This window comes from Scophthalmus maximus, chromosome 2 (genome assembly GCF_022379125.1).
Source record: "Scophthalmus maximus strain ysfricsl-2021 chromosome 2, ASM2237912v1, whole genome shotgun sequence".
NCBI lineage: Eukaryota > Metazoa > Chordata > Actinopteri > Pleuronectiformes > Scophthalmidae > Scophthalmus > Scophthalmus maximus.
In genome coordinates this window covers 9037575-9098522 of record NC_061516.1, presented here as the reverse complement: position 1 = coordinate 9098522, position 60948 = coordinate 9037575, and the positions used below count along the sequence as shown (strand labels likewise).

Genomic DNA, 60948 nt, shown 5'->3' with positions numbered 1-60948 from the left:
ATCAAGAATTTAAAAAACCGGGGGAGCAGGACTTCGTTCGCTATAAGAAAATGTGTCAATCATGGGGACTCTGGGAGAAAGTGGTTTGTCAGACCCTGAGGGGGCCACACTGACCTAAATATAAAATTGTCAACAGAAATCCTACAGTGACCAACCAAGAGAGAACGCTGGGGATACAAACATTCAACTCTGCAAAAACAGTCACGCCTGAAATACCTCATGTGGGAATCTACATCTCCAAAGGATAGTTTGATGTTTCACAGGACAAATGCATGACGACGACCGGTGAAGAACCACAGCGGTGAAAAAACAAAGGCTGATGCTTTCTGTGTGCAAGATACATATGTTCATGCTCACTAAGTAAGATGAGGTTATAAGTAACTAGCTGGATCACTGCTCTAAATCCCTCTGTTATTCCTATTGCCTACTTGTCTGGGGGGGTAAGACAGATGTTTATGCCCTTTGTTTTTATTCCCTATGGATTGTTTTTTGTTTTTTTTACATGAAGGGTGAAAAGAGATTGTTAAGATTAAAGTTTAACCCTCCCAGTAAAGAGGATTTCTCTACAAACATCTCATCAGTGGTGCTGCATTTGTGGGATGAGTCACTGAGGACCGATGCCACCATGTGGTCAGGAACGGAGCGGTCCAAAGTACATCCTGCAATGAATGTTTGTTTTCGTTTAACTTTAAATAATCTTCCATAATCTTTGTAAGACTTATCTTAAGAACAACAACGGGCTTGACACTGATTTTTTTTTGAGGATGTCCCCTCATCTTGTAAAAATCTGTCATTCACATGATGACAGGGACCTGGTGGAGGGTTAAACAAATTACAAATTCTGTTCGTCCATCATCTTAAACTCTTTCTCTCGCACACACACACACACGCGCACACACACACACACACACACACACACACACACACACACACACACACACACACACACACACACATACACACACATGCACACATGCACACGCGCACACCTGCACACACACACACACACACGCACACACACACACACACAAAACAACAACCATAGAAACCAATAACCCCCTAATAAATACAAAATGTAACATTTAGTCAATACTGTCAATACTATTCAAATAGTTGCTTGTTTAGACTATAAGAATCAGAAAATAATCACAGCTGAGAAGCTGGAAATTGTTTGTCCTGAAAACTGTCTTAATTATAAAACAAATGTCAGAATAATTGGCAAATCATTTTCTGTCGATTCATAAAATTTTGCATATCTACAAAGCGTATGATACGCTCATAAAATATGCACAGTGTTATAGATTAAATTAACTGGCAGTATATGAAGAAATTCAATACAACTTTGTTTCAGTCAGTAACAACATAAAAATTCTGCTTGCATGCATTTTTAAATCGGTGACATAAGAATATGTTGTGAGTATTTTTGAGTATTTATGATATATACAACAATCAGCCACATTAATACAGGTGACTGGTTTTAATGTTGTGCTGATCGGTGTAATTCTGACTAAATCAAGCCCTGAAACTTAATAAAATTAAATATAAAAAATACAAAATGAATCACATCACCGACTATACTGATCTGCATTTCAGTGTCTGATGTTATGTCCCAATTGAAAGGTGAGTAAATTGTGTTCCACAGGTAAAAGTCAGAATTTTTTTTGTTCATCTGTTTACAATGAAATCAGAGATATTGCACTTGCAGATTATTGTTCCAAAATATGGAGCATTCCTTCGCCTACTCCAGTCAATAATCGGGGTAATTCTGAACAGAATTTCCTAAATGACCTTTGCTCTGTGTATAAAAGCAGTGGACACAAGCGCATGTGTTGTGGGCTGGCCTGCACCCATAGCTCAATACTGTTGACCTACAAAACCAGTGAGAGTGCTGACGTTCATCACAACCGCAGGACCCTGGTGTGTCGTAAAGACTCATGCTGATCTGAGAGTCTATGAGGCTTGACGCATGACATCGACCTCGCGAAAGAATTGGGGAGGGGGGGCGGGGGGTGTGTGTGTGTGTGTGTAAACACATAGCTGCCCAGTAACAGGGGCTGTCTCCTCATTGGCTGCTGGAGAATGTTGCATTGATCATACAAAATGACACATGGGTTTGATCCACACACAAGCAGGATTACAGTAACATGCTCACACTCACAGCAGCTTGTGTGAGCGCATCCGCAGTTCGAGGCTTGCAAACACCACACACACACACACACACACACACACACACACACAGACACACACACACACGTGTGATACTCACACACTGACAATGTGTTGGTGAGAACTAGGGCAGAATCACACCAGTAAGCCTCTTTTTTTTTTCTTAAATATCCTCTGAGAATTCATTTTCCCGCCATCCAAGATTAGCACTTAGCCCCTAGTAACAGTGCTGTCATCGTGTTGTTACACTTCACTCACCATGGCTCATACTTTGTATCAACACCGTTTTCTTTCCTGTTTCAATAATCGGCTGCTTTTAACAACACCTAGTTAATGCCCTTTAACTGGGAACATGACCTGACACTCACTTTTCAACTAAAAATAAGATTCGAAGTTTTCAATTTGAAAAATGTGTTAATACTTGGATTCTAAGATATGACTTTTTTTGTTTTTTTTTAAAGCTGAATGATTTTCGTCCACCTCAGCCACCAAAGAATTTATATTAATTCTGTTGGATGCTGTTCAGTTTATTCCCTCTCCATCACAATGAGTACAGTGCAGCCTTCTGCTCAAGGAGCTCAATAGATTCAGAGCTTGCTGTTAGAGCATCTCCTAAGATGCTTTAATATGATATATTATAACCAAAAAAGGTTACAATGAGGAAAATGACAGAGTAGAGGAAGCTTATACTGAGCTGGTTAGTTGGGCTGAAGACCGAAATAGAGAAGCAAAAAGCATAACAGAAGCGTCCTAAATGTGAGTGGGCCTGCGCAAGAGCTCCACCCTCATCTCTCATGCACTCCGTGCATTTTGCCATGCAACGCTGCAGCTTCCCATCAGCTGCAACAGCGAGTCTGCAGATCTAGTAAAAGGGGCTGTTTGCTCAACACTCTGGGGTTCCCCGTTTTTTTTTCCGATGCCTCATTTGAGAGGCAACAAGAAAAAAGGCAAATAGATGAAAGGCGCTTCCCACTGTGGGAGATGATGCAACAAGGGTCCTCACGCTAAGCAGGCAGCGATTCAAATGAGTGGCTAATTGTGGCATCTGTTAAACCCACTGAAGAGGTGTCAGTGCAGTACCACGGGTCTGGTAATTGGTACAAACAGGTAGCAGATGCAGGCCCTGGGATTGAGCATCTGCCAATTAGTGAGCCAACCTCCATGAGCGGTGATTAAACAGCCAAGATGATGGAGGGAGATCACAGAGGAGAGGAGAGAAGAGGAGATATGCTAAATATGGTGATGGCTCTCTGTATCACCTTTATCAGACCTCCCGGCGGCATCAGAGTAATGAGTCTGTACCAAAGAGTTGAGGCAACCAAGTGAGTGGCAAACAACTGTTGAGTGCATTACTGCTACCCACTGATCTAGAGTCAGGATATTGCATCTATTAACTAAATACCCATTGCCTCACCCACTTGAGATTGATTGAAAAATCTTTTTAAAGTAAATCAAGATTGTTTGGTGTCAGAGGTCAAAACAAGGGACAAAACAATGCCAACATAAACTATTAGATTGTTGTTTTTTTTATCATTCCATAAAATGGCCATTTGAAAATCATGACCCATCCCTAAATTGTGTCCATTATCCAGCAGTAGATTATGTCGGGGCCTGTGAATTTGTCAGAGTTCAAATCATTTGGTGCACGCTGATGTTGGCTTACTGCTGCTTGGTATTAGATGTGTAGTATTTCATATTTAGTCAACTAACTATTTAGATCCAGTCAAGCATCAATATCTAAAACTAGTACATCTCGAGACTTTTCTGTTTAGCCTGTTATGTACAGTATGTGCAAACTCTTAAAATGGAAACATATGAAGTGCATGCACTGACATTAAAACACTGGCTTCAGACGGTTTCTTGCACATTAGCTTTGTTTCAGGACAAAACTACATTATCTATTAAAATTAGACATAAATAAACAGGTACATCACTAACTCCTTACTTCTTCCTCTCACTGCTCCAAGATTCCTTGGGTTCATCTCTTCTGGATGGAGCACTGCTTGGATCTTTGTCCCAGCCGGCTCACCAAGCTCGGTGTTTTTGGAGTGCAGAATGATGTCACAGCTTAATTGGTCTTCTGCAAAATATGAAAATCAATTTCAGTCTGGTATTCTCAAAGGCATTTTCCTGTGACATTTCATAAGCAGATTCTATGGTCCACGGTGGTGTTCACAATAAAGACATGCGCAAGATGTGTTTGAATGACATCTCCCCCAGTCCCCCCTGCACCTAATATGGTGGGAACCTACAAACTTGTTTCAAAGAATATATTATACATTATAGCATAGGTGTTACCAGAAACATTAAAGATGGTTAAGTTCCATTTAGGGGCCCTAGTTGGCCCAGCCAGTGGACCTGCATGCTCAATACCAAGGCCCTAAGTGGAACAGAGCTGTTGTCAGTTAATGTTGTCAGTTACTAGGGCTGTCGTTTTTACAATTCGTCTGGTCCAGTGGTTGGTCAGTCTCTAATCAACCTCTCATCGGTCACATTGTGTGTGTGTGTGTGTGTGTGTGTGTGTGTGTGTGTGTGTGTGTGTGTGTGTGTGTGTGTGTGTGTGTATGTGTGTGTGTGTGTGTGTGTGTGTGTGTGTGTGTGTGTGTGTGTGTGTGTGTGTGTGTGGGTGTGTGTGTGTGTGTGTGTGTGTGTGTAAACAGTGTTTGGGAAAAAAAACCACCCTCCCTTTAGTTTTCACAACTTTGAACCTGCAGACCTCAATAGAGCCTTCTTTATTTAACATTAACTGAATGTTTACTGCACATTTAATCTGAGTTTGCTCAGAACCAATTGAAACGTAGGAGTAAAAAGGCAGAGTGTAAACACGGCTCAACAACCAACACATCACATCATCTGAGAACGGTACGCTAACTTGTCTGAGTTAAGTCAATTCATGTGTTCAATATTTGAGTAACAGTGATTTAACATGCTGCAAAATTCAAGCTTTTATATTCATTTATAATTAATATAAGTGTAGACAGACTACACTCACTGCGGCCTATGTAGTTAATCAGCCCAATCAGTTAGACTTGTGCTTTTGCAACTGTGAGGTGACAATATTTTTTAGAAAATGTAAAGGTCTACTGTGAATGGAAGTTAAATTAAATTACAATAGTTAATGCGGAAATGAGGAAATAATGTAGAATAGCCAAAATCTGTGTGATGAGTATTTTCTGACACTCTTCCAGTGACAAAAACTAATAGGCGCCTAAGCACAGATCTTTTTGTATCTGGTTAAGTCAGAAGTAATGTCAAACAGCAGTATAAGGTCATATTGATTCAACTGCTGTGTCTAAAGGATTCAAATGACAAAATCATAACTGATATAAATATGCACCCAGAAACTGAGCCTGCGAACTAGTGAGGGGTGAGGGGAGGTCTACTGTATGTTGATAATGGGGACCTGACATAGAGAGATTCCAAGCTTAGATTAGAATGGAAATTGTGTTTATTGTTAAGTTAGTCGTTTTTCACATATAAGGACTTTGCTTTGGTGGCTGGTGCATAAGAAACATGGTCAATAAAAAAATATGTCTATGTCTATATATGTGTGTGTTGTTGGTTTGCTGCCTTGCTAACATTCAAACTTTGCATTAACTTTAATAAGTTTACCGAGTGATAAGATAAGAAAAGATAAGAAATACCTTTATTCGTCCCATAATGGGGACATTTGGGCATTAAAGCAGCAAAGTGGACAGATCAATATAGAAAGAAATACAATTTAAAAAAAGCAATAGGTAGCCTATGGACAATATATAACAGAAAATAGTATAAAGGATATATAAATACTATGTACAGGGCAGTAGCAATAGTTGCACATAGAGAATTTAAATATAAATATTGCACAGTTTGTTATTGCACTTTAAGTATACCAGTGAATTACTTTTTACAGTGGTAAAGCACCCAGTGATGAGAACAGTTTAAAACAGCAAAGAGTTTTCCAACATTCTTTAGCACAGCACACACAACTAATGTTAGCAGCTCACCTGTTCATTTAGTTTGACGATGTTCTTCCTCCCCTGCACACATCCCCACAGCTTGAACCAATGCAGTGCACAGGGCGACACTGACACCTGCTGGAGGTTTACTGGTACTACCACTGAGAAGAGCACAGTATCTGCCTTGTTTGTGTTTATCATTGTTGCTAAAGCTTTTTGGGGGAAAAGGATGAACACACTCTGTATACACATCATTATTTTTATTTTTTTTATAAATTAAGTATCATAGTTTATTTGTCGATTATATTTTGTATAATCAGATAATAATAGTGAGCTATCAGATAAATGTAAAGCAGTAAAAAGTAAAATGTTTCCCTCTGAATGTAGTGGACTAGTTTACTACTCTACACCTAGACGGGCCTGGTGTTGAATTCAGTAAAACAGCAGGTATGTTAAAGGATACCTTCTTCTGTGAGATACTGAGTACTGTATGTGGCACATGTTAAGCTTCTTAAATATTCCAATATTTACTAGCTAAATGCTTCCAAAAATTAATTCTCAATCACCTTGGGAGGTGACTTCCATTCTGACCGTGGGACTTCCAGCCCATATTCAGTGCAGATGTTCCTGTACACTATGCCACTTGGATATGGCGTTCCATGTATACTGTTCCTGCCTGCATCTTACACCCTGCTATTGTCTCGGGAGCACCTTTGCACAGCTTGCACCTGGGGTCATCTCTGATGTGGTAGACCCCTGCCCCTATTGATCTTTTACTAAGTGCCTGCTCTTGTGCTTCCATTATTAGTGCTTCTGTGCTGTCTTTCTGTCCAGCCTTTTCCAGCCACTGGTAGGATCTCTTGATATCAGCCACCTCTTCTATCCGTCGGTGGTACATGCCGTGTAGGAGCTTGTCCCTCCATGATGGTTCATCCTCCTCTTCTGTATTATCAGGTTTCTGCTCCCTGAGGTATTCACATAGCAGCTCATCTGTGGGGGCCATCTTCCTGATGCAATTCTGTATCTTGATTGTTTCATCGAGGAAAGTTGCTCTGATGCTCACCAGTCCTCGGCATCCCTCGCTTAGCTTAGTGTATAGTCACCCAACTCACAGGGAGAGAGAGAAATCTATTGATGTTAATGGAGAATTTATGAATCCAGTCTGGCGCCACATCTCAGCTGTTGTGTGGAGGCAATGTTTGAGTAAGTTATGGCTGCCACATGGTGGCGCTGTTACATAGATCAAGGCAAAGAGTGAGGGTACTCTCAGCTGACAGTCTGTTGGTTTATGTGGTATCCACACAAAATGATCCTGTTCCCTTTTCAGTATAAAATTACATAGCACTGTGTAATTAAATAGATAGGACATAAATGGGAAAAATTATTCATACATTATTATATAATTGGTAACGGCTTGAATGTTCAATACATTGCAATACTTATACTTAAATAAAACACAGACAAAATGGAAATTGAACAAAAATATAAAACATAAAAGGATGCAGTGGCTCCTGGATAGGCTGATAGTTGTCAACATGCACAAAATTCGGAGTCTCAAAAGTTGATACTGATTTTGCATTAAACATGCAAATTATCCAAGAAGGTCTGGTGACCTTTTGCATGTGGTAGTGTATGACCGAATACAAGAACCTTGGCCTTGTGCTCAACAGCAAGCTGAAATGGGAAGTTTAAGGCACAACAAAGAATGTATTATTTAAAAGAAACCGTTATATTTTAATGTGCATTCCAAAGATCGCGTGTTTTATTGCTCTATTATTTGAAGTATTTTGACATTCTGTATCTTCTGGCTTTACTAAGAAAGCCTTACTGGTTTTTGTAACTGTTTGCGATTTACATTACAAAGTATGGAATGTACATACAGAGAGTCACAAAGGGGGCAAGGATCATTGTGGGTGATGAGAAGTATCCGCTCATTTGAACTTATTCCCTTTATTCCCAATAAATAAGTCAGTGAGAGCAGAAATGATGGTGGACTTTAAACTTCCTTGCAGTTGTGTGGAACTCTGAGTTCTGAAATAAGAGACAAATTTACTACTCCATGAGAAAAGTTACCTGACAGAAGCAGGCCGCAGCAGGCAAAAGTGTTTGTTTTTCCTCACATGACAAAATTAAACTCAGTGCTTTGTGCAAAATGTGTTTTATTACAACAAAATGGATTGATTTTGTTGAAATACAAACATTTAATCTGTATTAATAACTGGCATAGAAAAATAATGAAAGGATCAGTTTTGTTTGTGCAATCTTTTTTCCTGCGGAGCTCCAGATTCAAAGTGCAAGGTGTGTGAGTACCACTGATGAATGAAAGAGGTATGTCTTCATGTTTGTGGAAGTTTCCATCATTTTTTCTGTTAGAATAAGAAAACAACAACAACTTTAGAATTACTGTAGATGTCTGCTGTGAGAATATAATTTACCCTCTTATGAACCTGTCAATTGGAATAACTCACTTTATCAGAGGGATACATATCTACAGCATTAACATACTGTACCTGCATTTGTCCATATACCCAGTCAGTAAAGTAGGTTACGTTGCCATAGACTCCTGGCTTGTTCCTCCAAGCACATCCAATCCCCCAGCTGGTGTCCCCTGCCAGCCACCATACATTTCCCTCCTTGACAACCAGAGGCCCTCCACTGTCACCCTGCAAGAGAAAAGAAATCATATCTCAGGTGTGTGTGTGTGTGTGTGTGTGTGTGTATGCATGTGCTTGTGCAAGGTGTGCTAGGTGTGTGTGTTGTGTGTGTGTGTGTGTGTGATGTTAAAAAACAAACAAGCTCACTAACCTGACACGTGTCGACTCCTCCCTGCAGTTTCCCAGCACAGATCATGGTCCGACTGACTTTTCCGTCTAACACCTCTTGACTGTTACAGGTCTCTCTGCTGTAAATGGTCACCTGGGCCTGATTTAGTGTGTTGGGGGAGCGTCCTGGGAAAAATGAATAATTGTACAACCCGAGTTAGTCAAAACCGAACATTCCAAATCATTACTTGTGCTTTAAGCCTTAAAAAGCAGCTGACTCTTCAAGCATTTGGACAAACAGGGAGGAATGGAAACCAAACAGACGCTGTTTGCTGGCTTCTCAGTAATCCAGGTACACACTCTGGGCTCACCAGATGAGCTCAAGGTCCCCCATCCTGTGATCCAAGCTTGATGTCCAGCAGAGAGGTTCAGGCCAAAGTTGGGAAGACACACTGGCTTTACTGTTTCTGAGGAATAAAAATGTATGAGCTTAAGTGTTGTCATTATCAGTACCCTAACCCTAAATCACAATCATCATTTTATGAAATTAAATGTTCATTTTACTGGCCAACACTTACTTGTAAAAGTCAGAGGAGTACTGAGCTTTAATAGGGCAATGTCATTGTCATGCGTTTCTGCGTCATATTTTTCATGATTGATGATTTTGTCAACAGTTTTGCCAATGCCCATTTTGCGCAAGCTCACATCACCAGAGTTAACCCTCCACACCTGAGGACTGGAGTACCTGATGTGGAAACAGAATGATGTGAAATATGGATTATCTCGTTGATTATCTACCAAAAATACATTAAAAAAAAAAACATAAGCAAGGGGAAAAGGCATGTAGGATCATTAATGGTGTAAAGAGTTGAGGCTCACTCTTGGAAGCAGTGTGCAGCAGACAAGATCCAGTAAGGGCTGATAATGGAACCTCCGCAAATGTGTTGACCATAGATCTGGAGACTGACCTGCCACGGCCAGGCTCCATTCACAGCCTCTGTACCACCGACGATTCGGGAACTGGGGGCTGCTGAGCTCTCTCCACATTCTGAAGATGGCAGAAATGCAAAACTTTTCATGGAGTCATGAAAAAGACAAAGTAAACAGCTTTGCACATATCACATGATTTCATACATATTTCATTAATTGCACTTATGTCCCTGTTACAACAGTAGCTTACCTATACAATTAAGTCTCACAGCTCTGGAAGAGCAACTTTGGCTGCGAAGAAGGAGATGACACAAACTGATATTTGGGACAGCAAATCCAAAAATGAAATATTCAACATTCATGTTGAGAAAAATAACTTTGTCTATTTCATTAATGCTGTACTGGGTGTAGAATTATACCTGTGAGTGAGCTGTGACTGTAAATGTGATTTATGGTTACTGCCAGGCTTCAGCTTCATGTATCCTTTGGAGGCCAAAGAACCTGCACTGATTTGGCTGGAGGTCACATAATCCTGCCTGTAGGACGGACACAAGGGCAGACATGTGATCAGTGAGGTGAAACAAACGTCCTGCACTCAGCTCGACGTTTGAGTAAAGTTCGAATGTTAGCCAGTCATGTCATCCAGCCTCATATAATAGGATGGAGGTTCCTCCCTGGTTGGAACTCTGATTTGTAAATTTATATTGCATTTGAAAACTATATTTTCTCTCTTTTTTTAAAAAATTCTACAATTTTAAGAAATGCATCTACCCATTGTCCCTAATACATAAATATGTGTCGATGGTCTCCTAACATTACTCTACATTACTGCTAAACTGGTTTTCTATGTTAAGTTGAGCACCATAGTTTAAGTATTCTCTCAAGCTTTTGCCATCTGACATATGGAGGAAAACCCAGAATACTTGTCATTTCAGCGTGGAGTTCCGAAGGTACCTGCAGCAATACAAGCTCTGACTTTGAGAAACTTATACTGTAGGTCATGCGGCATGTGTTAATCTTTATACAGCAGTTAGACAGGACAGCAGAGGTGGGCCAGTGTCAACAGCGGTGAAGAAAACTATCAGCACCTCATGTAGCCCATCTGCTCACACACAGTTCTCCCATAGTTGTTGTCCCAGTCCTCAGCACACACGGGCATCCACGTCTGGCTGCCTGATGAGTAAGTCTCCAGCATGAAGTTAGTCCCTTGAAGACGAACTAGGAAGCAGGGAGGGCAGTGTGGTTCATTCACCAGGCTGTCCACTGATGTAATACTCAAAAACCATAAATGCCAATATAGCATGAACTTTATGGGTGGGAGATCTTACAGCACTGAGATTCATCCTCTCCGTGCGAGCAGTCCCTGACACCATCACACCACTGCGACGGGCTCAGACACTTCCCACCACTCCTACACGACTTCCCCAGTAAACACTGGTAGTATACTGCAACACACACACACACACACACACACACACACACACAGTTTACAGCACACATACAAGAGCACGGATTATCATTTCACACAATTAACTTAACTTAACTTACAGAAGTACCAGAGCAAGATGCCGACCACAGCCAGGAAAAGAGCCACACACAGAGATACACACAGGACATTTTTCCAGTGACATCTCTTTGTTCCTGTGAAGCCAGATACGAGATAAAGTCACTGACATGGCATGCCATTACACTGCAAACACATGGTTGCATAGTATCACACTGTCCAAGCTACTGTGGAAAAGTTTTGTGATACAGAACTTACAGAGTAAAGTCACTCTCCTCTCAGTTGTCAAACGATTTGAATTTTTATCTGCAGGAAGTGCGGCGAGATAAAAATTCAAATCGTTTGACAACTGAGAGGAGAGTTTAGACTCAGTTAAGCTCCAATGAGACTTGGCATCAATTGAACATGTTTGATGAACAGTACTTTCTTTCCAGTAATGTGTGTTTGCCTTTTTTATGATCAAATAATAAATAATCAATGCCTTGTAACAGTGGCCATCGTAAACACAGGTGATAATTGTGTTGAAACAAAACCGTGTCAAGGTGAAAACTGGCAGTCTGTGTTTACCCACCTTTTTTTCCCCCATGTGATATCAATTCTCAAAGTCTTATGATAAATAAAGTATGACTGTACCATTATTTTGTCCTGTGTTATGTGGAGTTCCAGGCGTTACAGTGTGGTGAGTGTTGATGAGTCTTGGAGTCGTGGGAACATAGCAGGGGGTCTCTTGTGGCAGGGCCGGGTACATCCCATGCTGAGGGCTGTATGGGGGGGGTCTTCCGTCGTCTTGCTGGAACCCCATGTTGTCAAAGATGGGACCATTTGCCTACAAGTAAAGAGAATTTTTTTTTTTTAAACAATGACAGAGTGACAGAGGTAAATATGTACCTGGCTATATTACAAAAAAACCCCACTAATTTAATGTTAGAAGACATGTTGTCAAAACAGATAGACAAGTTCACTGTTAATAGAATGAGAAACAATGAAAACAATGTGGATGAAGACACTAAGAAATGTTGCTATTGAAGGTGAAACTGAGCTCACCTGATTATTATTCATGCTGAAACTGGTCATAATGTCTGGGCTGGGACACTGTCACACCTGGAAAACATTGAAACAGGTTTTTTGTTGGTTTTTTGAAATGAGGGAAGCACGTGATGCACCGCATGGTGAAACTACAGCGCTCATTTGAGGCAATATTCATGAATACAAGAAAAAAATATATAATCAGCAACCTATCTCTTAAAATGCTAGTAGATAATAACATTAAAGCTGCCTAAACACATTAGTAAATGTAAGACATGCTCTTATTTTCGCAAATTATTTTTTATTTTTTTTCATATCTAGATTCAACATCCAAAAAATGTCACGTATGAACAGAGTAGACTGACTCACTGAGTGTTAACCAACAAATTTTACCTACCTTGAGATTCCTTCAGCGCTCTGACTGTATGTCCGTCCACTCCCTGTTTCCCTCTCTGTCTCATGTTCACTCCATTCCTCCAAGTAATTAACATGGCCACACCTTTTCCCTCTGTGTGCACAAGCCAGCCAGTTGAACTCCATTTATGTGCACAAAAATAACACTTCAATATGTCGTGGGCAAACAGCAGGTACTGGAGAGGGCCAGCACTGATACTGATCAAGGGAAAACAATGAGCACAGGTTCATCCAGCAGTGGTCGTCCATTGACATTTCATCTTTTAAAGAAGAGTCTGTGTTTCTTATTCAGGAGGTTCATATACCACTGACATTCCCTAGCAAATCATCAACTCTGACTTATTGATTTCATGGAGTAGTTTGTGTTGTTGAAACTATTTCCTTAGCTACATGGCCCAGCAGCATGTGCAGTGCTTTTTAACTCTTCATGTAACCTCTCAGCAGTTCTTCTCAAATTACAAACATGGCGTAATTTCTGTTTACTGTAACAAAATCTCTCTTCCAATCTAAAATGTTTTGCCTAAAAGCAATAGAAATGAAAAGAAATATATTACGCAAGTGGCAGCTTCCTAAAAGCCGGAGGTTCAACATGATGTTCCTCAGTAACCAAAGTGATGATTGGGATGAGTGGCAAGTGGTCAGTGCTTACCTGACTTAAAGCTGCCGTTCACAGTCTTACAGGATGAAAAAATGTATTGAAGTCAGATGAAAAGTCAAAATAGATTTGGTACTTACATCGCACATGCCATTGTCCGTCCTCCTAAAGAGAGGCTCGCCAAGCTCTTTAATCAGTAACACACCCAAACAATTGGCCATGTTGGCCAACAAATACTGATGGTCAAATGACTTTCGGACCCTGTTAATACTTAACTCAGTGTTCCGCTGTGTTAACTGGAAGGAAAAGGAAGGAACAAAAGACAAGTCACCCAGTGAGAAACTGTGAGGAACATAGTGTCCTACTGAGTCACAACAGCTCAACCGTTTTCTCACAAGGAATGATAGTCTTGGATTGTCCACAAACATACAACTCTTATATAGAGTTAGAGCTATCGTATAGATACTATAATGCATCATACAGACATGCCACTTGTATTAAGCCTACCTTTCCTGCATTGATGTAAATGGGGTGGACCAAATTATAAAAAACACCCATCGCTAAAATGCAATATAATTCTACAGCACCACAAACTGCCTCCAAAAGGACCATACAGGGTAAATGGAAAATAAAGGGTTTTCAAAATAGCGGTGAATTAATCCTTTAATTAGCTGTTACTGAGGTTAAAATTACATACACACAGATTATTAAAATTAGCGCCAAAATTATTTTAAAAAAAAATCTCAGGATAAATCATATTTCATGCAAGTTGCCAAAATTGCCAAAACACACCCTCTCTCACAATGTTAAGGAAAGCGATAAAAAGAGTGCCAGACCCTAACCAAACTGGAATGGCTTCTCCCTGGCCTACGTCCAAGTCCCTTCACCTAGTTTGGTGCCAACGGGCTGAGGATTTTTTTTTGCACAACCCTGCTGACAAACAAAACAGACACAGGTGGAAACATAACCTCCTTGGCAGAGGGATTAAACAATGATGTGTTTGAAAGTCTCCCATAGGTATGAACCAAATGGCAGAGTAACAGACTTTCAGGAGGTTTAATAGTTGAGGCAGGACAGTGCATATGAATTACATCACAGTCTATAACTCATAGAAAGGATGATGAACTCATAGCTTTTGTCTTAAAGAGCCAGCTAGGCTTTAAAGGAAATGTTTTCTGAATGAAAGCTCAACATTGAGTGAGAAAACCAAGGTATTTATGAAAGGATACTCTTTCTATTGACACCCCATAAAGATTAGTGACATGCACTTCAGTGGAACTGAGAAAATATGTATTTGATTTTAGTATAATGGTCAGTAAAAGTTTACTGTAAAGCACAGAAATCAACATGCAAGTTTTAATCCACCTGTGCAACAGAGGGCGGTGTTGTATATAAAATAGCATTGTTCGGATGTAAATACATTTTTACAGTTTATTTTACTTTTACACCCTTATTCACACAAAAATCTGAAAAAAGAGATCCTGGAATAAAACCATGTGGCACAACATGAAGGTTCATAAAGAAGGACTGATCTGTCACAACAGCTTGTGTTCTGCCAGTCAGATAATCTGCAAAATAGTTGAATGATTTCTCATTAAATTTAATGGATTGTATGTGTTTCACACTGTATAATCTCTGCAACAACAAATATACATAAAACCTGCATAAAGCTATTGCAAAGATATTATGAGCATCATCAAATTCCTCTGACCTGTTGGTGTCTACAACAACATGAAGTGCACTTAACATTACAAAGACAATGGCAGCTTCTGGTGGCCAACCTGAAAACTACAGTTACAAAATCTTAATTACTGTACTGTACACAAAGCACAAAAATATTAAAACCATTAGAGCTGGCTGTGAAACTAATCACTGATGGCCAAACCTTTCCATCGACGTCATAGTGATTCAGTAAGGATCATTGACACAAAAGTGGTTTCACAAGAACTACATTATTTATTCAACCATTTCAATACAGAGTTAAATATTAACGCATTTTTTGTCAAACAAAGGAGTGTTAAACATTGGAGTCATGATGTCATATGTGATTAAGGCCACAGTTGTAACAGATGAATTCTTTACAGTATAAAGGGATTTTACAGGTGTCTAAACCTTTGGAAGCTAAAGATTTTCAACACACACACTTCAATAAGTGTATCGTTAAGAAAAGTTTCCAAGTTCCTACAACTTCTGGATGACAATAGATGACGCTCCACCACCTCCGTTGCAGATGCCTGCCAGCCCGTACTGACCTGATTTCAGATTGTGCACCATGTGACCCACAATTCTTGCCCCAGACATCCTGACAACGGAAAGACAAATAAAGAATGAATAATAATCCACATTTTTTTGTATAGTTTGCTTTTTTTAACTAATGTTTTTTTTTCTATGTCCACAGCCAGTTCTTTAAAATGCTCTCTTCTTAAACTTAAGAGAAAAGTAAAGAGAACATACATTTCAACAGATCCTTCATGTAAGGGATATGAATGGTATGATTAGGGCCACTTATCAATAGCAGACGTGTGATCGAGAACTAAATAAACATACAGACTGAAATGAGCCATTTTGCTTGTGTCACACTCTTGTACTGCCGAGTGAAAGAGTCTAAAGCCTGTATCGGTTTATTCATGACCTATTTGCAAAACAAAAGACATTTACCTGCAAATAAATAGAATATCAAATGACCTGGACCTACATTTTAAATGTACTGCCTTGAGACATTTCTTTGTCTCGAACTGTCATTGATTAGGTTTGAAAAACATCAAAACAAAAATCTATATCCCCATTATAAAGCAAAGGAAGGGGTCAGAGCAAAACAAGATACTGTACACCTTATTCCTTATTTTGACTATATTATTCCTGGGAAAGGCTAATGGGTAGTATATTTCTTCTCTTCGGTCCAGGTCACATCCCTGATTCAAAAATAATGCGCAGTCTGTATCAGTCTTAGCTCCTCACCCAATTGGATGTCCCAGGGACACAGCTCCACCATTGACGTTGACTTTTGTTGGGTCAATGTCCAACATCTTGATGTTGGCCAAGACAACCACACTGAAGGCCTCATTGATCTCCCACATGGCGATATCGTCCTTCTTCAATCCTGCTGCATCCAGCACCTAACACGCATACAAGTGTTAGGACGTTCTATTGTCACTACACCCATGGACAAAGTGAGGTAAGGCAGTTTTTTAGTTAAATAACTTCTAATTTCTAATTATAAGACATCACTTTTTTAACAGTGTAGAGCACTTCAAGGTTCGCTGGCATTCCACAATTTTTCAAGCTACATGGCCCAATTTAAAAAAAGTTATCATCAACGAATAACATCCTTGGACTCACCTTTGGTACAGCAAATGCAGGAGCAATGGGGAAATCAATAGGTGCAACCGCAGCATCAGCAAAGGCTATGGAGGAAAAAATGTACTGTTTAATTATGTGGTAGAGGGAAATAAGTTAACAAGTGCCAGATTATTTAACTTACAATAATGTTATTAGTATTTATTAATATTTTAATTCATTTTCTGTAACCATAAACATGGCACTCTTCCATAACGCAGTGTGTAGAAGTTTTATTTTCTAACTGCCTAAACACACTCCTGGAATTACTGTCTTGTGGTTGTATCCCTGCGCCAACCAGTGTCCATACATGTATATAAATATACACATGTATTGACATGTGAAGATAGTTAATAAAAAATGTATTAACTCTATTTTGTCATAATAAGCACATGAATTATTGAGTTATGGACGATAACGTGTGCTGTGCTGTCACAGTGGTCTTGACTTGAGATATTTGACCACTGCATTCTAATCAGTCTGCTTCAGCGTCAAAAGAGTGCACTCGAATTGCAATATCCAATGTTTGCAAGGGCAAAGTAATGCGTGGAGGGTGCTGCGTCAAGTCTTTCAACACCACCAATTTAATCACTCATTTGAAGAACCGCCATCCAGAAGTTTAAAGGGGAATATAAGGAGCGACAAGCTAGAATTAGCATAAGGAAGCAGCCAAAAACATAAACAGATGCAGCAGCGCTCGACAGAAGAAATACATTTGCTAAGGACAGCGCAAAGGCTAAATCAATAACAGTCTGTGTATCTTTTGGTCATTGAATTTTCTTTTCAGAAACGGGTATTAAAAAGCAAAAAAACTAATGCTTATTTGATTTTCGCTTTAAAATACAAAATTGAAAATTGAATAACAAGCCGTTTTTCTTTTTCATGGTCAAAAGGGGTTTAATTTTCATTTTCTATTTTGAATTACAATAAATGAAATCACTACAAAACTGAAATGAAAAATAGGCCCGCTTTCTCATATTCTCAGAAGATGTGGTGGTTTTCAAAGCAAGAGCTCCAACTGTAAGATTGGCAGTCTGATGCCAGTGAGTGTTATTACAGCCAGGGCAAGAGAAATGTATTTAATCTTGAGCGCAATTGCGTTCTTTCTATGCGACAATAGAATATTGTTTACAAGTGCGAACAACATTATCGACAAAAACAGACTGTGTGTGTGTGTGTGTGTGTGTTAAACATACAGACGACCCTTGCTAGTGGAGTGACATTGAGTCTCTTAGCAGCGTCTGCTGTCATCAAAACAAGAGCCGCTGCTCCATCGTTCAGTGTACTGGCGTTGGCTGCCGTCACGGTGCCTAACAAAAAGCAACAACACAAAAACCAAGTAAACCAGTAAGAGGAAAAATGTGCAAAGAAACAAAGATTATTTGAGCAGGGATTCTAATCTCCCTCTATAAACACACACATATATATATAATCTTTATTGTATATATCTAGTATAAGCTCTGTACTTTGAAACAGAAAATGACATTTCCTTGCATTTTGTGGAACAGAGCCTATGCATGTGTATGTTTCACAAGTGGCTTAATGAATGAAAGAAAAACATTATTAACAACTACATATTGACCGTTTTCTCTCTGGAAGACTGCCCTCAGTTTGGGGACTTTGCTGAAGTCGACCTTCCTCCACTCCTCGTCTTCACACACAACCACATCAGGTTTGCCTACAGAAAATCACATCAACAACTGTCATGCTCCCCTGTCTAAATGACCAATGTCCCCGCATATCCCAACAGAAACATATCTTTTGTCGACTTGCTGTACCTCTCTGGGGAATGCTGACTGGTACAATCTCCTTGGCCAGCACGCCAGACTCATACGCCGCCTTGCTGCGGCTGTATGAGCCGATGGCGAAGGCGTCCTGTTCCTCCCTGGTGATGTTGGAGTTTTTGGCCGTGTTTTCTGCACAGTTTCCCTGTTAAAGAGAACAAGGCCGAAGCAATCAAAACCATGATTAATATGAATCTAATCAAATTATAAATTCAACATATGTCAAGACAAATTGGGACATGGGAAAATCCTTTGTTAAGTTACACAAAAGGCAAACCCCATTATTTTACTGTGTGCAAAGGCCCAGTCACTTTGCCTGCCACAACATTATCAGAAATACTGTGGATCCACTTACTGAAGCAAGGAATTCTATGTTTGATTTCTTACAGGGGCATGCATTTGTTCATATATTTTCATTCGGAAATTCTCTTCAATATTGTGATGATGCACTAAACTACATCAGTTCTGAAGTTTGACATAAAGTTAATAGTTACCATGTGAAATTTGTTATAGACATCAGTGAGTCCATCTTTGACAATGAGGTCTTCCATCCTCACTCCTCCATAGGTTGGGGTCTCTCTGGCCATCACGTAAGGTACGTTGGACATGCTCTCCATTCCTCCTGCCACCATCACATCCTAAAGACAAAAAATAAATAAATAAAAAAAAGAAAAATTAAAGTCACACTCCAAAGGCCCCTTTACACTGACTATGTGATTCCTGGCTGTCTGAGAACTAGGTTTACAGTAATGAGAGGAAGGTGGTCAAATCTATGGTTGTCCAATCCCAAACAGTGATACTAGATCAGACATTTCCATCATCATCATCGCTGTTCTCTAAAGGCACCTTCAGCTGTGGTGAAAATACAGGCATTTATGGTAAACAAAGTTTGAAATAAGTCCTCCATTAATTTATCTGGGATCAGATTTGTGTTTTTAATACAAATCATCAAATTACAATTTCATTGCAAGAGATGCAATGATTTTTTCAAACCAGACCTAACAATACTAATTACTTTATCCACTATGAACACTGTATTAAATGTACTGCAGTGTGCTGCAGAGGATTTAATTCCATTGCTACCTGATGTCCACACATTAGACTCTGGGATGCCATCATGATGGACTTCATCCCAGAGGCACAGACTTTGTTGATGGTTGTTGCTGGAGTGCCGAGGGTCAAGCCTGGAGATACAACCAGAGACATGTTTGCAAAAATAAATTAATAAAATAAAACTCTAAGTTGTGTTTTTGTGTGTATCAGGCAGGCACAAGAAAGCTGTGTATTTGAGACTTATGCTAAATTATAACACATATCTCTGTTATGTGTGATATCATAGCAATAACGTTCCTTACATACTATATGTATCAAAGCCTGCGAAAGGCTTCACAAAGCTGCTGGAGATGAACCCTGCTTGTGTCACCCTGCAGCAAATGTCTTGTTTTTCAAAATGTATTGTCTTGGATATGCATGTATGATCTGTGGCTTTGTGATTAGAAATGTATACAGAAACAGCATCAATTAGCAGCTTCCAGTCAGTAGTAAAAAAAAAATCAACAGTTTGTCCACACCTGCACCAAGCAAGGCTTGTCTCGTGGGGGCCTGTCCTTCTCCTGCCTGAAGTACATTGCCCATGTAGACCTCCTTCACCTCCTCAGGAGCGATTCCTAAACACAAGAAGTCAGCTCACATATACACAGCCAGCATCTACTGATCCACCAACTCATTTTCAATTTACCTTTAATAATTTCATATTTCACAACCGGTGAATTGGTTTAGTTGTGCTTGGACACACTTGCAGACAGAATATTATTACCATGCCCAATTTTAGGAAGAGCCCAGTGCAAAATAAGTCTGGTTGAAATGCAAGAGACCACTTTTGAATGAATGAATGAATGAATGAATGAATCTATCCAAATCTGAACGTACCTGCTTTGTCTATGGCTCCTTTGATGGCAATGGAGCCCAGTTTGGTGGCCGGTACAGCTGCCAGGCTGCCTTTGAAGGAGCCCATTGGAGTGCGGACTGCGCTGACAATGACGACCTCCTGAAACAACCCATGACAAGTGTGTCCAATCAAGTGTACAAACCAAACACGTGACTGTGTTGCGACTGTGATATTCTGGGTAGCGGGCTTACATTGAGCGAGGGGCGAGACGTGTAGGTCCTTGACAGGTACTTGTGGGCCTGCAATGGCAGGAAAAAAGACAAGGATAGTGCCGTCTTCCATTCATGAGTCGGTGCCTATATCTACCAGAGTCCTTCCAGTCAAGTCAAGTCAAGTTAAGTTTTTTGTCAATTCCTGCAGTATTGTTCCAGACATACAGAGGAATTGAAAAACCGTTTATCTCGGACCCACGGTGCAATAGTACAAATCAAAAATTACAAAAAATTAGATAAGTAATATATGCAATACATAAATTCTAAATAGTGCAAAAGTAAAAGTAAGAACCACACAGGACTGAAAAGCTAAAGAAATTGAAAATGTGCAATAGAGAGGAAATACTGTACAGTATGTGTTATATACAGGAAACTGAATAAATAGAATCAATTGAAAATGTGCAATACAAAGGACATGGAGTGCAGATTAAATGTAATAAATGTAGAGGGCACTGCTGGAACTAAGACTGACTGTTCAGCCTGATGCTCTTCGATATGATGTTTGGGTCCAAAGCTAGAAAGCGAATGGCATAGGAAACCTGTGGGCTCTACTGAGGGCAGACAGAGGCAGGTGACCATGGGCGATTACAGGTTTCGACAAACCCCTCAGTCGGCTGGCTAATACCGCCGGTGTTGTTATAGCTTCTTTCTTGTCATGCAGGGAATAAAAAAACACTGCGGTTTACACCGTGTACCAACACGCAGCCTCCCTGCGCTGCGGGCCGCGGGTGACAGTGTGGTCAAGGGCAGACGAAGGCACCAACCGCGGAGCTGAGCGGCCGGAAGTCGACCGGGGCCCGCGTGTTTACTCACAGTCGGACCGCGGCGACGACCAGCAAACAGCAGAGCAATCGATTGTTTTTGCACACCCACACTTACCAGGCTCTTACAGACCCGAGCGCGCACGGTCAAAAGTCCACCGGTTGCCATTTTGGACGAGGGAACAAGGACTGCGACTCAACACACTCGGACCCACTTCACCTCCAGCCATGCAGCGGAGGGATCAATGCATCAGCCAATCACAGTGAGAGGTGTGTTTCCTCTGACGTCACGGTTGACGGGGGCACTGTGGCATTGTGGTCGTTGTAGTTTTACTGCAGAAGCCGGGCATTTTGCTTCAAAATAAAGCTTTATATAGAAATAAATATCTTTCAATATGAGAACAAATTACAATGATTTGTACAAATTAAAAAAAGTAATGCTTTCATCTATTTTCATTACAGAATAGGCCTTTATTTTGTATAGCACATTTTAACAACAAGGCAATTCAAAGTGCTTTACATAAAAAATTTAAAAGCATCGGGAAGAAATACATGACATTAAAATACAATAGTTAAGAAGAGAAAAATAAAAACATGTTAAAGTAGAATAAGACAGGTGATAAACGTTACAGTGCAGTATAAGAAATGCATAGATAGTTAGACAGTATTTACTGAAAGGCAGCGGCAAACAGCAAAGTCTTCAGTCTTGATTTAAAAGAACTGAGATTTGCAGCAGACCTTTGGTTTTTCTGGGAGTTTGTTCCAGATATGTGGAGCATAAAAACTGAATGCTGCCTCTCCATGTTTAGTTCTAGTCCTGGGGACAGAAAGTGAACCTGTCCCAGACGATCTGAGAGGTCTGGATTTTTCATAGCAAAGCAGAAGATCAGAAATATATTTTGGCCCTAAACCATTCAGTGCTTTGTAAACCAACAGTAGTATTTTGAAATCATTTATTTGACAATCAGGAAGCCAGTGTACCGATCTGAGGACTGGAGTGATATTTACTTTTTTGGTTTAGTGAGGACTCAAGCAGCAGCGTTCTGAATTAACTGCAGCTTTCTGATTCATTTTGGACTGGAATTGCTGCTGCTGCAATTCTGCAAGTGCATTGTTAAAGATCATCTCAGAGATTAACCCGAGCCATACCATAACCATAATATTCCCAGTACACTGTTTTATTTGCCAGAAATTTAGCCTTTACCAGAAATACACACACAGCAGAATTACTAAGTACATGACAAAAATTGAAACTCATTCTTTACTGTTCCCTTTTAAAGCTTGATTAAATATTTAGTTGATGTATCCAAGAGAAGCCATTTAGTTACTTAACAAGCAGCTGTTGCCTACAGCAGTATTACTGTATATAATTTCACATTACATAACATTTTCAGGAATATTTGATTGCAGATTTCTAGAGTAAGGCTACAATAACTCATGATGAGTTAAGGGAATAGGCCATTGCTTTGTTGCATGTTGACCGCTCTCTGTGTGTGTGTGTGTGTGTGTGTGTGTGTGTGTGTTTAAGCGTCCACTTTCTCATAACGCAATACAAGGAAATTGAGCTGTGCTACCTTAAACAACCAGCCTGTTGAGCTCTCATTACTAATTTAACACCAAATTTTAATTTCACAAATAAATGACAATTTATTATTCTATTCATGTGTGTAGTTGGGTTGTTCTTTACTTGCAATCCATCCATTTGTAGTTTAACAGAGAGCGGATAACTCTTCTTCGTTGGTAGGAGTACTCTGTCTGCCTGGATCCAGATGAGAAGTACAAGTTACCTGAAAAGAGGGGTGCATCATTTGACATTACGTCAAACAGGAACACAATGCTACAGCAGAGGGACTGTCCTGCTTTCACTGTTACATACCCTTGTTCTCAAAAGCAGCATCCACTCGATAGCCAATCCCGGGGAGCTCTGTCTTTATGTATCTTGGGTACCCAACATCCATTCTGCCCCTCCTTTCATTATAGCTATGAATAATATGAGGAGGAGTGTTCATCAGGACATCTGATTCAACAACATGGCGGCGCACATGGACACAGCGGCTCGCTGGTCCCGAGTTAGATTCTTGTCAGCATAGTACTACTTATTCTCTTATGTCTTATTTCCATATAGGGATTCAGCTGATATGTTTATGGCTTTTCACATTACTCACCTCCAGTATTTGTTGTTCGCAAAGAGAAGGGTTTTGCTTGTAACTGACACGTGGACAGCTGCATCAACCTTGGTGACGTATGGAGGGAAGCCAAAGTCGGTGATAGGTTTGGGATAACCAGGTAGGACAGCATCTCTTCTGATCCCCCAGTAATGATCCCCTATGACATGAAAAGGTTGTTTATTCCATTGGTACCAGCATTTCATAATCGTTATTCCTTGTTTTTATAATCAAAAAGAACAAACCTTCAAAGAAAATGACTTTTTTTCTTTTCTTATACTCATAAGCAGCATCAACATTGCTGATTCCAGGCCAGGCAGACTGAATACTCTTCATAGTAATACCGTCCCAGGAGCTACTCCTCTTCCAGAAATGTCTGGCAAAGAAACAAAAAACACCATGATAAGCTGACTGTGCTACACTACTAAGGAATAATATCCTACTAAATGCATTTGACTTTGAAAATAACAACCCTCTGGAATAGCATGTTTATGTGAATCTTAAATGACTAAATAAAAAACTAGTACATAAATGTCTCACCCATTTTTAAAGAAGTAAAGACTTCTCCGAATGGAGGTTGCAGCATCAAAAACCAGATTTGTGCTGCACCTGTCTGGTATGGGTTCAGTATCTGGTTCAGGTCTAGGTTGGGGTTCTAGCACAGGTCTTTTGGTAGGCTGTGGATTTGCGTCAGGTTCAGTCGGTGGTTGAGCTGCTCTGATTCCTTTTGGAGGTTTAGAAAACAGTGTGTATTTGTGCTGTCATGAAAAGTGCTGTTTTTATGATATAATAATACCATGAGTCGCAAAAATTTGATTTGGGCCCTCACCGTAGATGGCTTGTATTCCCAGTCTGTCATCATCTGGCAACTTGTACCCCTCCGTGTTCACATATTTGTAGATGGGAAACATCAGAGCTGTCTGGACCTGAGAGTGGGCCAGTCCCAGTGCATGCCCAAACTCATGGGCTGCCACCAAGAACAGGTTGGCTCCTGCACATACACACTGATAGTTACTGTGGATTCTTAATCAGTTGTCAAATCCCATCATCTCAAAAAACTTGTTTCCTGAATGTCAGCACCTGATGAGGTCAGAGTCCACTTTTCATCGTCATCAAAGTGGGTGTCACCTCCATGGCCTTCTCCAGGGGAGAAGGCATGTGCCAACACCCCGCCCTGCCCATCGAATGGTGCAAAATCTCCATGGTCTGGTGAGAAGATGGAGTAACATTACCACTAGATCAAATATTTTCCCAAAGGCACTGAAGCTACTTTATTACCTAGTCTCTTGAAAATGATCATAATGTCAGCAGTGCCGCTGTTAATCTGCTTGAAATCCAGAGGAGTGATGTCACTGTAGAGTTTCAGAGCCTTGGCTATTGCAGCATCCACGTCTCCTTGATTCAAGTCTGGAGTGTAGTTAGTTATCCTTCATGTAGTGTGAGAGTGAAAAGGTTATGAGTCGTTAAACTGGAGCTTTATTGTGTTTTGTGTGTTTGCGTCAACTGCATGAAGGGACTTGTTGCCCCGTCGTTCTGACATGGAGACCTTGTGTCGTACCTGTATGTGACCAAAGTCTTATCCCACTTTGGTTGACCGTCGAAGTGGCCATATCGGGTCACGTCTGTGAAACCACAGCGGGGCTGAGCTATTACCTCAAGGGTGTTAGAGTCCAAGTGTCCCGTCACTTCCATGCCAAAAAATTCCTGCATTTTTCTGAGAGTATCTTCGAAGGAGTCAAGAGAACTGCGCCAGACACTGCTGGGTGCACTGACACCCACATCAGAGAAAAACTGAGACAGATAGTCCTGGTAAAAGGAAACGTATGAAGATCAAACTTCACAAATTATTCAATGAGTAATAATTTACCTTTTTAAAAAATTGAGACAGAATTTTGAGAAAATGAAAAGGAAAAGGTTAAAAGCAATGTCATGAAATCAAACCCAACTTATGATACCGTTATTGGGCAGGACTTTTTCTGCAATAGCCATTCAATGTATTTACAGTCAGTAATTGTCCTTTCCACTGTTTAAATGTTCGAGTTCAGCATTGCTACTTCACATTAAGAGCATTCAACTCCCTTGTCTCCGGGGTTATAACACTAACACTGACCAGTCATTTACTTGCTTTTACAAACCAACACATTCTCATTACAGACATTTGTAATATTACAGGTAGTATTGTAATCTTATGCCATCAAAAATTGCAAATCAAACTCCCCATCAAGAAAAACCAACTGTATTTTGGTCCTGCGTCCAGCTTTGTCCTACCAAGTAGCTGCATCAGAACTCTGAAACCTGCAGTGTAAAACCACGCTCGCTCCTTCACAATGGCCGTGACCAAATCCACCCAGATGTCCTGAGGATAATATTTGTTGAAGAGCTGGCACTCACTAGTTAAGGCCATTAGTTGACTCTAATATAGTTGCAGCACATTTAAAACAATACATTTTTATGTGCTTATAGAAAAAAAAACCTATTTAATGAAAATGCCACATAAAAATGCCTGTGCTGAGAATCTGCGGTTGTCTGTGACACTATTTGATGGTTCAAATTGCTCATCATGTAAAACATTTCCATTAACCTAGGAAAAAATCCACAGATAAAGTCTCCTGCATCACAAGGCTGGGCTGAAGTGTCCCATGCAATGTGTGACAAAGGCAGGCACGCCTGCAGACTTAGGTTCTCTTGTTTACTCTGGCCGAGGCATTTTTAATTTCCAGAGAAAAACATGGTACATGTTATTATCTGCAAGTCTTAAGTTTGAATTGTTCAAACTGGTTTTAATCCTGTTAAGCTGACTTTAAATGCCAACAGGCTTCAGTAAGTAATTCATATTTCTGAAAAAATAAAGAATACATTTTTCTTGTCCATGTTAAAATTTTAGTGTGAAACTTTATTGTTTGACGTTGTTGAAATCGATAGTTCTTACAAACTCACAGAAAAATACATTATGCTCTTTTCTCCCTGAACACAGATAAACAATGCAATATTTCAAATCAGAGAACACCTGGTTTACCTGGGCTTTAGAGAGCTCTTCTTGGCTGGGTGAAGTAGTGGGCACAGCTCCACAGAGTGCTACAACCACTACTACCATCACTGTTTTAACAGCCAGTGCACCTTCCATGGCTCCTTCTTCTCCAAGTACTTTCTTAACACTAAGAAGTGATGTGTTAAAAACGACACAACATGTGTTGAATTTCAACACATCTACTGAGTGTGCTCAGGGACAACACATGTTGTGTTAAAGTCAACACAGCAAATGTGTAAACCATTTTACACAACAGCTGTGTTACGCAGCTTAACACATAATTGTGTAAGTTTTACACATTATGTGTAAAACATGTGTCAACCAGATAAACACTTAAAAGTGTTAATTGTGTGTAAATGAATTTGTAATGTTTTCTTTAATTTAAAAATAATGAAAAGCAAGAATACATTCATTAGTCATTTATTTAAGATTTCATATTAAACCCTTTTAAAAAGCAATTTTTTTCAAAACTTCACATGCACCAAATTCATTTGTAATACAATATATATAACACAAGTACAAAAATTCATGTTATTGAATTCTGCACATGACATCAATAACCATCGACAAAAGCACACCCACAAAATCTTATACCTCGGATTGAGATAGAGTTCGTCAGTGCTGAAATTTGACATTATGCCAAGAGGTCTAACATCTGCAACCTCATCTAAATTGATCATTTCAAAGTCTTTAGTCTTTTGCACAACATATGCCTAGAAATGCTCATCAAAGTACTTTACTCAAGTTCTCTAATAAGAAAGAGGAATGCCTCACCCTGGGGTATAACATGAATGATCTCTCCAAATAAGTGCTCCCCTTGATGCTGTGTCTTGAGTGGCAGCAGAGATCCAGTCCTGTATGTCTGGCCATTTACAGTCAGCGAATGTGTAACATAAATGATGCTACTCATTGTGAAATCTGTGTGTAGGGCTGACTTTAGTCCCTCAAGTATAACGACAGCTTTCTTTAAAGCACCAATGTTCACAGGAAAGGCATTGTTGACATTGTATTTTTTACAAAATAGGTCACCAAGCTTGAAATTGTACATTTGTTGAACCTGATGTTTATAAGCAAGAGTTTTGGCAATATTTTTGAAATTGCATACCACATGTGCTTGCCTTTTCATTGGATTATGCTTTGCCTCAAATCTCATACACCACAACTGAGAAAGAGGTCCAAACAAACAAAGCATTCTTGGATAATGTACCATAAAATGGTGCTTCGGAATTAGATTTCGGCAAAACAACTTCTGGTAAAGCATATGGTGATCTATGATAAGCTGCTTAAGAAACACAGCAAGCCCAACACTGACAACAGGTGCTAAAATGATGCTGCAGATTTCCCTCAACAAAATGAACAGATTCCAAAACTGGTCTTCCCTATTAATGAAATCTCCCACTAAAAAGGGTAAAACTTGCAAGAGACACCACATTTGGGAGGCAGTTTGCCTCACAGCATTTTCAGAAGATCTCAAATTGATAATGGCACTTGGTTTATTTTTGTCATTCATGTAACCATAGTCAAAACCAGCAATTCTGTCTGGTGAAAAGCTTCTCTTCATAAATGAAGTGACACAACAGCAGCTTCACTTCTAAAGGAGCCACGCCTTCCAGTACATCGTGCATTTAGTCCACACATGTATTTTCTGTTACATGGAAATATTGCAGACTGTTCAAACAAGAGTTTCCTTTAACACCAGTTGAGCTTGGATTGCAAAACCTAACATGTTGCTCATAGTTCTCCCTGTTGCGTTTTACAACATTGTCTTCATCAAACACTGACTGAATTTCTTGCTTATCGATCAAACAAAACTGGCAAAATTTGTTTGCATAAAAGCTTTCAACATAGCCGCACAGTGAATGTATTGCCAAATTATCTGCTGTCAAAATTGAAAGAGTTCCAAGCAGCTTTTGAGTTTGTCCATTAACTTCAACTTCTATACCGCAGTTTTCAAGGACTCTGATGTCCTCAAGAAGTGGCTCTAGTATCTTACCAAGCCCATATGTCTCCCTGTCGATTGAATTAAATAACACACATAGGTGAATGTGAGCTAGGGATGAACTGCATTCTGGGGGTAAATTCCGTAGAGTGAAGTAAACAGCACCCATTTTATGGATTTTTGTTTTGGAGCCCAGAGGATTTGTTGTCTCAACATCATCATAATACAACTGAATTTGCAGGGATTCTGGATACAGTTGGAATAGTAGATGACTTGAGAATTGACACCCATCACTATAGTCACGCATCATGTTGTCATTCCTTTTCTTGCTTTTTAAGTAGACACCTTGCATTTGGTCATTACTAAATAGAAATTTGATTGTTTCAAGTATTGGTATATACTGACAAGTGTCTGGTGCCAAAACATGCTTCACTTGTCCTTGTTTCCGCACAGTATCTGCCCTGTGAGCAAGAAAAATGTCCTTTGGCTTGACGAGGTGACATTTTTCGGAAAAGTGTGAATTCATTTTAAAAGGCGTGTCTATGTCATCAAACATTTGTTTGGCACTTTCAAACTGTCCCATTAGTGGTAGCACAAGTTCATGTTCATGTGGTACACCCATATTGTTGAACACGGATGACACTGAATTTTGTAATGTAGCTAGGGTTGTTTCCACAAGTTCTTTAACAAGTTACAGTTCTTGTTACATCCATTAGTGTAACATTTGACCCAGCATACATTTTTGCCACAAATGAGGCTGCACTGTCACTTGAAGAAAGAGGTTTAAAACCCTCAGAAGGCTCAGCTATGTTTTCCTCTAGAGTTGTGTCGATAGTCCCTGTGGACTCTGTAAATGTTGGGATGGTCTGAAGAGAAGGCTCAACAACAGTGGTACCTGTTATTTGGTGCTCTCTAGAAAGGTGTTTCGCAAATGAATTAATGCTGTGGTATGTCCTTGGACAACCATCTTGGCCGCAAGTAAGTGTGAACTCCAATCCCTCTGACAATACATGTATTTCACGAAGATGCCACGTCAGTTTCTTTATCTGTGTGAATCTTGACTGACATCTTGGACAAATGTACATTTTGGTGGGATCTAATTAATAGACCTGACTTTTGAAATGAGTTCCATTACCTTTGCTCTCCTGTTTGTTGACATGGGTAAGTCGTAAATGTACTCGAAGAACGAGAACACAGAGCTGAGCGGGGCTGGGTAGGCCAAGTTGCATACCCAGTAGAGCTTGAAGAGCTTGTCCACAGCACATGCCAGGCTTTCATCCAAGGGGATAGCAATCTTGTCTGACTTGCCCAGAATGACGTACTGCTGTGAGCCTCCCCTTAGATGACCAATGCAGACTAGTTGTGGCTGTGTGCTGGATCCTGGGATGCATTGTAGAGGGAGGCAATGGTACTTCCTGCCTAAAATCAGAATATAGAAATAAGTCAAGTTAAGTTCAGCAGCAACATGTTGCGAACTAGCTCCTTATAATTATTTTTGTGCATGTAATGTTTTATTAGTTTGAATGCTGACACAGCATTGTCTCTTTCTGCTTTTGTCCTCTTTCTTGGCAACGATATTAATGCAAATCATTTCTTTTTCATAAGGACTAATGTGTAGGATAGAGGATGTATTGTCAGAACTGTTTTAATTAAATTAAATGCTTTTAAGACATCAAGATATTAGATTACCAAATTTAAATAAATCCACTTTTTCTTATTTAAGCATTGCAGTTAAGTATACAGGTAAGTATGTGGTCCCATACAGAAGTAGATTTTATGTAGGAATATGGTTATTAGAGTGAGTTTGGCTTATCTACATTTTGCCAACCGGTAAGTGCAAGTATAAAGTAAAAAGGTACATATTTGCCTGCACACATACTCCAAGCAACATGTTTTAAACGTATGTGGCTTGGAGTATGTGTGCAGGCCTAAGCTTTTTTTTTGTTGACACTGCTTTCTGATAGCCTTGCATCAACGTAATGTGTGTATTACTCTCCTTAAATAAGTTTAAGGATTTGTCACATCAGAAATGTGGACCATTCAATGACTTTTAAGGCCTAATATTCATAAAATTTAATTCAAGACATTTTAAGCACCTGCAGACACCCTGTCGAGGATTATCAACATTAACTCAAGATTCCGAACAAACATACCGGTACAAAATCAACAAGTCGCTTAATCGCAGACTTGACGCTACAGCGGCTTGCTGCAATTGGTGGAAGGAGATGAGTAAGGACGACCAACATCATGTAGCAATTCTCATCTGCAAACAAGAAACAGGGGTTGGGTAAGAAGAGAGGTAAACAAGCATATTAAACTATTTTGTGGCAAAATTGAAGAAATTAAATGTAACATTTAGTACATACCATCACTCTGGTCTTCCATCCCTTCAACAAGAGATGCAACATCACCCTTCTCGCTGGCAGCAACAGCAACAGCTTTCAGCTTTGGCATGATGCTGGCCTCCCACCACCTTAGGAACAGGTCCCCCCTTCCTTCATGCATTTTACCAAACTCTGTATCAAGCTGGGTGGTTGCAGTGGACAGAGATTGGGATTGGCTCCAGCGACCCCCGCGACCCTTAAATGGATAAAGCGGTAGACGATGAATGAATGAATTAATTAATTTTTCAATAATTGCACAAAAAGAATGGCTTGTTTTTAATTGCTTGAATCTACATAGCAAGGGGCACAAAAAGACACCCACCAGTGTTGGTATATCCAAGAAGCGTGGATACTCTTGCAAGATTTCCTCCATAGTGGGTGAATGTTTGGATATCCACGATCTGCGCCAGGTGAAGGTTTCTGCATCGCTGATTTGATTGAGGAAATGTTTTCTGCAGAAGGCCTCAGCCTTTTCATCAGGTTGATGAACTCTCTGACGTCACTGCTGTCCCCTTCATCCTGCACAGAACTTGACATTTCATTAACATCTCGGCTCCTCTTGTGTCTACTGTAACGGCGCTGACCTTCCTCTAACTTCCGGCGGATATTGCGAAGTCTCATCTCCAAAAACCCGGAGCGTGATGCTGGATCAAAGAAATGCTCCTGAGAAGAGTGAAAAAAGAACATATCAAATAGTGCCGGACCGGAATGGAAAATTCAAAAGAGAAAATACTGGCTTTAGCATTGTTGTCAGAAAAGAAAGTATTTCAACTTAGCATGCTTAATATCTGATGACATATTATTGTCATTTTATGATTTAATACAGAAAACATATTAAATATTGCTCCTTTAAATAATTATTACAGTTACAGAAGATTGTTGACTGGAAGTAGAGCTGGTGAGAGGAGCAAGCGATCCAATATGTTTTAATTTTGATTTGTTTTTAACTAAGAAACTTTATACTCACAAAGCCTTCTCCTCTGCCATCAATTTGGACTTTTAGGGACGGGAAGATGGTAATGATGTTCTTTGCAAGAACCACCTTTTCAGTAGTGGAGGGATAACTATTGAAACAAACAAACAACAACTAATGACCCTTTTTTTAAACAGTTTTTTCTCTTCTTTTGAAAAATGACACGAGAAGCCCTTACAGTCAAATGTGTGATTAAAAAGCAACTGTTAACAAGCAAATGAGAACGTCTACTTTATCCCCCCATTGCAATTCATACTCTTACAACATTCACAATTACATTCAAGGCACCTATGCTGTACATTCTTAAAATAGTCCAATCATGACAAGTGGGCTTATTTGTATAACCACTCTTAAAAGATACAAAAATAATACATAAACATTTCACGTTCATATACTGTACTTACAATCCATGCTTTTCCACCAAGTCAGAGATGCAAACTTTAACAAGTTTCAGCCTGGTCTTCTCTGTAACAATGCCCTTAGTTTGGAGTTCATCAAATATTTCTGGAACTTTCATTTCAAGCAGAGGCCTCAGACCTGTAGATCAGGCACCTGTGTAGGATGAACAGACAATTAAGATCAGGGCAGAAAGTTAGACTCTTTGACTTCTCTTAAACACAATTTGACAATCTGAACACATGACCCCCAAAAAATCATGGTAAAAATGTACCTGAGTTTGACAGACTTCTCTTGGGACAGTTTGAAGATGAGGTGCTTCTGAAAAGTGCACTTGGAATCTGTCAAGGTTACTAATCTGCACACTACTTTCAACATCAGTAAACTCTTGGAAATTTGTCTTAAATTTTAAAATCCGGTCAAGGACCAATCCCAATTCACTTGTTTTTTCCAAAAGCTCTGTTGTGCTTTGGACACTGTAAATTTTTCTTTTCAATTCATTTCCATTCTTTAAAATAGTTGCAAGGACTTTCACAGATTCCTCCTGCCCATGTCTCCCTTCCTGTAAACATGAAACAAAAAAGTTAAGTACCCATCAAATTCAATTCATTGTGATATTGATAATTGAATTAATTTCAAAGTCAAATGTGATTAAATATCCCCATAACACGACACTGAAACTACCACCCTGATTGTCAGGTAAATTATATTTATTCAAGTAATTAGTGATATATCAGTACAGTGGTTCCTCTATATGATTTTTTCAGTAGTGGGGGGAGGCAAACCAACCAACTATCAGTAAAATTCTATCATCTACAATAACAATTCAAGGAAATAAGTTCATCAAGCAGCAATAGGGGCAAAATATGGTAACTGAAGGGGCATAATGGCAGATGTTCTAACTGCATGACAAAGAGCTTCACTGGAGGAGCATGATCAGCATTCGCAAAGTCTCACTCAGACTGCAGCACAACAAACCAACAGTGTAGCTCCACTGCTCCAAATCAGTGTCGTGCTGCCTTAAGTGTCTGTCCAGATCTGAGGTGCGACCCGAACTGCAGCTCATAAACGCCGCGCATTCACTGCACTTTGTCTCGTTGTGGCTGTAAGTGCAGTCAGACCATTGACCGTTTACCTCGATCCATGTTTCACTTGGACGTTAGCATGCATGCCACGTGCTAGCTCCTATCAAAACACAGGCGCAGTAACGTTGATACGTGACGTACATTACAATATATATGTATCTTTTAGAAACCGATAAGCAGAAGCGAAATTTAACTTTTTGTGGCTTAATGAATGAAAGAAAAACATTATTAACAACTACATATTGACCGTTTTCTCTCTGGAAGACTGCCCTCAGTTTGGGGACTTTGCTGAAGTCGACCTTCCTCCACTCCTCGTCTTCACACACGACCACATCAGGTTTGCCTACAGAAAATCACATCAACAACTGTCATGCTCCCCTGTCTAAATGACCAATGTCCCCGCATTACCCAACAGAAACATATCTTTTGTCGACTTGCTGTACCTCTCTGGGGAATGCTGACTGGTACAATCTCCTTGGCCAGCACGCCAGACTCATACGCCGCCTTGCTGCGGCTGTATGAGCCGATGGCGAAGGCGTCCTGTTCCTCCCTGGTGATGTTGGAGTTTTTGGCCGTGTTTTCTGCACAGTTTCCCTGTTAAAGAGAACAAGGCCGAAGCAATCAAAACCATGATTAATATGAATCTAATCAAATTATAAATTCAACATATGTCAAGACAAATTGGTACATGGGAAAATCCTTTGTTAAGTTACACAAAAGGCAAACCCCATTATTTTACTGTGTGCAAAGGCCCAGTCACTTTGCCTGCCACAACATTATCAGAAATACTGTGGATCCACTTACTGAAGCAAGGAATTCTGTTTGATTTCTTACAGGGGCATGCACTTGTTCATATATTTTCATTCGGAAATTCTCTTCAATATTGTGATGATGCACTAAACTACATCAGTTCTGAAGTTTGACATAAAGTTAATAGTTACCATGTGAAATTTGTTATAGACATCAGTGAGTCCATCTTTGACAATGAGGTCTTCCATCCTCACTCCTTCATAGGTTGGGGTCTCTCTGGTCATCACGTAAGGTACGTTGGACATGCTCTCCATTCCTCCTGCCACCATCACATCCTAAAGACAAAAAATAAATAAATAAAAAAAAGAAAAATTAAAGTCACACTCTAAAGGCCCCTTTACACTGACTATGTGATTCCTGGCTGTCTGAGAACTAGGTTTACAGTAATGAGAGGAAGGTGGTCAAATCTATGGTTGTCCAATCCCAAACGGTGATACTAGATCAGACATTTCCATCATCATCATCGCTGTTCTCTAAAGGCACCTTCAGCTGTCGTGAAAATACAGGCATTTATGGTAAACAAAGTTTGAAATAAGTCCTCCATTAATTTATCTGGGATCAGATTTGTGTTTTTAATACAAATCATCAAATTACAATTTCATTGCAAGAGATGCAATGTTTTTTTCAAACCAGACCTAACAAAACTAATTACTTTACCCACTATGAACACTGTATTAAATGTACTGCAGTGTGCTGCAGAGGATTTAATTCCATTGCTACCTGATGTCCACACATTAGACTCTGGGATGCCATCATGATGGACTTCATCCCAGAGGCACAGACTTTGTTGATGGTTGTTGCTGGAGTGCCGAGGGTCAAGCCTGGAGACACAACCAGAGACATGTTTGCAAAAATAAATGAATAAAATAAAACTCTAAGTTGTTTTTGTGTGTATCAGGCAGGCACAAGAAAGCTGTGTATTTGACACTTATGCTAAATTATAACACATATCTCTGTTATGTGTGATATCATAGCAATAACGTTCCTTACATACTATATGTATCAAAGCCTGCGAAAGGCTTCACAAAGCTGCTGGAGATGAACCCTGCTTGTGTCACCCTGCAGCAAATGTCTTGTTTTTCAAAATGTATTGTCTTGGATATGCATGTATGATCTGTGGCTTTGTGATTAGAAATGTATACAGAAACAGCATCAATTAGCAGCTTCCAGTCAGTAGGAAAAAAAAATCAACAGTTTGTCCACACCTGCACCAAGCAAGGCTTGTCTCGTGGGGGCCTGTCCTTCTCCTGCCTGAAGCACATTGCCCATGTAGACCTCCTTCACCTCCTCAGGAGCGATTCCTAAACACAAGAAGTCAGCTCACATATACACAGCCAGCATCTACTGATCCACCAACTCATTTTCAATTTACCTTTAATAATTTCATATTTCACAACCGGTGAATTGGTTTAGTTGTGCTTGGACACACTTGCAGACAGAATATAGTGTTTCCTCTGACGTCACGGTTGACGGGGGCACTGTGGCATTGTGGTCATTGTAGTTTTACTGCAGAAGCCGGGCATTTTGCTTCAAAATAAAGCTTTATATAGAAATAAATATCTTTCAATATGAGAACAAATTACAATGATTTGTACAAATTAAAAAAAGTAATGCTTTCATCTATTTTCATTACAGAATAGGCCTTTATTTTGTATAGCACATTTTAACAACAAGGCAATTCAAAGTGCTTTACATAAAAAATTTAAAAGCATCGGGAAGAAATACATGACATTAAAATACAATAGTTAAGAAGAGAAAAATAAAAACATGTTAAAGTAGAATAAGACAGGTGATAAACGTTACAGTGCAGTATAAGAAATGCATAGATAGTTAGACAGTATTTACTGAAAGGCAGCGGCAAACAGCAAAGTCTTCAGTCTTGATTTAAAAGAACTGAGATTTGCAGCAGACCTTTGGTTTTTCTGGGAGTTTGTTCCAGATATGTGGAGCATAAAAACTGAATGCTGCCTCTCCATGTTTAGTTCTAGTCCTGTGGACAGAAAGTGAACCTGTCCCAGACGATCTGAGAGGTCTGGATTTTTCATAGCAAAGCAGAAGATCAGAAATATATTTTGGCCCTAAACCATTCAGTGCTTTGTAAACCAACAGTAGTATTTTGAAATCATTTATTTGACAATCAGGAAGCCAGTGTACCGATCTGAGGACTGGAGTGATATTTACTTTTTTGGTTTAGTGAGGACTCAAGCAGCAGCGTTCTGAATTAACTGCAGCTTTCTGATTCATTTTGGACTGGAATTGCTGCTGCTGCAATTCTGCAAGTGCATTGTTAAAGATCATCTCAGAGATTAACCCGAGCCATACCATAACCATAATATTCCCAGTACACTGTTTTATTTGCCAGAAATTTAGCCTTTACCAGAAATACACACACAGCAGAATTACTAAGTACATGACAAAAAATTGAAACTCATTCTTTACTGTTCCCTTTTAAAGCTTGATTATATATTAAGTTGATGTATCCAAGAGAAGCCATTTAGTTACTTAACAAGCAGCTGTTGCCTACAGCAGTATTACTGTATATATTTCACATTACATGACATTTTCAGGAATATTTGATTGCAGATTTCTAGAGTAAGGCTACAATAACTCATGATGAGTTAAGGGAATAGGCCATTGCTTTGTTGCATGTTGATCGCTCTCTGTGTGTGTGTGTGTGTGTGTGTGTGTGTGTGTGTGTGTGTGTGTGAGGGTGTTTAAGCGTCCACTTTCTCATAACGCAATACAAGGAAATGGAGCTGTGCTACCTTAAACAACCAGCCTGTTGAGCTCTCATTATTAATTTAACACCAAATTTTAATTTCACACATAAATGACAATTTATTATTCTATTCATGTGTGTAGTTGGGTTGTTCTTTACTTGCAATCCATCCATTTGTAGTTTAACAGAGTTCGGATAGCTCTTCTTCGTTGGTAGGAGTACTCTGTCTGCCTGGATCCATATGAGAAGTACAAGTTACCTGAAAAGAGGGGTGCATCATTTGACATTACATCAAACAGGAACACAATGCTACAGCAGAGGGACTGTCCTGCTTTCACTGTTACATACCCTTGTTCTCAAAAGCAGCATCCACTCGATAGCCAATCCCGGGGAGCTCTATCTTTATGTATCTTGGGTACCCAAAATCCATTCTGCCCCTCCTTTCATTATAGCTATGAGTAAAATGAGGAGGAGTGTTCATCAGGACATCTGATTCAACAACATGGCGGCGCGCATGGACACAGCGGCTCGGTGCTCCAGAGTTAGATTCTTGTCAGCATAGTACTACTTATTCTCTTATGTCTTATTTCCATATAGGGATTCAGCTGATATGTTTATGGCTTTTCACATTACTCACCTCCAGTATTTGTTGTTCGCAAAGAGAAGGGTTTTGCTTGTAACTGACACATGGACAGCTGCATCTACCTTGGTGACGTATGGAGGGAAGCCAAAGTCGGTGATAGGTCTGGGATAACCAGGTAGGACAGCATCTCCTCTGATCCCCCAGTAATGATCCCCTATGACATGAAAAGGTTGTTTATTCCATTGGTACCAGCATTTCATAATCGTTATTCCTTGTTTTTAAAGTCAAAAAGAACAAACCTTCAAAGAAAATGACTTTATTTCTTTTCTTATACTCATAAGCAGCATCAACATTGCTGATTCCAGGCCAGGCAGACTGAATACTCTTCATAGTAATACCGTCCCAGGAGCTACTCCTCTTCCAGAAATGTCTGGCAAAGAAACAAAAAACACCATGATAAGCTGACTGTGCTACACTACTAAGGAATAATATCCTACTAAATGCATTTGACTTTGAAAATAACAACCCTCTGGAATAGCATGTTTATGTGAATCTTAAATGACTAAATAAAAAACTAGTACATAAATGTCTCACCCATTTTTAAAGAAGTAAAGACTTCTCCGAATGGAGGTTGCAGCATCAAAAACCAGATTTGTGCTGCACCTGTCTGGTATGGGTTCAGGATCTGGTTCAGGTCTAGGTTGGGGTTCTGGCACAGGTCTTTTGGTAGGCTGTGGATTTGGGTCAGGTTCAGTCGGTGGTTGAGCTGCTCTGATTCCTTTTGGAGGTTTAGAAAACAGTGTGTATTTGTGCTGTCATGAAAAGTGCTGTTTTTATGATATAATAATACCATGAGTCGCAAAAATTTGATTTGGGCCCTCACCGTAGATGGCTTGTATTCCCAGTCTGTCATCATCTGGCAACTTGTACCCCTCCGTGTTCACATATTTGTAGATGGGAAACATCAGAGCTGTCTGGACCTGAGAGTGGGCCAGTCCCAGTGCATGCCCAAACTCATGGGCTGCCACCAAGAACAGGTTGGCTCCTGCACATACACACTGATAGTTACTGTGGATTCTTAATCAGTTGTCAAATCCCATCATCTCAAAAAACTTGTTTCCTGAATGTCAGCACCTGATGAGGTCAGAGTCCACTTTTCATCGTCATCAAAGTGGGTGTCACCTCCATGGCCTTCTCCAGGGGAGAAGGCATGTGCCAACACCCCGCCCTGCCCATCGAATGGTGCAAAATCTCCATGGTCTGGTGAGAAGATGGAGTAACATTACCACTAGATCAAATATTTTCCCAAAGGCACTGAAGCTGCTTTATTACCTCGTCTCTTGAAAATGATCATAATGTCAGCAGTGCCGCTGTTAATCTGCTTGAAATCCAGAGGAGTGATGTCACTGTAGAGTTTCAGAGCCTTGGCTATTGCAGCATCCACGTCTCCTTGATTCAAGTCTGGAGTGTAGTTAGTTATCCTTCATGTAGTGTGAGAGTGAAAAGGTTATGAGTCGTTAAACTGGAGCTTTATTGTGTTTTGTGTGTTTGCGTCAACTGCATGAAGGGACCTGTTGCCCCGTCGTTCTGACATGGAGATTTTGTGTCGTACCTGTATGTGACCAAAGTCTTATCCCACTTTGGTTGACCGTCGAAGTGGCCATATCGGGTCACGTCTGTGAAACCACAGCGGGGCTGAGCTATTACCTCAAGGGTGTTAGAGTCCAAGTGTCCCGTCACTTCCATGCCAAAAAATTCCTGCATTTTTCTGAGAGTATCTTCGAAGGAGTCAAGAGAACTGCGCCAGACACTGCTGGGTGCACTGACACCCACATCAGAGAAAAACTGAGACAGATAGTCCTGGTAAAAGGAAACGTATGAAGATCAAACTTCACAAATTATTCAATGAGTAATAATTTACCTTTTTAAAAAATTGAGACAGAATTTTGAGAAAATGAAAAGGAAAAGGTTAAAAGCAATGTCATGAAATCAAACCCAACTTATGATACCGTTATTGGGCAGGACTTTTTCTGCAATAGCCATTCAATGTATTTACAGTCAGTAATTGTCCTTTCCACTGTTTAAATGTTCGAGTTCAGCATTGCTACTTCACATTAAGAGCATTCAACTCCCTTGTCTCCGGGGTTATAACACTAACACTGACCAGTCATTTACTTGCTTTTACAAACCAACACATTCTCATTACAGACATTTGTAATATTACAGGTAGTATTGTAATCTTATGCCATCAAAAATTGCAAATCAAACTCCCCATCAAGAAAAACCAACTGTATTTTGGTCCTGCGTCCAGCTTTGTCCTACCAAGTAGCTGCATCAGAACTCTGAAACCTGCAGTGTAAAACCACGCTCGCTCCTTCACAATGGCCGTGACCAAATCCACCCAGATGTCCTGAGGATAATATTTGTTGAAGAGCTGGCACTCACTAGTTAAGGCCATTAGTTGACTCTAATATAGTTGCAGCACATTTAAAACAATACATTTTTATGTGCTTATAGAAAAAAAAACCTATCTAATGAAAATGCCACATAAAAATGCCTGTGCTGAGAATCTGCGGTTGTCTGTGAAACAATTTGATGGCTCAAATTGCTGATCATGTAAAACATTTCCATTAACCTAGGAAAAAATCCACAGATAAAGTCTCCTGCATCACAAGGCTGGGCTGAAGTGTCCCATGCAATGTGTGACAAAGGCAGGCACGCCTGCAGACTTAGGTTCTCTTGTTTACTCTGGCCGAGGCATTTTTAATTTCCAGAGAAAAACATGGTACATGTTATTATCTGCAAGTCTTAAGTTTGAATTGTTCAAATTGGTTTGAATCCCGTTAAGCTGACTTTAAATGCCAACAGGCTTCAGTAGGTAATTCATATTTCTGAAAAAATAAAGAATACATTTTTCTTGTCCATGTTAAAATTTTAGTGTGAAACTTTATTGTTTGACGTTGTTGAAATCGATAGTTCTTACAAACTCACAGAAAAATACATTATGCTCTTCTCTCCCTGAACACCAATAAACAATGCAATATTTCAAATATGAGAACACCTGGTTTACCTGGGCTTTAGAGAGCTCTTCTTGGCTGGGTGAAGTAGTGGGCACAGCTCCACAGAGTGCTACAACCACTACTACCATCACTGTTTTAACAGCCAGTGCACCTTCCATGGCTCCTTCTTCTCCAGGTACTTTCTTTACTCTCCCTCTCAGGCTATGCCCGGATTCTGTGATGCAATGCACTTGATTTGTTATGTCCTGAAACTTCAACGTCAATTCCAGTGTTTTGGATGTGAGAGCGGAGAGGGATGCATGATGGGACAATAAAACATTCCTGCAAGTGTCTGAACAGGCCCATTAGAAAAACAAGGCAAAAATAATAACTGCAGTAATGAGAGAGGGACTTGGAGGGGAGAAGAGTTAAGATGTGGAGTTGGAGCAACAGGCAGTTTGGGCCTGTATGAACATGATGTTGTTCAGAAACTGTACTGTATGAACCATCAACAACAGAGGACAAGAGTTAACATCAAGTGTTACTTTGTTTTGATCGTGAAGTAACTACAACTGTTGCTCTTTGCTCTGCCACCTCACTTACATAGATTGTTCTCTTTCAAACATTTCAATGAGAACATACATATTGTATCCCCGTCTCAGCTTATTCCTTCAGTTCCTTTTAATTTGTGTTAAAATTCATGAAGATACTTGAACTTTTACAGACATGAGGGGCAATTATAGCAGCAATAAGAATTGTATGGGTTGAAAATTGAATGCACACGACTGAAGCACAAACGTTCTTCTAAATAGCATTTTCTTCTTTTAATTTGCAACAGGCATAGTCCAGACACCTGCTGCTAATAGGCACAGAAAAACTGTCTATCAGCTTTGATTGTGTTGTTTATCAAAAGGGACTTGTATTATGAGACTCGTGTCTATGAATGTATTTCTACAGCCCCTAGACGTACCTAGATGGCTTATTTGATCCTGGGGCTGTCTGGGAGCACCTCCCTCTACAACTATATTTGTCTCTGATGAGAGGGTTCGTGACATGTAATGTAAACTAGGGATCGACCGATATGGATTTTTTAGGGCCGATGCCGATACCGTCTTTTTTTCATCAGCCTTAGCCGATGACCGATACGGACTGACGATTTTCTTGAGCCGATATTTGGAGCCGATACTACTTTTGCTCCCTCAATTTGCATCATAAAAATTACACAATGATGATAACAAATGTTACGAGTCTCAATTTAAAAAAGGAACATTTATTGAACTTATGAAAACAATATTTAACAAATTTTGACAACAAGTGAGGTAGAACAAGTAAAAAAGTGTTCAGTGCTGAAAATACTGAAAATAAATTTTTAAACATAAATAAAATAATGACACTATTGCACACAGTAGCAACAAGAATCTCTAAGATCAGGAAAATGTAAACAGCAATACAGATTACAGAACAAAAAACAACTTAAAAAGAATTGTGCATAATATGCGTATTGCCCCACTTCCAAAACTCTTTACCCCACACACCCCTCACTGAAAGTGCTTAATACTCCCAGTTTAGGAGCTGCGGGTTATAATGGAGGCTCCACATATTAGAATGAATTCTTCATCTTTGCCTTTTCAGCCCCCATGCTCACCAACAAATTGCGGAGGTTGCAGCGAGCTTTTCCTGGAGCCGGCTCGGGGAAATGCTGCCACACTGGATTTGTTTTCTGAATCTGCTCTGCCATTTCTTTAAAAAGAATAAACAAAAACTCAGATCAGTGTCAATCTTGTGCAATCATCTTACATTCATATCAGCCAAATTATGTGTGCATCATATGGATGGGTGCATATGGTTAACTGTGCAAGGGGAAAAGGCTTCCTTCAACATCTACAACACAGACTTGATGATGCATTGCTTGCAGACATATTATAAGACAGATATAATCAGTTCATCACAAAATCTCCTTTGTCAACAAATTTAAATAATTTAAATAATTTAAAATAATAAACCTGAAAAGTGGCCATTGAAATAAAGTGCTTGATTTGTAATCTAAGACTGCCATGGTTACAATTTTCCTACATAGAATAAAATGAGCATGTCTTAGGCTACTATGCCACCTAATATGCAAAGACAACACACTAGTATGTCTAAACGAAAATGTAAAGGAAGCTGCCAGAATGGCAACCCCAGAACATAAACCAGCAGAGGAAAAATAACGCAATGTCAGATGCGCACTAAGCAACAAATTCTCCATGTTTCTGTTCTAAACTGCATCGACGTTAAAAGGAATAAATATTCAACCAAGTTTAAAACATTTCTCTCAAAGTTTTAAAAGCTCTCCTTCAGGTGGCGCAGCACTCTCATACATCACTGTGATGCGTGTGTGTCCCACTGAGTGAGACGCACACACACACACACACACACACACACACACAAACTTTTGTCTGGGAGCTTACGCTGACTGAAAAACTCAACCACCGTTGAACTGGATCGCTAACATGTGCAAACGGCTCTAAACACAAGTAAGGCCTACACGGTGCACTTATGTCTGGTACATGATACACGTTAGCACAAATTAATAATCAACTACGTATAAAATCATATCTCTCATCATGAAAGCTCTTCTTGAGGAGGGGGGGGGCGGCTCTGATATCACTGCGATGGCAACCCCGCCCCGCTCTAAGTAGGGAGAGAGGGAGACACACACACACACACACACCTCCTTTCAGTGCATGCGAACTCCTGGGTACCCAGATTACACTCGTCCAAACCTCAGCCAGGTGGTCGCTAAATAAAACTCCCACAAACACCACGGAACAACGTCGGCATTACTTAATCCTATGACCAGTGTTCGTAACAGCCACCGTATGAACACATACAGCCACAATGGCAAGCAGTTTTATAGACGAGGCATTCGGCATTCCTGCTTAGTTGCAAGCAACACACATATAGAGCATGCATTTGGCATTCGTGTTTCCACCTTCAATGTGTATGGCAATATTTCAGCTAAGTTAAGCAGTTAAAAGATGCTCTGAAAGTTTCAAACTTACCGTTGTCTTGAAGAGCAGTGGGGGATGGGCAAGGCGTGGTCTGCACGTGAACTGCAGCGTCTCCAGCAACACGGAGCGGCCTGTGGACGCGTCTGTAAAGAATGGCGGGAAAAACTATCGTCGAACGTGGCAGCCGCGCATCGGCCGATGCCGATACACGTAAAGAAAGCAAACATCGGCCGATACTATCGGCCAATCTCCCCCTGATTAAGACTGCACGACGGATCTGCTTCAAGAGGCAGACACACTGAGGAAGAAGAGGAGGAGGAGGAGGAGGAAGAGGGGGAAGAGGAGGAAGAGCTGCCGCTTACCTTAAGGGCCTGAGTAAAAGACTGTTCGTGTGATCAAGGTCAAGAGGATTGTTGTAGGACCCAAGGAAACCAAGGAGGGACACACTCAGTCTCACGCGGAGAAGAGCGGACTGTTCGGAGACCAAATACTCACAGGCCCAGCCTAACCCCTCTCTCTCTCCAGGCCCAGTAGAAGTGGACCACTACCCCGTTCAGGGAGGAATTTAAGTTATTATGCCCCACCTGTTATGAAATAAAAAATATATAATTTTTTTGAAACGTGACTGACATGCTCTTTATTCCAATTGTTGGTCGACATCACCTCGAGTTAAGCCAGGCCTCTCTTAGATTGCGAAATGATCCAGACTGTTCTCAACTGTTGATTGTCTTTCAATAGATGTGTCCAAGTCGCAGCTTTTGACAATTTGCCATATTGGCCTGTGTTAATCACCATTATACACATAGTACAAGTGATAGGCCAACCTGCATTTGCGCGTCCGGCATGATGGACGAGGTGTCCTCATCAATGTCCTCCTGTAGAAAAAATTATATAACACAGTCGGGGAGCAGGGAGACAGGTTTCCCTAGGGCCGAACTCTTTTTTCTTCTTAAGTTCAGTGCAGCAACTCGTCTGCTAGCTGTAGCTCTGAAGCCTCTGCTCCATTTGTTTGCAGTGTAGGAGACCAAAATTCAAAATCTACATGCTCAGGTAATGCCAGTGAAATTTCTTGAAAATTAAATGTACATGGATAAACACTGAATTCAGTATTACATTCATTTTGGTTAGCATTGTTTTAAAATATAAACAACCATGAGTTATCTTAAAAGGTTAGACACTGTCAAGTTTTTCCTTTTTTCAAATTTCCTTTGCTTTTCTTTACATGAACACAGCATCAGCCCTGCATAGCACTCTACATTAAACAGAAACGTAGACAAGTTTGAAAATAACATCCAACTTTATTTATAATCACTTTGTATAGGTTTACAGAGCTGAATTATTTTATTTAATTATCTAAAATATAATATTGAAAATAGAAGAAATAAATATGGTGTACCGTTTTAACACTAAGTCATATATTCACTCTCATTCGAGTACAAACAGCTTATGATGTAGATGGTCAAACACTAGTAGTTAGTGCAGCGCAAGAAGTAGCTGTTCCTCAACACACGGAACAACCTCCCAGTCCTCAGGTCATACTCAAACATGTAGGGTCCACTGTAGATGTAAGTAAAGCCTGCAGAACAGAAGCTCAATGTTAATGTCTTTGATGGGTAAAGGGATAGTTTTGTAAAAGGTATATATGAATGTTTGCTTTCTTGTCAGAGGTTAGAGGAGAAGATTGATGGCACTCTCATAATTGGATCATAAGACTATTTCTTGGCCAAGGAGATTGCCTGGCAGCTGATGGAGACCATAGTTAGCCACAGGCACCCTGGCCCAAAAAGAAAAGTTTTAAGGCGCACTGATTCATTTGTCTGTCAGCATCTTGTCATGTCAGTAGCTTACCTCTGTACTGGAAGGCTGCAGTCACCTTTTTGTTCAGTCCAGAGAAGGTCCGATCAATACGTTTGGGTAATCCCTGGTCCAAAGTCTGCCTGGCATCATCATAACTGAAGTAACAGACAGAAATTTGATCTATCCAATAAGCTTAGAGGGTAAAACAATTATTATTCTAAAACAGAAATAAATCTTTACTTTGAACTCACCTGAAGTAATAGATGCCAGCAAAGAGTAGAGTTTTGCCAGATTGTACGTCATAAAGAGCAGCATCGATTTTCTTCACGGTTTTTGGAAGACCAAAACTTGTAAGTCTTTTAGGATAGCCTCGCATTGGATTATAGCCTCTGAAGGCCCACACTTTGCGACCTGAATGGAGAAAAACATTAAAAAACTGAAAAGAAACTTGAAATAGTGTCAGATTTGTGCCCCTGTGAGATAAAGAGAACACATACCTTTAAAGAAAAATATTCTGTCTGACTGCTGGCTCTCATAAGCAGCATCAATATTGACAGGGGCACTGGGCCAGAAGTTTGTGATGAGGCTTTGCTGAGGGCTCCTGCTCTGAGGGTAGCTGCGCCAGAAGAAACTGCAAACACAAGCCTTATGCTGTGAAAAAATCCTAATAGAGACTGTATTTAGATCTTTTAGCATTTGTATGTACAAAATGTACGATACCTGTCTTTGAAGAAGAACATCTCTCCTCGCAGGGTGGTGACAGCATCCAAGACCATGGTTGAATCACATGCATCAGGGGTGATGGGGGCAGGAGGCTCAACTACAGAGGGATCCTTAACAAGATTTGGCCCTGGAGGTTAAACAAAATGAGGCGCCAGATATTTAGAAAGCACTGCAACAGATTGCAACAAAGCCCGAACAGTTGAGTAGCTTTACAATAGACTGTGCAAGAAGGATTTTGTCCAAGTGGCGGTTGTGCAAACAGCAAGTGATGGTCCAGCCAGTTAGTACTAACCATACAAGGACTGGATGCCATTCACATCATCCCGTGGCAGAACGAAGGTGTCAGGGTTTCGGTAAGTGTACACAGGGTACATGAGCGCACCAGGATCATCAGAGTGAGACAAGCCCAGGGAGTGGCCAAACTCATGGGCCGCAACCATAAAGAGGACGTAGCCTACGGCAGAAGACACAGATTTACAGGCGAGTTACAGCATGTTATGTCAAAATACATGCTCACAGATTCTGTAAAATACCTCAGCATGCACATCGTAAATAACAAACTCACCTGCGTTGGAGCGGAAGGTGAAGGTCTCATCATCATCAAAATGAGCATCTCCTCCGATGCCAGGAGCTGGGGCGAATGCATGAGCAAGAGTGCCATCACGGCCATCAAAGGGGTAATAATCTCCATGAGCTGTTGAGTGAGAGAATATTCAGATCAGATTTTAAAGGCAAGAAAAAAATCCTTTGTGCATGTGATGTTGTTGTCTCCTGCACTGGTTGCATTCTTGTAAAGACCAACAAATCAGAAAGCATGGCCCGAATGCATCTTTTTACTAAATGTTGTATCATCTACACTCTTAGTGTGTGCAGTTCACAACACAAACATGTCACAACAGCTTTTTTCACAGTATGGAAAAATAGCTCCGAGCTCTGACATGCCACTGTGGGATGACTGTTGCCTCTTTGTGGTGTTGACTGATGGACACTATATAAATATGCTGTAACAGTAAAAATGATCCTCATTGAGTAATTCCTCTTATGTTTCTTTAAAATTCCACTCTACCAGATTTCATATGGAATAATATTGCTTTACTCCATTACATGTACATGGCAAGTGAAGTTTCTTACTTGCACCAAGTTTTCACATGCTAAATAAAAGATAATATGATTCTATTCTATGCAATATGATTCTATTATACCCCTTTTGCACGCAAAGTACCAACATTGTCTCCATTTGGAAGGACTACAACAGGAATATTGTGATAACATGTATTATTGAGTAATAATAGCTAATGTACCACAATAAGACAATCTGAAAGGAGCCATCTGCATAATGAGTACATTCACTTTTGATAGTTTCAGTATATTTTGCTGATAATACGTTTACATAAGGAAAGGATAAGTTGTTTTGCGCTCACATTGGCGCCCAAAGGAGATCATGATGTCAGCGGTGCCAGTGTAGACTCTTGTAAACCTCAGGGGAGTGACTTTTGCCCAAACCTCCAACGCTTTCTCTATGGAGTCATTCACCTCTGATGTGGACATGTCAGGTGTGTAGTTTTCAATCCTGCAGGACAGAAATGTAGTAAACAGGGTTATTATATAGACTCAAAACAATTACTCTGGCTCACACATCCTCTCTTCTAATCATTCACCTGTAGGTAAGGCTTTTTTCCTCCCACTTGAGGTTGCTTCCAAACGTGGAGAAACGGGCAATGTTGCCATCTGGAACGCCACAGCGGGGCTTCTTCATCATGGCAATGGTGTCAGTGTCCAGCGCCCCGGTGATCTGGAGACCATAGAATCTCTGCATCTCAGACAGCTTCTTTTTCACCGGGCTGATCCCCCGTCTGGATGATGGACCTCTTTCCTCTGTCAGGTTGAAGAATTTCTTCAGGTAGCTCTTTAAAAGATGACGAGAATTTCGCAAGTCCACTAATTGTCTTTCAATTTTGTGGAGCGATGAAAGTTTGAATTCGCTCCACTCTTCTTAAATGCAAAACATTGAGAACACATGCAGACAAGGCACAGGAGGAACACTTACCTCTGCAAAGCCTTCATCTTGCACAGTAACTTCTGATACTGGCTCACAGTAAACTGCCACTGCCAGGCTCAGTAAAATGCACAGACTGGTAGACCTCATCCTTCCTTGTTGCATGTCTGCACTGGAGTCCAGCTGCTATATAGGCTGAGAAACTGTGGGTGGGCGTGTTGGGCAATTTCTTCTTTGAGTCACTGTACATTTTCCGTACTGAAACAACAGGGTGTGAGATAAAAATGTATGTTTTAGGCCCCAATTGGATTAATATCATAAGTCATGTAGAAGTCCAGATGCAATGAAACAACTGCAAGTTAAACTCAGATGCTCTCAGTATTGTGCGAGGAGAATGTTGACAATCTTCTTTATCAGTGCTGTGCTCAGTGCTCATACACAGTATAGTTTCTAAACAGTTAAATGGGTTCTAGTTGTTTAAGATACAGCTACTCAATATTTTCCATTTTATTTTTAACATTTTTACTCACATCTTTGTCTGTTGCTTTACGTTTTTAAGTAAGACACTGATATGCTACAGAGATTGTTAAGGGGGTATGGCATGCATTTAAAGGTATTTACTCACACACTGTTCTCTCTCCCTCAGGCTACTGTTTCTGTTGGTAACAAAGTTATGTCCTGTGTGACTAAATGGCAGCAAGTTGGGTCATGTCTTCAACACAATCCCTGTTATCTCAGCTTAAATCAACCAGACCATTGCCATTACAAAGTCCTTATGACAGGTCTTGGAGGTTTTGAGGATACCACTGGTATTCACTCATCATACCGTGCAACTTAACTCATTGTGTAACAGTTAGGTTTATTGTTGTGACTAATTCCTGTTAAGTTTCAGTCAAATGACGAAAGCTCTGAGTCAGTTTATGCTGCAGCACATGGATGGGGTCTGCGCTGCACAAAACATCTGATACTTTTTCACTTCTGGGAGAAGGTATGTATGTACTGCTGGATGTACAATATTCTTAGAGCATCTCCATTTTCCAGCTGTTATTAAGATTCCCTATGTCTCAGAGTTACTTAAATTAAAGCACCAAACAAATTGTTCAGATGCTTTAAATTTTTTTACCACTGAAAATAAAGGTGTGGTGGATTCCGAAAGTCATAGCTCTTTTTCCTGACCTCTTTTCCTTCACCTCAATTGAAAAGCCAACAGCGGCGCTAAGAGACTCCGACTACACTAACACTATGCTACATAATTATGCGACGGTCGATGTTTTTGACGTGTGTCTGCCGTGGTGAAACTACACATTTCCAAAGATGGACTACAAAAAGCGCATCTTATAGGCTATTCCACCCTGTGCGTTCTTAGCTGGTTGATTCATGCAGGCTAAACATGGACACAGCGAAAAATATTTATTTATTACCAAGGTTGGAATTGAAATAAAAACAATAATATTGGCTACAAAAGTAAAAGGAATAGGTTGTCACATTGAAAATGTTTGCTCACGCTCCTGTCCACTCATATTAATCCACATGATCACCATATGGCATGAGATGGAAATGCTTCATAGGCATGGTAACTTACATGATGACTTGCATCCCTTCTCGGTCATATTCACACTCTTCATATTCTTCTTCTTCGGATTTAACAGTTTAAGTTTGTCCATGGCGCGTCACTTTAAATATTGCTGCCGCAATGAATTGCGGGGCGGTTATTTCTCCTTTTCATTAGCATAGGAAGGTCCAGTGTACCCTAAAGGAGATGGGAAAGGAAGCATTGAAGCACCTCTCCTTACATTTAAAGAATTCGACAAGCTGTTACCATGGCTGCCGATGAAATACTTCCAGGTCATTTCACTCAGTGAGAAACCTTCCTAACAAAAATTGACTATTAGACCGCAGGGATGCATGTTGAGTTGATCAGATAACATTTTCACACAAACAAGTCCAGCACCAATGATGGGTATAACAGCTTGATTAATTGTACATTGATCACATGCTGTTTCCTAGAGCAGTAGGATTTCAGGCGTTGGCAGCTGGAGGAGCCAACATTGCTGGAAAGTCCACCACACCACCTTCCTCTCAAATCTTTTTAAAATTCTTAGTGGCAACTTTATTTGTTCCTGTGTAGTGATGTCATGATGTCATTTCTACCACATGATCAGAATTGATTTTTGCGACCTATATAAGCTTTTTTAGTGGTGTCTTCTTTTTAACTTTTTCATGATATCACTTAAAATAATCTACACAATAATCTTCAGGATGAATCAGAAATACATTGTCTCTGTAGCCCTGTTATATTTTGGAAAATATGTTTTTCGGACCAAATGTTTATTGACATTGACCTTTGAACACCAGTAAGAGGTAATAACGTGTTTACTTTGACATCCTTACCCTCCTGGTTATATATCGGGTAAAAATTTGTTCCATTTTTTTCGATCGGTGTAGTATTACCAGTTGTATGTGTTTATATGCAATGGCTTTTCGTGCCGTGCTCCGGCACGAGGACACACACGACCGGTCGGGGAGAGAGACCCAGGTAGAAGTGACGATCCCCAGTGAGGCTGCACAGATCAGTATGGCGTTCTGGGATCCACGGGGCTGAAGCGCGCTGTGCAGGACTCAGTCCTCAGTTTTCTGAAGCCGCCACAAACTGCAGTTCACCTGATTATTCAGAGTTCAACTCAGACAGAACCGTGAACCGGAGAACAACACACAGTTGTCGTGATTGCCAACGTCTCTCGTTGATGATTCCCGGCCGCAGCTGCTACAGAACCATGATCAGCTGTTTATTAAAAATGTTCCATGGTAATAACTATTGTAATGTTTGCCCTCTGGCACAAGGTTAAATCTGTTGAATAAATGGATCCCGATTCGCTGATCGTTGACGCACGTTTATTCACTCACTTCAGGTAGCATGCCACAATAACAGTGCCATGTGCATCGGGACATATCACCCGGTTTATGGCAAGCGGGAGGGGACAAACTTATGTAGTAGCTAGTGCTGTCAATCAATTTAAAAGAATTAACTCATTAATTAATTGCGATTAATCACATTTTTTTGTTAAGACCGAAGTTTGTAATAATGGATATTTAAATGGAAAGTGATGGATTTAATGTAGAATCAACACAAAGCAAGTATTTAAATTCAAATACTATTGTTTAATAGCATCTTTTTAACTTTTGAGAACAGATTCTCTCCTGTGAACTACAGATTTCCAATAAAACATACTTTAAACTCCTTAAACTCCTTCCTTATCCGTATCTATCTTTAGCCAGGATGGCTAATGGCTAACGGTTATGCGGCACACGTCGTCCGCCGCCACAGGAAATAAACAAAATAGGTCAATGCCGTGAAATTTTTTATCGTGTTAAAAAATTCACAATTAACGCAAAGATCAACGTGTTAATGTTGACAGCACTAGTAGTAACATTGACAAAATACTAAATACTAAAACTATGTCCAAATTCAACACTGCACTCTCGTGGCCCGTAAACATCAAGTGTGTGACAGACAGATTTCTTGCAAGATTAGTAAAATGTCTCCAGCAGTGGAGAGACAATTTACATTACATTATGCTGCCCTTATATATAAAATGTATGTCTGAAAATTATCTTCATTTCTTTGATGAGCACAAAACATAAATAAATGAAAATCATACAGAATTATGGTCTTAGAAGTTTGAGGAAAAATCATCTAATACATCAAAATATCCTCAAGAAAATAATCTCTTCCAGCAGCACACAATTGTTTACAAGAGTATAAAGTTCTTCACAGATCTAACCTCCTAAATTGATATCAAACTTCAGCAGATTGATGGATTTAGCTATGAAATTTACAAAATTTTCTTCCCGGGGAGCATGCCCCCGGATCCTCCTACAGCGTCTGACGTCCACCACCATATTCTCTCGGGAATCCTTTGGGAAACACTGAACCATTCAAAGGAGTCTACAAAAGGTGACTTATTGAATGTTACATGAGGCTCTTTGCAATCGTGTGGGTTTTTTGGGGGGGAGGTGCAATTCCCTGGCTCCGCCACTGTTTATATGTGCTTTAATGTTCTTCTTTCAAGTGTTATGATTGTTTTGTTAAGCATATCAGATTCCATTTATTAATGTATATTGGGTTTTAAATTGCCAATATATTTTACCATGGCAAAGATTACATTATCTTAGGATCCACATACAAAATATCACCAAAAATGTAAATGTATTGTAACAATTTTATTTGCTAATTCATGTACAAATGAATCTTGACTGTGTCACATTTTTGTGAACAATTTGCATACATGCAACTTCAAAAACTTCATCAAACACAAAGTTAAAGCAGCAACAAAAATAACAACTGCAATAATAAAACAGTGAATATTGCATCAATAAAATAAATATGATCTAATGTTAAATTAATTTAAAACAGTGTTTACAAAATCAAAAAAATGCTGTGAAAAGGTGCTTTTCTCTATACCAGTAAACGTGTAAAAAAATATATATATTATAAAATATATCATTAGATATTATGGACAATTTTCAACTTGTTGCCTTCATTGTCTTTCAGATGAGCTACATTAACAGCCTATAGTAAACTGGGCTAATAGTTATTGCAGGGTAAGAAGTAGCTGTTACTGAGCACACGGAACAACCTGCCGCTCCTCATGCTGTACTCAAACATAAAGGGTCCACTGTAGATGTAAGTAAAACCTGCAGAACACAAATGTTACATGTTAGTTCCTGTTTCGGGTAAATCCTGAAGTCTTGTCTCAGAAACGTACGAAAGAGCTTGAATGCCACTCACCTCTGTACTGGAAAGCTGCAGTCACCTTGCTGGTCAGTCCAGAGAAGGTCTGATCCACCGGTTTGGGTAATCCCTGGTCCATAGTTTTCTTGGCTTCATCATAACTGAAAGAACATATATGGTTATTAGAATGACCATCATTTAGAAATCTTCATCAACATAATACATAAATCAGTCACCTTGACTAATTGGAGGTCACGTGATTTGTACATACCTGTAGTAATTACTGCCAACAAAGAAGAGAGTCTTGCCAGAGTCCACGTCATAGAGAGCAGCATCGACTTTCTCCACAGTTTTGGGCAGACCAAAACTGGAAATTGACTTTGGATAGCCTTGTGCAAGATCATAGCCACTGAAAGACCACACTCTGCGATCTGTAAAGAAGAAAAATGAAGAGAAAGGATTTTTTAGTTAATGTAAGTAATGATAAATGATAGAATTGAAAGCAGTGCGTTTGGAACATTAGGTGGACACAGAGAACACATACCTTTAAAGAGTAGGACCCTGTCTAAGTGTTGGCTTTCATAAGCAGCATCGATATTGACAGGGGCATTGGGCCAGAAGTTTGTAATGAGACTTTGCTGAGCTTGGGCACTCTGAGGGTAGCTACGCCAAAAGAATCTGAGATCACAAACACACACACACACACACACACACACACACAAACATAAATAAGTTCAATTGCCTGTTCATGGTTGAAGGACAACTCTCAATAAACTTCAGCATTCAGATATTTGAGCATCCAAGGTCTTTAATACCTGTCCTTGAAGAAAAACAAATCTCCTCTCAGGGTGACGACAGCATCCAAGACCATGGTTGAATCACAGGCATCAGGGGTGGTGGGTGATGTTGGTCCAGGATTAGGATCCTTTTTAGAGTTTGGACCTGTAGGTTAAATAAAACCAGTATCACATTGCATTGAAGTCATGTGAACTCACTGATGTTAATGCAGCAAGTCCTTCATCATGGATTTTGGCCAAGTGTTGGCAGATAGCAATTGTCCAGCCAGTTAGTACTAACCATAGAGAGACTGGATGCCGTTGACATCATCACGAGGCAGAACAAAGGTGTCAGGGTTACTGTATGTGTACACAGGGTACATGAGCGCACCAGGATCATTAGAGTGAGACAAGCCCAGGGAGTGTCCAAACTCATGGGCAGCAACCAAAAAGAGGATGTAGCCTACAGCAGAAGACACAGATTTACAGGTGAGTTACAGCTCCTCTCAGTTAAATCACGTCACATTCACTGCAGAGTAGTAAGTAAAATAAAACACCAATGTCTGCCTGAATAGCAAATTTACCTTCATCGGAGCGGAAGGTGAAGGTCTCGTCTTCATCAAAATGAGCATCTCCTCCGATGCCAGGACCTGGGGCGAAGGCGTGAGCAAGAGTGCCATCAGGGCCATCAAAGGGGTAATAATCTCCATGAGCTGTTGAGTGAGAGAATATTCAGATCAGATTTTCTCAACTTCATACAAAATAAAACTAGAAAAGGCAGTTTCTGCAGAGATGTGGTGTGAATGCTGGTTGTTGAAAGCCTGACGCTAAACGGGATTGCTGGCTTGAATATGGATGAAGAAGCTGAACGAGCATGAAGAGTAGGAAAAGTTGGAAATGGTAACGATTGCGATTGCGAAAAAAGTACGAAAGTTATGAAAAAGTTGAATGCAAGCCAGAATGTCTTCCTTGAGGTGAACGTTTTGATGTTTGAATTAAGTTTCTAGGTTGAGAGAAAGAGAGAGAGAGAGGGAGAGTACTCGGAAACAGCTCTGTTTCTTTTGTGCTCACATTGGCGCCCAAAGGAGATCATGATGTCAGCAGTGCCAGTGTAGACTCTTGTAAACCTCAGGGGAGTGACTTTGGCCCAAACCTGCAGCGCTCTCTCTATGGAGTCATCCACCTCTGATCTGGCCATGTCAGGTGTGTAGTTCTCAATCCTGTGGGACAGAAATGTAGTAAACAGGGTTATTATATAGACTCAAAACAATTACTCTGGCTCACACATCCTCTCTTCTAATCATTCACCAGTTTATACTTCATATTGCCACATGTTTTCCTAAAAGTTAGTTTTCTAACGCATTCTTCTGGTCATTCACCTGTAGGTAAGGCTGTTTCCCCCCCACTTGAAGTTGCTTCCAGTTATGGAGAAACGGGCGATTTTGCCATCTGGAACGCCACAGCGGGGCTTCTTCATCATGGCAATGGTGTCAGGGTCCGGCGTCCCGGTGACCCGGAGATGAAAGAATCTCTGCATCTCAGCCAGCTTCTTGGTCATCGGGCTGATCCCTCGTCTGACAGTTGGGTTGCTGTCCTCTGCTAGGTTGAAAAATTTCTTCAGGTAGCTCTGCAAGAGAAAACAAGAATTGGATACTTGATACTTGATACTTGATACTGATACGCGATACATCAGCTGTACTAGACTAAAAATGGAAAAAATAGAAGACATGCACAAAGAAGCAAAGCAAGCACACATACCTCTGCAAAACTCTCATCTTGCTCAGTAACCTGTGATATTGGCAGACAGTAAACTGCAACTGCCAGGCTCAGCAGAATGCTCAGGTTGAAAGTCTTCATGTTTCCCTGTTGGATATAACTCTACTGTGCCAGGCTGCTGTTATATAGTCTGAGGACTGGCCATGTTGAGCAACTAGGATCTAGAGTCAGTGACTCAGAAAATATTCCATCAATGGACAATAGAGGAAGTCAGACTTTGCTCAAAACAAACTCTTTAATTCAGATGACACAGACAGTGGTTGTGCACTTTACACTGCATATTGATTAAAACAAATTCACATGTTTTACATGAGGAATCAAAATAAGTCCCTGTCTAACCACATGTATATATTTAAAAATATATATTTTAAAATCTGTATTTGCATCTGTATGTGAATCAGAATACGGGGACAAAATACCTTGTAACAAAAAAAATATCCAAATTCCATCTGTTTAGAAACATGATACAACCAAAAGCTCCAGAAGCACTATTAAATGAACCTCATGGTGATCTTGTTTTTAATTTGACTGTTTTGTTTGGGTGCTTTTTTGAATGATACTCCTTAGTTTACTGTCTTCAATAGCTGCACCCTTGAGTCATAGACTCTCTTCTCCAGCTCTCATGCTGACGCTATTGTTGCCTCGTCCAAGGTAATGACATCACAGTGCATTGTAAACAAGCACAGACATGATGTGTCACGTCAACATAAAATCCCCGTTGCCAATGATATGTCATCTCACTTCATTCAAGGCTGCTTGACAAAAGTCAAGCAGCCTTTTCATTGCATGTATTAATGTGAGTCAATTATGGGAAACTAGATCTTTTTTGCTGTAACTTCCATTGAATTGATGAAAAAATCAAATCGGTTAATTCTGTCAAATATATGGTTGCTGTACTGCATAGGCATTTTAAATGCTTTTTCACCTGGTGGAGGAGCTTCGTGATTTGTCTGTAAAAATCCATAACCGCTTTATCTAAATGCAACTGTTAATGGAAAGATACATTGTGGTTAGTGTTACCTAATATTGGACACTGACAGGGAGAGCAATCATTTTGTTGTGAAATGTATTTTCTCACTGAAAGGGTAGAACTTTGTCTATGTGTTGTCCTGCATGCCGGTTACAATGTACTCCCCAGCCAGGTGTGTCTCATGACACCAGTAAATGCATCATGGTTGAACAATTTAAACCCACATTGGATGAGAAATAGGAAACACAGGTGACAACACGCCCTTCTCTTTTACTCACACGGGAAATTCATAAGTTGTAATTACATCAACACATAACAAAGAAGTAATCTGGTGTAATAGATAGCAATGGGAGCATTTTTCAATAGCATTAGATAACTGTGGCATCATATTAATAGTTAACGCACCACTAAGTACATGAACTTCATTAGAATGTGTGCCTGATGAAATTCTGGAGATTAATTGTGAATGTACTATTGCCAGTCAGTCTGTTTATCTAGAAAAAGAAATGCCTTTGATTAACTATAAACCTAATGCACTTTACACTACATTTCATTACAGATGATAAGCATTGCATGCACTACTTTACCATATAAAATGTGTACAGGAAAGTATACTTGTTTGCTTTCCTGCCTAGACTTAGATGAGAAGATCCATACTACTCTTATATCTGTCCATTTAGTAAAACACTTCAGCCAGCAGGTCGTAAGCTTAGCTTAACAATAAGTCTGGAAATGAGGAAAGGGCTGTGGGAAACGGTATCATCTTTCATACTTCCAGCACTCGTGGCCGGTGAAGAACACAGTGTAGCGGCCATTTCTGAAATGAAGAGCAGCACCTGAAGATTTTATACTGGAGGGGAAGCCCAAGTCTGAGATGTTTCCAGGAAAGTCTTCCTCAAGTTTCAACTGCTTCAGCATCCAGTACTGATCGCCTGAAACACAAACACTACTGTCACATATTTGCAAATATATTTCCTTTTTACGACCCATTCAAGTTTATATGTTTTTTCATTCAAATAGTCTATTGGGATAGTCTTTAATTTTACCTTTGAAAAACACATTTACATTCTTTTCACATCCACATAGACAGCATCCAAGAAGGGAGGAACACAATTTGGCCATAGACAGTTGATCAGAGTGATTCCTCTTCCATCAAACTGAGGATGTTTGCGCCACATAAATCTGAAAGGACAGTAAGTTACATTGTTTTTTTCCCATTACCATTACCCCAGAGAGACATAAGGTCTGTCTGCCGGGCTTCATTATGTAGACAAACTGGCACAGTTACCTACCTGTCTTTGAAAAACAGGACCTCCTGTTATAACTCTGTTACAGCACCAAATGACAAATCTGGATCACATTTATCAGGTGTTCTTGGAGGGGGCTTTTGTGAGAATAATGAAGCGAAATTGGGACTGATACCTGCAGGCAAGCCAAGAAGGAAATGTGCCTTGTTTACAAAGAAAACAAGACCCCGCACTTTGAAATGTTCACATTTTCTTTTCAAGTAAAATCAAATAAAATCTTCAGAGATAGCATTAAGAGATTTAGATTTCCAAATAAAAATTGTCGTTGCTGGACGAATGACGAAATCTTTGAAACAGGATGCTGTGGTTTGTTTGAGCTGGTTTCCCACGCACTTGCTGCATGTTTACTCATTATTCCTCGGCACACCTAAACTGTCAATATTTTTTGTGCTAAGCTACTTATATGGTCAGTCTCACAATGAAACCATAACGAATGTGATGTTTTTCATTTTCTATTTTGCTGGTTTGAAAAAAAAAAGGATCAGCTACCTTTCCGAATCCAAGCAGTGAATGAATCCTTTTCAATCTAGCTAAACTCACCATACAGGTGTTGGATGTCTTTGACATCGTGGAAGGAGAGCTGCAGCTCATAATTGGGGCCAAAGTTGGATGATGGGTACATGATTTCTCCACGGTCAGCTGAGTGGGGCAGGCCGAGTGCATGGCCAAATTCATGAGCTGCCACAGCAAAAAGGTTGAAACCTTAGGCAGGAGCAGAAGCCATGTAAGGGTTTCATGGTACAGAGAGTACAGGTTGTTAAGATGCATAAAGCAGCTGACATAGGTAAAGATAAATGTAGTGTAGTGAAAATCTGTTAACACAAGATAAAGTCGAATCTCCCTCTACTTCAGATGTGGTTTCACTGTGGGCAGTATATCAGACAGGTGGCTGATTTGAACATTATTTTACCTGCATTAAAAGTAGTAAGTGTGTTTACAGTAAACACTAGTCCTTTAACTTGAAAATATATTTTGGTCATGCATTGGTGGAAAAATAATAGGAATAATAACACTTTTATGGGGATAAAATGCCATATTAAAAATAGCATCTGTGGCATCTGCACAGAAACAATTCTACAAGCATTTAGCAAGATTTGTGGACCTGTGGACAAGGTACACAGTAGTTTGGGGTGCTTTCAGTGAGGTTAAAAAACTCAGAACTCAGTAAATCACTAATATACCACTCAGGCTGAGATAAAGGGGCTACTGTATATACCTGTTGAGAGCAAATAACATGTATAACGTGACAAATACGTCTGCAAACTCCAGGTCAGCCTCAGATGGCACAGCATGGGGCGGTGAAGGCAGGTCTGGGGTTCGGAAAGGCAAGCCCGTCACGAGAGCCTGGCCAGGCATCAGAAGAGTCAGAAGACTCAGCCAGGGCATCTTCATGTTTGTCAGGAGTCACGGCGAGTCAGTCTGACTTTGAGATATGCAGCTGCTAGTACACAGGGCTGTATGCAAAGTTGCAGTGGGGACCACCTGTTGATTATGTTTAACTGCTCCTGTCCCAACAAGTGCACATTGGCTCTGTGCAAAACGGGGTCTTCTTCAATGTCTCCTCAAAAAATTCATAAAGCTTATCAGCAACATATTTGGTCTTGCATTCAGATTGAGCAATATACATTTTTACAGCATTCTTAACCTTGGGTAAGAAACCCCCCTATAAGGTTCATGGGACCTGCAGAGCTGCCCTATCCTGCACGTGGACTATGGGAGAGTCACTCTCCTGTTTCGCTTCTTACAAATATCTCACTATAATGCACAAGTGCAATACATTATTGTGATACAGTGATACACAGTGTGTGTGTGTGTGTGTGTGTGTGTGTGTGAGTGTATTCACATATGTTTTGCAAGTGGAAAATGTTGATTTGCATACATGTGTACAGTGTTATGGAATATTACTGTGATATTTTATAGCAGCAGAAAATTGAGTGGTTCGAACACAGATAGACACTATGGCTCATGGCCTACTTTATTGTCTATGGTGAAAAAAATGATGATTTATTGTGTTGCAGCCTTTATTACTTTCACCGATAAGAATCCTGACACATTTGGAAATTCTCAAATATAATGTTACTGGGGATAAATGTGTCTAATGTAGCAAAGACACGTAACACAGCAGCCAAGACATTTAACACAACTTTATTTATGACACATTTTAAAAAGGAAACAAATAGAAAAAAAGCAACAACACAAGAAATGTTTCATTCACACTCTATAATTATGGTAACACTGACTAAAAAGTCATCACCAGAGAGCCATCCTCCCGCAGCGAGCACAGGACCTGCCTGACACCCCAGACAGCCTTGTAACCATCTAAGTTGTTGGTCAGTCTGAAAAAAGCAAGTTTAACTCTCACAGGCTGCCAACAATCCCCTCAGATAGAGGACTGGATCAGTCCAGCCTGCTCCCAGCATCTGGTTCTTTCAGCTTTTCCAGATCACCAGCCTGGCAGTCGCAAAAACAAAATTCATCAAAACCAGTTTTGATAAATTTTGAAGTTAAAGATAAAGTTTTTTATTTTGTTTAAAATATTCTGTGCTAAGAAAACAGTGTTAACATTATTTTTAAACAGCAACTTGGCTGCAGTCAATGATTAATTATATTGAATTGAATTAATGAATTTAATACCATATGCTTTGAGAACTCTGGACCAAATAGCCTCTGTGAAAGGTCATGTCTTCCCTTTACAGTATGATTAGTGCAGTGCCTGGTCAAAACATGCCCGTGTGACTGTGCGTGTTTGAAACATGAATTTGCATTTCCTTCTAAAAGTGCTGTCTGAATACTGATGCTGAAAAACAGAGCAGTTGAAAGTACAGTGGGTGACATCACCCACTCAATGCTGATTGGCTGCAAATCTGTGATATCAGCCACTTTTTTCTCTGATCTCCTCTGCTTTTCAACCAATCAGCATTCAGTTAATATTCCAATGGTACAGTACACTGCCTCTGGGAAAACCACTGAATGCTGATTTGCTGAAATTCAGGGCAGATCAAAGGACAATGCATGATGTCACCACATGTGCAACTAAAACTTGTCCTTGGTCTCACCAAGCGATGGTTGAGGCCGTGCTAAGAGATCGCAACATGCATGGTTGTACATTCTTCTTCATCCTTTCAATGGCGGCTGGCAACCAGCATTACTGGGGGTTTTTGGTCAGGAATGTTCCTTTTCCTCTGATAGAGGGAGATATTAAAATGTGGCGGAAAAGTGACAGAAAAGAGATAAATGTTGTGAAGTGTTTTTTATTGCAGTGCTTGTTTGCTTTTTACAACAAATATATTGTTCGTTTTGATAGGTTCGACCCCGAACCCTTACCCTAACCACCATTCAACCCTAACTATAACTAAATGAAATGCAGCATTTAAAAGCTTAAAAAGTGTAAAATCATAGAAAATATGTGAGGGGCCCTGCA

General features: G+C 40.1%; 8 protein-coding genes and 1 long non-coding RNA gene across 11 annotated transcripts; all 9 read right to left on the bottom strand.

Annotated features, from left to right (window-relative positions):
- Positions 1 to 8246: 8246 nt before the first annotated feature.
- Positions 8247 to 13626, bottom strand: tmprss2 (transmembrane serine protease 2). 2 transcript variants are annotated; one of them, XM_035625736.2, is made up of 15 exons: positions 13476 to 13626; positions 12724 to 12834; positions 12345 to 12401; positions 11934 to 12126; positions 11345 to 11437; positions 11125 to 11241; positions 10885 to 11014; positions 10216 to 10332; positions 10047 to 10087; positions 9746 to 9914; positions 9445 to 9611; positions 9238 to 9333; positions 8910 to 9052; positions 8615 to 8767; positions 8247 to 8470 (listed from the first exon to the last, which is right to left on the bottom strand). In XM_035625736.2, exons 3-15 carry the CDS (start codon positions 12372 to 12374, stop codon positions 8462 to 8464), a joined length of 1458 nt encoding a protein of 485 aa, XP_035481629.1. In that variant the 5' UTR covers positions 12375 to 12401; positions 12724 to 12834; positions 13476 to 13626; the 3' UTR covers positions 8247 to 8461. The 2 variants fall into 2 exon arrangements, with proteins under 2 accessions (XP_035481629.1, XP_035481628.1); XM_035625735.2 differs by having other exon boundaries at positions 13390 to 13536.
- Positions 13627 to 15268: 1642 nt separating this feature from the next.
- Positions 15269 to 21649, bottom strand: LOC118300893 (acetyl-CoA acetyltransferase, mitochondrial). The gene is made up of 12 exons (XM_035625737.2): positions 21495 to 21649; positions 20595 to 20642; positions 20385 to 20502; positions 20027 to 20122; positions 19539 to 19639; positions 18950 to 19093; positions 18450 to 18600; positions 18254 to 18349; positions 17868 to 17981; positions 16675 to 16739; positions 16294 to 16451; positions 15269 to 15637 (listed from the first exon to the last, which is right to left on the bottom strand). Exons 1-12 carry the CDS (start codon positions 21543 to 21545, stop codon positions 15517 to 15519), a joined length of 1263 nt encoding a protein of 420 aa, XP_035481630.2. The 5' UTR covers positions 21546 to 21649; the 3' UTR covers positions 15269 to 15516.
- An 884-nt stretch (positions 21650 to 22533) lies between these two features.
- LOC118300891 (matrix metalloproteinase-20-like) lies at positions 22534 to 26708 on the bottom strand. Its single transcript, XM_035625734.2, has 10 exons — positions 26558 to 26708; positions 25100 to 25347; positions 24820 to 24968; positions 24622 to 24747; positions 24371 to 24532; positions 24082 to 24265; positions 23787 to 23917; positions 23542 to 23701; positions 23253 to 23356; positions 22534 to 23163 (listed from the first exon to the last, which is right to left on the bottom strand). The coding sequence occupies exons 1-10, from the start codon at positions 26663 to 26665 to the stop codon at positions 23060 to 23062; spliced, it is 1476 nt and encodes a 491-aa protein (XP_035481627.2). The 5' UTR covers positions 26666 to 26708; the 3' UTR covers positions 22534 to 23059.
- A 144-nt stretch (positions 26709 to 26852) lies between these two features.
- Positions 26853 to 32673, bottom strand: LOC118301325. Its single transcript, XM_047327621.1, has 7 exons — positions 32536 to 32673; positions 32270 to 32417; positions 31860 to 31956; positions 31215 to 31555; positions 30875 to 31088; positions 30662 to 30771; positions 26853 to 29927 (listed from the first exon to the last, which is right to left on the bottom strand). Exon 7 carries the CDS (start codon positions 29128 to 29130, stop codon positions 28195 to 28197), a length of 936 nt encoding a protein of 311 aa, XP_047183577.1. The 5' UTR covers positions 29131 to 29927; positions 30662 to 30771; positions 30875 to 31088; positions 31215 to 31555; positions 31860 to 31956; positions 32270 to 32417; positions 32536 to 32673; the 3' UTR covers positions 26853 to 28194.
- A 51-nt stretch (positions 32674 to 32724) lies between these two features.
- LOC124849333 (acetyl-CoA acetyltransferase, mitochondrial-like) lies at positions 32725 to 35520 on the bottom strand. 2 transcript variants are annotated; one of them, XM_047327629.1, is made up of 6 exons: positions 35362 to 35520; positions 34877 to 34977; positions 34288 to 34431; positions 33790 to 33940; positions 33594 to 33689; positions 32725 to 32823 (listed from the first exon to the last, which is right to left on the bottom strand). In XM_047327629.1, exons 1-6 carry the CDS (start codon positions 35423 to 35425, stop codon positions 32759 to 32761), a joined length of 621 nt encoding a protein of 206 aa, XP_047183585.1. In that variant the 5' UTR covers positions 35426 to 35520; the 3' UTR covers positions 32725 to 32758. The 2 variants fall into 2 exon arrangements, with proteins under 2 accessions (XP_047183585.1, XP_047183583.1); XM_047327627.1 differs by lacking the exon at positions 32725 to 32823 and having other exon boundaries at positions 33406 to 33689.
- A 966-nt stretch (positions 35521 to 36486) lies between these two features.
- LOC118301324 (collagenase 3) lies at positions 36487 to 40721 on the bottom strand. The gene is made up of 10 exons (XM_035626731.2): positions 40529 to 40721; positions 39071 to 39318; positions 38791 to 38939; positions 38593 to 38718; positions 38342 to 38503; positions 38053 to 38236; positions 37758 to 37888; positions 37513 to 37672; positions 37224 to 37327; positions 36487 to 37134 (listed from the first exon to the last, which is right to left on the bottom strand). Exons 1-10 carry the CDS (start codon positions 40634 to 40636, stop codon positions 37031 to 37033), a joined length of 1476 nt encoding a protein of 491 aa, XP_035482624.2. The 5' UTR covers positions 40637 to 40721; the 3' UTR covers positions 36487 to 37030.
- A 4007-nt stretch (positions 40722 to 44728) lies between these two features.
- On the bottom strand, positions 44729 to 48676 carry LOC118301206 (collagenase 3). The gene is made up of 11 exons (XM_035626480.2): positions 48592 to 48676; positions 48018 to 48224; positions 47629 to 47876; positions 47392 to 47540; positions 46536 to 46664; positions 46263 to 46424; positions 45968 to 46097; positions 45745 to 45878; positions 45499 to 45658; positions 45299 to 45402; positions 44729 to 45026 (listed from the first exon to the last, which is right to left on the bottom strand). The coding sequence occupies exons 2-11, from the start codon at positions 48129 to 48131 to the stop codon at positions 44917 to 44919; spliced, it is 1440 nt and encodes a 479-aa protein (XP_035482373.1). The 5' UTR covers positions 48132 to 48224; positions 48592 to 48676; the 3' UTR covers positions 44729 to 44916.
- Positions 48677 to 52172: 3496 nt separating this feature from the next.
- LOC118301207 (collagenase 3) lies at positions 52173 to 55384 on the bottom strand. Its single transcript, XM_035626482.2, has 10 exons — positions 55233 to 55384; positions 54854 to 55101; positions 54546 to 54694; positions 54059 to 54187; positions 53776 to 53937; positions 53514 to 53640; positions 53243 to 53376; positions 52970 to 53129; positions 52756 to 52859; positions 52173 to 52661 (listed from the first exon to the last, which is right to left on the bottom strand). Exons 1-10 carry the CDS (start codon positions 55329 to 55331, stop codon positions 52552 to 52554), a joined length of 1422 nt encoding a protein of 473 aa, XP_035482375.2. The 5' UTR covers positions 55332 to 55384; the 3' UTR covers positions 52173 to 52551.
- A 1086-nt stretch (positions 55385 to 56470) lies between these two features.
- Positions 56471 to 58088, bottom strand: LOC118301649. The gene is made up of 4 exons (XR_007030404.1): positions 58017 to 58088; positions 57513 to 57642; positions 57267 to 57402; positions 56471 to 57152 (listed from the first exon to the last, which is right to left on the bottom strand). It is a non-coding gene; the product is annotated as an uncharacterized LOC118301649 (long non-coding RNA).
- Positions 58089 to 60948: the final 2860 nt, after the last annotated feature.

Coding starts and splice junctions, on each gene's coding strand:
- LOC118300891 (XM_035625734.2), bottom strand. CDS start 26,665: ATGGAAGGTGCACTGGCTGTTAAAACAGTGATGGTAGTAGTGGTTGTA. Junction 24,266..24,370: donor GGGAATACAAGCCATCTACG/GTGAGGGCCCAA, acceptor AACCTCCAAAAG/GAATCAGAGCAGCTCAACCA. Junction 23,357..23,541: donor GCGAACAACAAATACTGGAG/GTGAGTAATGTG, acceptor TATTATTCATAG/CTATAATGAAAGGAGGGGCA.
- LOC118301325 (XM_047327621.1), bottom strand. CDS start 29,130: ATGGGTGTACCACATGAACATGAACTTGTGCTACCACTAATGGGACAG.
- LOC118301206 (XM_035626480.2), bottom strand. CDS start 48,131: ATGCAACAAGGAAGGATGAGGTCTACCAGTCTGTGCATTTTACTGAGC. Junction 47,541..47,628: donor GAAAAAAGCCTTACCTACAG/GTGAATGATTAG, acceptor TCTGTCCTGCAG/GATTGAAAACTACACACCTG. Junction 46,665..47,391: donor GATCTCCTTTGGGCGCCAAT/GTGAGCGCAAAA, acceptor CTCACTCAACAG/CTCATGGAGATTATTACCCC.
- LOC124849333 (XM_047327627.1), bottom strand. CDS start 35,425: ATGGGCAATGTGCTTCAGGCAGGAGAAGGACAGGCCCCCACGAGACAA. Junction 33,941..34,287: donor TCTATAACAAATTTCACATG/GTAACTATTAAC, acceptor TCTCTTTAACAG/GGAAACTGTGCAGAAAACAC. Junction 33,690..33,789: donor AGTCAGCATTCCCCAGAGAG/GTACAGCAAGTC, acceptor GATTTTCTGTAG/GCAAACCTGATGTGGTCGTG.
- LOC118301324 (XM_035626731.2), bottom strand. CDS start 40,636: ATGGAAGGTGCACTGGCTGTTAAAACAGTGATGGTAGTAGTGGTTGTA. Junction 38,504..38,592: donor GTGGACTCTGACCTCATCAG/GTGCTGACATTC, acceptor GTGTATGTGCAG/GAGCCAACCTGTTCTTGGTG. Junction 37,889..38,052: donor CTTTACTTCTTTAAAAATGG/GTGAGACATTTA, acceptor TTTCTTTGCCAG/ACATTTCTGGAAGAGGAGTA.
- LOC118301207 (XM_035626482.2), bottom strand. CDS start 55,331: ATGAAGACTTTCAACCTGAGCATTCTGCTGAGCCTGGCAGTTGCAGTT. Junction 53,938..54,058: donor CACCTTCCGCTCCGATGAAG/GTAAATTTGCTA, acceptor CTTCTGCTGTAG/GCTACATCCTCTTTTTGGTT. Junction 53,641..53,775: donor CGGCATCCAGTCTCTCTATG/GTTAGTACTAAC, acceptor TTTAACCTACAG/GTCCAAACTCTAAAAAGGAT.
- tmprss2 (XM_035625736.2), bottom strand. CDS start 12,374: ATGACCAGTTTCAGCATGAATAATAATCAG. Junction 10,088..10,215: donor CAGTCACAGCTCACTCACAG/GTATAATTCTAC, acceptor CCTTCTTCGCAG/CCAAAGTTGCTCTTCCAGAG. Junction 9,053..9,237: donor GGGGACCTTGAGCTCATCTG/GTGAGCCCAGAG, acceptor CATTTTTCCCAG/GACGCTCCCCCAACACACTA.
- LOC118300893 (XM_035625737.2), bottom strand. CDS start 21,545: ATGGCAACCGGTGGACTTTTGACCGTGCGCGCTCGGGTCTGTAAGAGC. Junction 18,601..18,949: donor TCTATAACAAATTTCACATG/GTAACTATTAAC, acceptor TCTCTTTAACAG/GGAAACTGTGCAGAAAACAC. Junction 18,350..18,449: donor AGTCAGCATTCCCCAGAGAG/GTACAGCAAGTC, acceptor GATTTTCTGTAG/GCAAACCTGATGTGGTTGTG.